This window comes from Diadema setosum, chromosome 13 (genome assembly GCF_964275005.1).
Source record: "Diadema setosum chromosome 13, eeDiaSeto1, whole genome shotgun sequence".
Lineage (NCBI taxonomy): Eukaryota > Metazoa > Echinodermata > Echinoidea > Diadematoida > Diadematidae > Diadema > Diadema setosum.
Genome location: NC_092697.1, coordinates 3,334,270 through 3,406,358, shown reverse-complemented (window position 1 = coordinate 3,406,358; position 72,089 = coordinate 3,334,270). Strand labels below are relative to the sequence as shown.

The window sequence follows — 72,089 nt, the reverse complement described above, 5'->3', positions numbered from 1 at the left end:
AATAAACATTAGTCTGAGATTTTAACAAGTAAGTCCAGTTGAACAGATTGAATTCCATGTTGTTATTCACGGGGCTCTAGGAGTAAAAAAAGAAGTTAGGGTATAAAATCTACAAGGAGTTTTAGGTGTGAAGCCTGATCACAAATAATTGTGTCACATGGGCGAGGGAAATTGATGCAAGATATTCATTCAACAAAGTAGGATTAAAATCAAAGGGATGGAGTAGTAGAAGCTCCATCAGAGTCAGAAATGAAGTAAACAAGTTTGGGAGTTTTCAGAGTTCCACATGTTCTTACCTCATTTTCATATTTGCACTATAACCTGGTCCCCATGTCATAAAACTTGTTATCAGTGACAACTGCCACATTTCTATGACAAATTTGCTCTCATCCAATCAGATGCAAGGATTTCAGTAGCTTATAACAACTTGTCACTGATAACAAGCGTTATGAAACAAGACCCAGATCTGTAAGTAGCTTTGAGGGTGATATCATCGTAAATTCACAAGTCTCCCCTGAATTTGTGCAGGAAAGCATGGTGAAATCTGTTTTGGTGAGATAATTCCCAACTACTTCATTTCATTTCGTTAATACACCCTATATCTTTCCTCCCACAACTAGTCAGTGCTTGGTTATAGTGGCACAAGAAATGTTACTGATTTCATGTCAAAGCGTGATATTTAGGCCAAAAAAAAAAAAATTGTTGCATTAATTGGCGTAACATGAGATTTTCAAATAGGGTCGGTCGGGCGGATTTTTTTTTGCTACCTGCATTTTACGTGTAAAACTCGTGCTCAGCTCAGTAAACAGTTACAACTGCTGCACCGAATGCGCTGTGTTCATCTATTCTACAAATCATTTATGAGGCCAATATTACTGGAATTATACCCCTTCACAGAATTTAAAGATGTTGAAATCCCTATCCTGAATGTTTTCACTTCATATTTTACTATTTTGACTTAGATAAGATAGATGCAAATTGACCCATATGTACGATCTTTTCATCGCACACGGCGATCTCTATTACAGTCCCACATATACACATTCGTGTAAGTTCTCCACACAAGAAACCTACGGCAAAACTGTGCACAATACATCGCAGTCTGAATGCTACGTATACACTGAATAAATCTTGTTAGAGTACGTGTCCGTGTTGGAAACAGATGACGTACTGATCAAGGAAGGCTTATGCGAGGCGCTAGATCTCCCCCTCGTACATCCGATATCCCCAGAGCCGTTTCCACTTCCGGGTTTGTGCGATCGCGATCGCAATCAACAAGATATTTGATATCGATAGCAAAAAAAAATAATAAAAAAACATGGGGTCGGCGGAATTTTTAGGGTCGGGCGGGTTACGCCAATGCAACAATTTTTTTTTTTTTTTGGCCTTAGTGAAGATTTATGTGTAGGTCAGTGGGAGTGTTATGAGGATTTTGACATCATCAACTCCCTATGTTTGCCTAATATGTGATTGCAACTTTAATAACTGTTGTGTGAAAACATGTGAGACTATGAAATGCTATGACTTTAGCCAGGGCTCGACACTAATGGTGGCCCAGGGCCACCAAAAACGCACGTCGGGAAACCAAAATTTCAGAAATGACGAATGTGGTGGCCTGATCGGGCCACCAAAAAAGGTCGGATGTTTGCCTTTGGGCCACCAAAAATAAAAGTTAGTGTGGAGCCCTGCTTTATCACACTAGACCATTTCTCATGATGAAACTTGATCCATTCAGTTCCATTGTTTTTAACTTTAAAGGCAACTGGAGGATAATGTGGTATTGCACAACTAAGCCAAAGGTCTAAATGCTGTTTATCCTATTTTTAGCTTTCCATTGTTCCTTGATATTTTTCTACATTGTCATCTTTCTGGTGCGCAGATCCACGAAAGCTGGAAGTACCACAAACCACGGATAGCCTCCTACTGGCTGGTCAAACTGGATTCCATCAAGCGCCGCAAGGTCATCGACATCGTGCGCTCCAACGTCAAGGCGCTGATCCAGCGCGTCTGGCGCTGCGCAGATGCGGAGAATGTCCGACTCTACCGCATCGTGACCAAAGTCTTTAACCGGCTCCTGTGGAGCCATGGGCAGGGCCTTTGGAACTGTTTTTCTACCTCCGGGTGAGTCGTGGGCGTATGATGTTTACCAAGTAGAATAAAGTCTTTCCTACCAAATTCACATGAAGTTTGAGGTTTGGCCCACAAACTTTTCCACAACCACAACCAAGGCTGATACTCTTTTGAAAACAGGACCTGTTCCACTTTACTTTAGAAATTTGAAAACACATTATAAATATTAGCGTGGTTGAACTAGCTAGAACTAGCTGAATTTCGCAAGACATCTCTTTTGTTCAGGATAACTCACACTGGTCTCTATAAAATGTGAGATTCCATTTTATAGACCTAGTTTCTCTTCCTCTCTGTTCTTCATTGTTTGTCCTGTGTCAACTAGCATGAGTTCATTACACTTTATTACTTGGCCAGAGAAAGGGAATTCACTTTCACTTTTGGCACGCAACTGTCCCCCCCCCCCCCCTCCGAAAATTGTTCACTATCCCATCTCTAACTTTCATGGAACCTTGTTGGGAAAGCAATCGTGACAGATACCTGGTAATCATAATGATCACACAACCGTGGGATTTTTGTAACATAACATATCTGCTTTAAACTGCGTGCTGTAATTTTATATGCACGGTCAAAGTTTACAATGCCTTCTCTGGGTGCTCATGTGTGCCCCAATGTTAGACCAGTTCTGATTGAACTTTGTGATTTGATTTGTGCAACACCCAGCTAGTGAACCGTCTGAATCGAGTGTCTGAAGAGGCAAGAATCTAATGCATTTGAGGTACCCACATAGTACAAGCATAGTCTTTTGGGTGGGTACCTTCCATTTTTTCCCCCCGCAAAATATGTAGGTGTGTCTTAGTACTGATCATAGACATGAACACGCTGTTATTCTTATGCATGTCCAGTTTCACTCATCAGCATTGTATATTCTGTTGATAAAAATGAAGATAAAATCTGAATTGAAATGAAGAGAATTTGCAACATTCCTGCAGCCAAGGAATAAAAAACCAATGAGTTCACTGCAGTGGATTTAATATGATTTCATTAATTCTATGGCTGTATTTTTAAATCTCTTTATGTACCCAGACACTGCTTCATTACCAATTGTTTACATCAGCATTCAGTAAAGCCTTTCAAGTTTTTGACCTACAGACCTGTTGTAATTGTAGATTAGCAAACCCATTGAGTCCAATAGGAGGGCTGTGGTGACACAATAGAGAATAGGGGGATTATGTAATCTCTGTTCATTGACAATTAGTTTCCAGACATATGTGCCATGTGGCAAATGGAGCGCTCTAGCAAACGTGCCAATCAGCGAACAAAATGATAATGATAGTAATTATAGGGGTATTTATAATGCCCTTTACCACTCAGGCAGTAAGGATTAAAGCAATGTACAATAACAAATGGTTAATGGAGGATGCAAGCACAATACATGATGTGGATTATACAGAAAGATTTCTCTTCATAACATTGACTTGATTCATTCTTTTCAAAGAAAAAAAAAAGTATATTTTGAATGATTTTTATACTCTGTGATGTATAGATTAGCGAACATGTTTCACTTTTCAGTTCCAGTTTGATTGTACTTCTGCATTTTCTGTGAAAATCATGCATTAATTAAAGATACGTGTGTGTGACAGTATATGTTCACAGTATGATAATCAAGGAAATATTTAAAGTATTCGAACACATACAATGATATCATTGAAGTCAACAATGCACTTATTTCCAGTTTTGGAGAGAATAGAAATGAATACAAATGTAGGAGTCTTTAGAATTTTGTCTTAATGTTCATGGAGACAAAAGTAGAATTATGCAAGAAGACTTTGTGACTTTTGCATAGACATGTACATGCAGAACAAACAGATCAATGTGGAGTCATGCCAACTTCCTCAATTCCTCAATACCTTCCTCAATTCCTACCCTCACCACACACTAAAAAACAAACCCCCCCCCCAAAAAAAAAAAAAAAAAATGATGTCTCGATAAGAAGAACTCAAGAGGAAGTAGAGATTTGTCATGACAGAAACTAACAGGAGTTATAAGGAAATGTGCTGAAGCTAACACCCCCTTTTATTGCTACACAAGGAAACCATATGTAATAACCTGCAACATTTGTGTGGCTTTTTTTTAAACAGAAACATAACATGTATCCAGCATGAAGTTAATGTTATGAAAGCTCATGTCATGATCCCTGATTTACATACAATGTTCTTTTTTTCTCTCTCTCTCTCTCTATGTTCAGTTAAAAAAAAAAAGAAAAAGAGAAAACACTTTCTGTAGTTGGTGAAAGAACAAAGTTAGCAAGTTCAGAAATGACAAGTATTGCCATTACCGGTAAATGGCATTTGATATGTTGTTTTTAAAAAATAATAAACAGTGACTTTGCGGCATGGAAAGACTAAGGAAAAACATGTGATGTAGAATAAAGCAGCTGTTTAACAAATATAGAAATGGTAAAGAAATGGAAGAGAGAGATTGGAAGAAAGTAAAAGAAAGTACAAGCAGTAGATAGATAGATAGATAGATAGATAGATAGAGAGAGAGATAGATACAGTATGTAGACAGATAAACAAAGAGAAAGAAAGAGAGATGAATGTTCATGATATTCTCCCAAGTTTGAAAATGTTACATCTTTGATATGCCAAATTCACCTACACCAAAAATGGGAAAACAAAAATCACTATCTTGCAGGCACACATTTGATGTATATGTTTAGTTCAGTTGTACTACAAAACACTCTACCATACAAAAATTTTGCAATAAAGCCGCCAATACAAACATATAATTAGATGTCACTAATTTTCTCAATAAATCGTCACGGTGGCGGTTTATTCTAGAAACAGTTTCTAATGAAATTGTTGTTCACAGTTTGTATACTTAACAACACATAACATGGATTATACTGATTAACATTTTCATGTTGGTTCTTTTTATCCCTAACTCACATTTTAGAACTATTTTGAAGCACGAAAGCTGTTTTTTTTTTTCTTTTTCATCTGCGAATGTTAGCAAGAGGCTTCAAGATTGAATTTCGAAAAATTATTGTGTCTCGCTGTGACTCAAGCCTGTCGCAAGCTTTGTCGGCTGCTAAATTAAAGTCATACTGTCATTCTTTTTTTGCCACCCAGCACCATTGCTAAATAGGTCACATGAAATCTTTAGATGCTTTTCATTCATTTATCATTGATTTGTTGCTATCTCTTAAACCTGCAGGTCGTCGTGGGAAACCATCTTCAGCAAGAGCACGGATGCAGTGACGGAAATGGAGCTGGAATGTTGTCGGAGAGTCGTCAAGCTCTGTCAGGACTGCCTGCTCATCGTTTACCAGTTTGCTGCCGAGACCAAGAGCAGCCAGCAGGGAGGGGCACCGTCGTCGGCTGCGGGAGAGGGCCGGACCCCCCACCAAAGGTAGGCAGTCCCATTCAATCAGACTGGTTTTTGTCTTTTCAGGAGGAAAAAAACATAACAAATGAACTCCTTCTCTTCAATTTAAATGTAAAGTATTCTCAATTCTAATGCCATTTCTGGGTTGCATTAGTTGAATTTCATTTATGGTTATCACTGGTCATTTAATATGGCATGGTTGATGTATCAATGCTTGTATAAAATGTATTCCTCACATTTTGAGTATTTGAGACACTTTGGAATACCCAGTATAATGGACTGCTGGAGTCATATCAAGAAATGTTTTCGTAATATTGAACTTATCGGATACACTTGTAATCTCAACCTCAGAGACTTAAGGAGAACAATGGGAGAGAGTGAAAGAGAAGGAGAGAGCGAGAGGGAGAGCTTTGCAAATTTGTAGCAGCAAAACATTTCATATGTGCCATAAAATGTGCAAGAGGGTAATAATAAAAAATTCTGTTCAAATTGTTCATGACCATTTGCCTCTAAGGTCTGGTTCATCCTGGGGCCCACCGACGAAGATTGGAACGTGGAACACATCCAGCCCTACTGCCATGGTCCCCATCAGTCAACGAATGTCCAGACTCTACCCAAGCAACTCACTGGAGAAACTGTAGAGTTGAAGAGAGGGGGCCACATGGCCGTTTTCTGCATCGCTTCTGGTTCATGCACGATTAGCGGAAGGGGTGAGATGACTTCTGCCACAGGCAGATTGTGTCTTCATCTTATTTGACTTGGAAGTCCTGACCAACTTTGCCTCCCCCCCCCCCCCCCCCCCCGCCATCCTCTCAAACTCCAGACATCTATGCATGATGGGGCACATGTATAAGTGTGTGTCTGTATGTATGCACTGCTTGAGTTAATGCTAGATAGAGCTACCGAGGGCAGGCTACGTCACATTACAGCGCCATTCTAGGATGCAAGATGCCATTACCCAGACATGGCAAGCGAACCACCCCCATCAAAAGGGCTTGGTACACAAACCTATTCGCAATGAGAATGACCTTTTGCATCTCACGGAGAAAGCATAAAGCTGTAAAAATTCCAGCTTTGATGTAATTGTCTTTTTCTTTTGATGCTGTGGACAAAAACAAAAAAATGCCTTCATTCTAGAAATGCTAGATAAGAACTGATAAAACAGTGTGAAAAATGAGGCTTTGCATCGCATACTGGCACAGTGTCATCAAATGGAACATCTTCGTGATCACCGCAGTTTGCACATTTGATAGCCTGTGTGTTGGAGTATGGTCGTAAGTCAATACTATAGATGTTCTGTTATAAATCTCTATGGCTGGGAGTCATTCAGCAACTCATCATGGCATAATGCCATGGTATCTTCAAAGGTACAAAAACAGAAGGGAAAGTAGAAGAGGTGCAGATATTTATATCTATTTCCCTTCAAAGTCATAATTTGTAGATTTGAGGTGAATGCTGGGTTCTCGTTTGCTCTAGAGTCTTCTTTGCTTCGCCTAAATCAAATGGCGTGTTGAATTTTTCATGTGTCTAAAAATTTAGTAGTGGAAGCATTTGTGTAGTTCCTATAAAGTGTGTGTGTGTGAGCTCGATCATTTTCAGTCTTTCAGCTGCTCATCAGAACTGTGCTTCCAAAATCAGTAAAAGAAAGGAGAGTTGGGAAAGGAAAAAGAGAGGAGAAATGTATTGTAGGATGTATGGTAGGAGTGTGAATACTGCTGTTTAGTGCCCAAGCTGTATAAGGATATAGAATGACAAAATGTGATGTCATAATTACCATTCATCGCCATGGAAACTGGTTCTAAACAACCTCACCTGGCCCGAGTGTTTATGCGTGTCGATGGTTCCAACCCCAAGCTATAACAAAAGATTGCAACATCATCACTTCGCTACTCTGTTGCAAGAGACATTATCTGTTGAGTCTTGCCCTCATTGTTGTCAAAAAAAAAAAAAAAGAGAGCCCAGGTGTTATACTGTGTATGTCGTGTTTTCCACAGAAGTCAGTGTTTTTCTTGGTTTTTTTTTTTTTTTCCTCAAGTCGACCATCATTCGTGAAATTAAGCACTCATGAGAACGCTGCCTCCCATAACACAAATCCCTTGCGTATTGTCTCCTAGGCAGGAAACTGCTAAGTGATCTTGTGAAAAGAGGTGATGCTTCTTTCTCAACATGTCAGTATTTAAAAGTCCCAATTAGCAAAATATTATACTTGCGCATAAATGGAATATGCAGTAGTACCCTAGAGTTAGCTGCTTCTGTTTCATGATAACTCCATCACTTGTGTTAGTTATACTGCATTGCAAAAGTGTAATTATTGTTTGTTTGTTTGTTTATTTGTTTGTTTATTTGTTTGTTTGTTTGTTTGTTTCTTGTTGTGTGTTGTGTCCTAGATTTGATTTAATTTTGTTTTGCTGGAATGGCTTTTTAGGCTGTAATTTGCATATGAGAATTTTATGTCCTCAAAGCTTAAAAAAAAATGTTGGAGGGCTTTGCTTTACTCTCATTTATACTGAAAATTTCTTTGTGATAAACCATATTATATGTACCAAGTCCTTCCAACTTTACCATGCTTAGTCTCATGCTGTCGGGCATATTTCACCTTTCTACTGAAAATCTTTTACCCCTTTGATTTCTACTGACATAATAATTTGAATATCCCCATGGTACTGCATTGAAAGAGACTGGTAGGATCATCAAATTTTTAGTGCTGATTGATGCAATGCATAAAAAGTGCTCCAGTGATGGATGTGTGATCACTGAAGCTTCTTGTGTCACAAGGTCCACTGTGAAACCAATTACCAATAGACCAGTGAGTGAAGAAAATGTGTTGTTAACAGATCAAGGTGTACCAAGAAAACTAGTGTGTGAGTCAATGGAGTAGGTTGGAACTACATTAGAGTACAGAGATTCTGGTCATGTTCTCATGTGTCTAAATACTAGCAGCTCTGCTGATTAGAGTTTAAAGGGATCTTATAGTTTTGGTTGAGACCTAATTTCTGGTTTCTAACATTTTTGTGTGAGATAATGAGAAACTTCTTTTGAAATATGAAAGAGCATGTAATTCTATGAGGAATTCAACGTTTATTTGATGAAAATTGGTTTTGAAATGGCTGAGATATCCAAACAGGAGCAATTCTAATAAAGTGTGGGACCCATACTTTATCGCGATCGCTTTGTTTTTGGATGTTTCAGTTATTCCAAACCCGATTTTCACCAAATGAACATTGAATTTCTCTTAAAATGGTATGCGCTGTACTATATCATAAGTGTTTTCTTGGTATCTTGCAAAAAGTTAAAAGCCCAATTCTCATCTCCACCAATACTGTACCATCCCTTTAATGCACTGTGTGGGGGGTTTTGAGACTTTACCAGAATGTCTGAAGGAGTTGAGCAGAAGTGAGGGGCCAATGTGATGCCCCGAGTACAGGTACTACGCATGTGTATATTATGAGTGAATGTTACCTCAAGGGAGAAAAGTGAAATCTGACGCATGATGTGGATTCCAGAATCTTTCATACATGATGTAGGTGTGTAAAATCGCCAAGCTCTAGCTGTATGGGTTCGATATGCAGTAATGGTGATAAAGTGTACCTCAATTTCTGATGTTATGCATGAAGATGAGATTCTACAAATTTGTACGTAAATGCATTTTAACCTGTGTGTTAGATCCATCTTTATAACATACGCTGTTGTGTCACTCTTATGGAGCAAGAGGTCCCTTCTGTGACTATGCAATATCTGTCGTTAGTAATTTTGTGGGCTGAGTTGTCGATCTCTTCCAGTTTTTTTAGTTTTGTGTGAGTCGTAGTATGTTAAAATCTGGTCGTTGCATTCACTTCCGTGTGCATTCTCACACCATGTTTAAATTGGCTTTGAGAGATAGAACAGCATAAAAAAACTTTGACTTGCAGAGGTTTCATGAACTTGAACCTGAAATAAAAAAAATTGACGTACTTTTACTTTTAAAGGTTCATGTGTTTTCACACAATGATTTTAGTAGCTCCCACATATCAGGGCCAGCGCAATGGGAGGGGGCCATCCTGCCCCCCCCCCCCCACACACACACACACTATTATTACACCAGAAGTCTCACCAGAAAATTGAGGTTAAACTTATTTTATTTTATTTTTTGCTTGTCAGCTGTAAAAGCCCAGAAGTGCATGGCACTAGGAATATGTCTTTCCCCCTTCATCCTCAAAATGAATTGACATCCCTATTCCCATAAACTGGCCCCCCCCCCCCCACTTTCAAAAGTGTAGCGCTAGCCCTGACATCCCTATTCCCATAAACACTTTTAGAAACATAGCACCAGCCCTGCATATGCAAATGAGACGAGGTGATAATGTCATCGCCTCACAAGTTTCCCTTTGACCTTCTCACAAATCTTCACCAAAATCCTCTTTCTGACATGAAGTGGAGAAGGAAAACTTGCATTCATTCCATCGTTTTTTTTTTTTTTTTTTTGTGGTTTTGCAAATGACTCTGTGATCATTGCTCCGAGGTGGAAAGAGTTGAAGTTGCTAGACTTTTGACCAATAAAATGATTTTCGTATTAATTTTGTAGACAAATTAGCGGGAGAATTGATGACTGACCAGCGTGGTAGGAATTATATCACACAATTGTCACATATTGTCTTAAATTCCAGAAGGAAAAGGCAGCACTATGGGGCACGAGGAGACATGCCATGTGGGACTAGGATTTGTTAGAGCTTCCTGATATTTTGTGAATATATGAATCAAGTGTGAACAGGGTCTGATTACCTTTGCAATGGATTGGCATAGTGTTGTTTGGGTCTCTATTGCATACGGATCAGTATTGCAGAAAGTAGCGACCAAGATGATACAGTTGGAGTAGACAGTCTTGAGGAAAGACTTGATAGTGTTACAGTAATAGCAAGGCTTTCACTTTCTATATTACAGAAAGCCAGATGTGCAGGACATATTTGTTATTTCTGAAGATTTATGGCTAGTTTGGAAAATCCCTACTGCTGGATTTCCATCATATTAGTGGACCACAGAGTTGTTGTTTTTTCCTTGACAGCAGTCAGCCAAAGCAAACGTGCCATCATCCATGTCTTATGGCGGCTCCTATTGCGCAAGCCAGATGCAAGAACAGTGATAATGATGCAATGCAAGACCACTTGTCTACTGTGTGGTTATTTCAGTGTTTAAATGTAAAAACATCCGAGTGTGCTTTTCCAGGTAGGAAGGATTTTGTGGCATATGGGTCATCTTTTTGACTGCATTTTGAAGAGTGTAATTGAGGATGTTTCTTATGATTTGGTTTTTGTTACCTTTTCTGCCATTATTTGTAGAGGGTCTAGTTGGTAGTTAATCAACAATGCAGGGCAATTTTAGTTGTACAAAGATAATTTTAATAAAGGATGGTTACCAAACAATTTTTTTTTAAGGTGGCAAACTGCATAAATGAGGGTGAATAAACCGGACAATGAGCAGCAATTATCATAAACAAAATAACAGTTGCTACATGGCTGCTCATAAAACATACAACTGGTTTGTAGTTTCCTTTTAACCAGTATTTAATTGCATGTACGTCAGTGAAAGGAACCTAGAAGGCGTCGATGGTCATAGAAAGTGTGTCAGTTAAAACCACATTGGGCGATCAGACCTCATGTCAATCTTGAGCAGACTTTGGACATAGATGCATTGCACGGAGGTGAACAATCAGTCAATGAAGACACTTCACCTGATGTGAAAATCACGGTGGTGTAGTTGTTGTTTAACCCTATTTTAACTGGGCTATTCGAGACCAAGTTTTTACTGGAGGAGGGGGTCAATTTGAGCCCCCCTTCAGATCTCGGCCGCCGATCGCGTGATCGCCGCAAAATTTTGCCTGAACATAGAGCCGGATGTCAACTACAAGATTACGTGGTCATACAATGGAAAAATGTTGATTTTATGTTTTTTAATAAATTAATTATGCAAATTTACGCATGAAATCATATTTTCACCTATAACTCCATCAAAAAGAATGAAGGATTGCTAAATTTTTGTGTCAGAGTTCCTCAAGACACATCAAACAATTTTCTTGCAAAAAAATAGCACAGTGAAAATCAGTTTCTTTTGTTTTTTATTGTTTTGTTAATTTCTTATGTATTTTTTGTTTTTTCGACCTTTTGTTTTCTATTGTTTTTTCGACCTTTTGTTTTCTATTGTTTTTTTTTTGCCAAAATTTGGTGCAGGCACTTTTTCAAGCTTATCTACATTAGAATTGATTAATTTCACTGTTCAAAAGTTATAATCTAATTTATATCAATTAAACAAAAAAAAAAACACAATTTGCATTGGATTTGCACACAAAATCATGAATTTGAGCTGTTTTTGGGTTGACATGCATATGCAAAACAGTGCGTAATTTCAAAACGGTGTACCCGGACGTCGCAAATTTGGTCTCAAAATATGCAGGAGACTTCAATGAAAAAAGTCATGAAACAACGCGGCAAAATCTTTGCGCGTTGCGGAATCGTGGCGCAAAATGTCGAGGGTCAATTTGACCCCCCGTTAAAATTGGGTTAATTGCTTTCCTTTGTCGGTGCAATAGGGGAAAAAAAAAGGAGGAAGGTCGAACATGAAATTGCAAAAGAATCAGTAAGTGACATTGAAGAAGTAGCTAAACCTGCATTTTTTTGTGGAAGACAAAATCTAACCAAAAAATGTCTAGCATGATTCTTGCAGTGCGTAAGTGTTTTGTTAGAATTGCGATGTTTAGTTGAATGATAAAGGATATGAAGTGGTAAATTGTGTATGTGTTGCACAAAGCTGGTTTTAGTATTGTTCAGGCCTCCATTTATTATTTGCACACATATACAATATACTTGCTTTGAACGTTAAAAGATGACCTTGTAACCTCTGTACTGCTACAGCTCTGTAAAACAATCTGCAGTACATACACATTTGCATCGTCACTTTGTTTGTGACAACGCGGCGGAAAGTTACCGCAAGTGACATCTAAGCTTGACATACTGGCACAATCCAGGGGTGTACAGGAAAATATTTTCGTACCACTGCTTCCCGGCACAGGAAATGACATTTTTTGCCTCTACAAACCCACAAATGTCAGCAGTGCACACAGGCAAAGTGGTGTAGTGGTGTAGTGTACCATGTAGTTGCCATAACCCTCAATCGCTAAATACTCCCTATTCTTCTTTATTCAACATGTAATATTGTCACAAAGCTTTTGTACAGTTGTTAAGGCAGAAATATTATCTATGATAGCAAATGTATACATTTTAGCATTTTAATGTGGATGAAAAATTGTTCAACATAACTTGCCTTTCAGTTTTGATATTCCATATGATGACACGTTATTACTTAAAATCAAATCGGTAAGGATCTTGTATCAGATTGTGTTTAAATAATATGTGATATTTCTTTTCTTTTTTTTATTTGTGCAGTTTGTGTATTCCTTCCACTAACTTAGACAGAGGTGGAAAGAATTCTGCCATTTAATCCAATTTTTGAATTATTGCATTTGTCATGATGTTTTGGTAAAATACATGTAAGGTACAAGTATATGAAGCTGAACCTATGTGATTCTGTTAGAATTAAGTTTTAAGAAAGTGCTGTGTTTTAATGTAAAGGTACTTCTTATCAAACTGTTTCATATTTGTGTACTTTGTAAAATAAGATGTGGATAGATTTTTATAAATACCATTGATAGGCTGACCTTAGATTTTTCTGAAATGTGATGTTGAAATTATATTAGATTTTATGGCCTGTATGATAGCCTACATGAATAATGTGGTAAAATTCCACACTAATAAGATGTTAGACAAGTATTTGGTGAGATTTATTTACTCTATATAAAGATGTTTTCATATTTTCAATACTGTGTAGCACTGTGGAATTTATGAAACTATGCACTGATACGGCTACACAGCGTCAAACAGACTTATGTTGTGATAAATAGAGATGCATTGTTATATTGAGAATACCTCTTTGTGCACTGTGCACAGGTCACTGTTAAATCTGCACCATACATGTAAGTCGTCCCCCCCCCCCCCTCTCTCTCTGGGTGCGTTCGAGCGCTCTCCTGAAGCGAACTGTACTGTACCATACCCGCGCCAGAGGAGCGCTCGAACGCTCATAAAGTGTATCGTACTGTACTGTACTGAGCCAAAAGTGGACCACTTCCCGATGTGCTCCAAAAGCGTACCAAAGCGTACCAAAAGTTTGTTGTAAAGCATGCGCGTATCATGCGCATACGTCACAATGCAAAGACATCATTCTCTTTGTTCGGGACAGCTGTAAGTAGTTCAAGCGCCAGGTGGATGACATTCTTGCTACAAACAAGCGTGACCTTTTCTAAAAATAACTTGTGAGGTACGCTTTCTCGACAGAGCGCTCGAACGCTCCAAAACTGGCACAGTTCGGTACGGTACGCATTGGTTCAGTTCGCTTTAGAGCAATCACCCTCTCTCTGTATCCACTTGATGATTTTCTTTCTTTTTTTTTTTCATTTATATGGTAGTCTCTTGCCTTTAGAATTACTTTGTAATTTTACTCTGAAAATAATGTGTATCGTTCTACTGTAGTTTGGTTCTTGGTACATATCAGTAATAGAGATATATTCTCATGTTACTCACTGTTAACCTGCTTGGAGAAAAAACAAAACAACAAACAATATTGCTCACTTTTCTAGAAAAACAAAACAATTAATATTGCTCACTTTTTGTAGAGAAAAAAAAAATAGATATGCTGCAATATCATACTTTGTCCTCTCTGGTTCCATTCAACATTTTAACCAGTTGTCTTTCTTTCCAATAAAAGCAAGCAAGCTGTTTTGTAGAATTTGCCATGAATGCCTACCTGCTGTTGTTTGTTATTGCCTGTGTCTTTCAGCCATGATTTCTGGTTCTAGGTTTCCCATAAATTGTTTCTGCAAGATGTGATATACTGTACAATGTATGTATATAATCTATATCTATATCTATATCTATATCTATATATATATCTATACCTATACTTATATTGTATTTTTATATTTATCTATTTATCTATTTGTTTGCATTTGATACATTTGTTAACATATACATGCATACACATATTTACATGGTAATATGTTCCTTCAGGATTATATTATATGTACATACATTACGTATACAAAGAGTGCAAGGAAGGGCATGTGTATGTACCTTTTGCAAATGCAGTGCTGCTTCGTCATAACAACCATGTACTATAGAATAGGAAGTAGTAATAGGCAGTACAGCTAGGTTTTAAGAGGTGTTCGCACGCCCAGGAATACCCCAGCTCAGCGGCAACTCAACTCAAGCTATGATCAAGCTGGGCCCCCGTTTTATCAAAAGATAAAATCAATTTTAAAGGGGATGGCTAGTAACTGATCAGTCGGAATCAGTGGGAATGCTGGGGTATGATTGTTCCAATCCTTGTGGGATTCATTTAAGAGTACATTATATATCTGTTGTTGTGTGAAAATTCTTTGCTTCAGAATGGTCTCATATTCAAGTAATGTGCAGTTTAATGTTTCCAGGTTGGCATGCCTGTACAGTGACAGGGCAATTAAACTGAAGCAAATAATTTTCACACAACAATAGATCTATAATGTACTCTTAAATGAATCCCACAAGGATTGGAACAATCATACCCTAGCATTCCCACTGATTCCCACTGATCAGTTACTAGCCATCCCCTTTAAATTTCCTTACCACACAGGCTGCCATAGACGTAAAGTTGAAATTAACTATATAATCAATTTTAACTCTTCATAAAACAGGGCTCTGCGTCCATTAATTTGAATTTAATAAGCCTGAAAGCTTGATTAATAAGATGTTTGTTGAAATCTACTGCTCTTACTGCTCTTTCCTTTTTCTCAATATTATAATATGTACATCATACAGAAACTTACAGACGTGACATTATTTCAAAATTTGCTACAAGAAAAAAAAAAGTTACCCCACCCTTTGGAGAACCATTTCCTCTCACCTCCCTGGGAGAACTTAGTCACGCACAAAATGCCACCTAGACAAGAGCAAGTGTGTTCAACAGATGGCACTGTTGAGTTCGTAGGTGACATCACAGCTACTCTTATGGGGTCCAAATGCTTAGTAGTCCATCATATCAAATAACTTACATAACTATCATTCAAACTATCATACAACTTTTTTTTTTCTTAGCTCACCTGAGCCAACTTGGAGGCTCCTTTGTGAGCTGTTGAGATCATTCATCATCCAGCATCTGGCATGCGTTGTGCGTAAACTGTCTTTGTTTGTTTGTTTGGGTGTTGTTTTTTCTTCAGTTTCATGCAGCTTTATACTTGAAAACCTCATCACCAATTTTCATCAAACTTGGCAGGGAGCATACATAGGGTGATAGAATCTCAATTTGTTCAGATTGGCACCATGCCCCCACCCCACCCCCCCCCCCCCCCCATACCGAGAGTACCAAGGGGGTCCAAATCCCCCACATTAAGGAATCTTTTTAAAAATCTTCTCTAGAAGCAGAGGTGATAAAGCTAAGGTACACACATGTAGTGTATTTTCAAGATTCTTCTTGACGGGTTTGAGGAACCCCACTCCCCCCCCCCCCCCCCCCCCCACACACACACACACTCACACACACACATACACAGTCTGGTCGTCGTTCTGTTGCAAATACTTGGCAGGTTTCCAGCAATTCACAAGAAAATTTGCACACATTAAAAACTTAATTGATGTTACATTGCGCAAAACACATTTTTAAAGAGTATTGGACTGTGTGTTGCCATGGTAACTGTGCATGATTGTCCCAAATCAGGAAAAATCATTCAGTTGCTAATTGAATTTTTGTTCTCCAGTCTTGGCTGACTGTCATTAAAAGTTCTAAAGTGTTGTAAAACGAGGAATGTTCGCGTGCATTTTCATTTCGCGAATTTTGCGAGAGCCAAGATTCGCGAAATGAAAATACACGTGAAAGTTCTTGTCTACCCTATACGCATTGAATGTTAGAGGCAACTCGGGAAAAAAAAATCATGCCGCGAAAAAGACTGTCAGCTCCAATTCGCGAAAATTTCATGCCGCGAAAATATTGTGTTATACAGTAGTTCCTTGCTATGGAAACAGTGCATTATGACCCTCAATCAGGAAAGAGCCTTGTTGATGAACTTTTTTCCCATTTTGTGAGCAGTTCAAATCATCTTTGGTGCCCTGTTGAGCTTGATGCAAATTCGAGCAGGACAAATTTGTAAAAGTATAGGAAAGTGCGTTTCCACGGTAACAGCACAGTAAGGCCTCCAAATCGGGAAAATGTCTGTGTCTATGTATGTAAACTATAGGTTATTGGATACGGAAAGTGGATGCCGGAATCAGGAAAAAGTTAGCTTATTGGATACAAAATAACCGTCACAAAAAAAAAAAAAAAAAAAAAAAAATGCAACCATGTATTGGCATACACTAACACTGGCAAATGAACAGAGGAAAGAAAACTGTAAGCATGGTACGGCGCTTGAAAAATTATGGCATTCGTAGTACATGTGTATTCCCAAATCTCGCACATGCAGACACACAAACACACACACAAACACACGGACAGATGCAAATGAGTGCGATGCACAAAAAAAACCCAAACAACAACAGAAAAAAAAACAGTACATAAATCCACGCAATCACTAGTAAATCGCTGGACCTGGTTGTGTGTAATGATTGTTGCTTTCTCTCACAGAGTTATGAATTTATATTTGATATCAAGAAATAGAGGGATGTGATCAAGAGTATAACATACAAGTAGCAACTGCAGGGCCCCGTTGCTAGAAACTTTGCGTTTAAACGCAACTTGCAACTGATTGTCACTGGCCAATCAAAATCATTGTTGCATGCATGTCTTCTTAATAGGGCAGACCCTGAGCCAATCAGAATGGTCAGTGACAATCAGTTGCAAGTTGCGTTTAAACGCAACTTGAGTTTCTTGCAACGGGGCCCTGGACTGATATGTTCATGAACTCTACAACCCAGCACATTCGTGACACAGTGAGGTCGTTTCAGTGCCATCTATAGACCTATTCAGTTTTGAAACACTGTAATTCATGTTCACCAGAACCGGGGGCTTCCAAAATAAGAAGGAAGATGATTCAATTTGATATGCAATGGATGACTCATGCGCTTATGATTATGTCAGTGCATAAATCAGTCACTGAATTGTTTAAGTAGGCATTACTACTGTAAGTTGTTATTCTTGAACAGCGCCAACACGTGCTTAGTTTGCCTAATTTATGTACGCGACGCGATTCATGTCTCACACTTTCAAATAATAGTCGTATTCTACCTCCATCCACGTGCTAAGAATTTAAAGAAAAAACAATAAAATCATATGAAACACACGAAATATTGTGTGTTTTATATGTGTTTCTTCTTTGTAGACCAACTAATTTCACTCCGGTCCTCTCCTTCTCTCTCTCTCTCTCTCTCTCTCTCTCTCTCTCTCGGAGGTCTTAAGGCGGTGTCACACCTGTCCGGGCAAGCTACGCGGGCTTGTGGCGAGGAGGTAGTTTAAAGCACGTAGAAGATTTTCCGCGGGCGGACAAGAATGTTTGCCATTTTCGCACTTGTTTCTTACTTACTAGACGCGTGCTACTTAGCTTCTACTTGCGTGCGTTCCGTGTGACTCGCGTGAGAGCTTTGAAACCGATCCATTTTCTGTTACGAGCGACTTATGGGGATTGCGAAGTACCTGCTTTGGAGTTGCCTGTGAGGTGCTACCGGTAAGGGTTTCCTACTTGTGTTCTGCGCGTACCTCTACGGGCAACTCCCGTGACTCTTCCGGAACAAGTTTTGAGCATGCTCAAGGCCTTGTCATACCGTATCTGGGGAAGTTTTGCGGCTTGACTTGCGGGGAAACAAATTTGCTACCCGGAGCTCTCCGCAGTTGGCCCGAACTTGACAGTACCTAGCACTTATCTCGTCCTTAGTTGCCCGAAGGTGCGCACGCTAGTCCAATTTTCCCGCAGCAAAGTTTTGAGCATGACCAAAACTATTTCCGGATGAGTCGCGAGGATTGCCCGAAGAGTTCCACGCAGAACACCCGTAGGAGGGCCGTAGCCGCCGCAGTTCACAGGCATTTGACCCACTTGAAGTACGTAGGTAAGTTGCCCGCTGATCTATGCCTATGTGAAGGGAGTGCGTGCCATTTGTGGGCTCATTCTCTTCTTTGTCCTCTGCCCTCTGTGGCGTCGAGGACTACCTGGTCCCTTTCGGACAGGACTTCATCCGCCGAATGGACTTCAGCAGCAATTTGATGCATTTGCTGTGAACCTTCCGGGCTTTGTGGCTGTCCATCTACTGGACGTTCTCTGCCCTTGTGCACTTTCCGTCTACGGGGTATCTTCACTTCTTGAAAGCTAGTTGACAAATGATTGTTTGCCTATCCACTCGAACCATCCTATTGTTCAGGCTAGCACTCACCTCGCAGGCGACTAGTACGCAGTTAACACGCAGTTGTGGCGCAGGTACTTCGCAGAGCCCGTATGTCGCCCGTAACTGACATAAAAGAAGCTATCACGACGCTATCACGTGACACCCACGCGCCTAACATGCAGTTCAACGGAATACACGCAAGAAGGACTTAGGTATCACGCGTTTATCATGTAATACCCACGCCAAACTCGCCCTAAACCTTGTCCGGCCGCAGAAATTATTCTGCGTGCTGAAAAATCCCCATACGCAATAAGCCCGCTTAGCTGGTGTGACAGGGCCTTTTTTGGCAGCGGGTAAATAGAGCCAGCGTGCGCACCTCCGGGTAACTACTTTTGAGATACATGCTAGGTACTGTCATGTGCGAGTCATCTGCGGGGACCTCCGGATAGCAAAAATGTTCTTCGGAAGTCGCACGCAAGGCTGGTGTGACACGGCCTTTAAAGACAGACTGTTGTTTTACCACTAAAAATTTAAGGTGTTTTCTGAATCTACGCTGAAGCAAATGTATTAGATCAAGCTTAATTGTATTAGATTATATTCATTTTGTGAATGAACCAAATCAAACCATAGCTAATTAGTTTTTAAAGCTCGTATGTCCATTTTTATGCATTTTTACCCCTTCAATCCCGATTCTTTTATCTGTAAGTGAAAGGTTATTTCAAAGAGATCTGTGGTTGTGACTGGATGCTTGAGGCCAACTGGCCTTTTGCTACTTCCGCTACGTCCATTAATTACACGCTTGTCTCTCACGTATTATCCAAATGCCCAATACCATGTACAGTCCACACATGTACGTCACGTGTGTGTGTGTGTGCGTGTGTGTGTGTGTGTGTGTGTTTATAATCGAGTTGTTATGTTGAAGAGGGATGATTGGCAGTACAAGTTGATAAATGGATTTGTGTTTTGAATGGCATTTGTACCGTTTTATGTTCATGGTACACCCAGAATGGGTTGATTTATGAATGATTTGAATGAAATCAATAAAATATCATTAAAAACAGTGTGTGTGTGTGTGTGTGTATGTGTGTGTAAAGTGAAATGTGACTGCAGTATCGATTATGAAATCGATTCTCACACATTAAGTAAAATAATACATTTACCATGGATGACTGGGGATTGTAAATACAATATTTATTCAGTTAATAATAATCATACAAAAGGTCCATAAACACGAATGAAAAGATATTAGATAATATAAACCATTTAGGTGTGTCATGGCAAAGCGCTCATGCATTGCATTTTGATCAACTGGTAAACGTTAGTTAATAATAATAATAATAATAATAATAATAATAATAATGAAATTATTATTATTATTATTATTATTATTATTATTATTATTATTATTATCATCATTATTATTATTACTATTATTATTATTATTATTATTATTATTATTATTATTATTATTATTATTATTATTATTATTATTATTATTATTATCATCATCATCATCATCATCATCATTATTATTATTACAGCATGATGATGATGAACAACACGTACTGCACTTACGCCGACCAGCTTCGAAAGGATTAACGTTAACCCCACATCAAGAAATTCGATGTTCTGTCCGTCATTTGGGGCTTAGACCGTTGTACCAGTCGATGCTAAGAAAGAATTATGCTTTCGTATAGGCCTATTACAGGTTTAAGGAAATTTAAGTTAAAGTAAAACGAAAGCAAGACGAGGGCTCTGTGTTTTTCTGTGTAGATAAAAAGGCGAGACGAGGTTTGTGTGGTATGAAATATGTTTGGCAGTTCTCTCGCATTGGATGAAATCACTTTGTTTTCAACACCTTTAACTGCATCGTTACCTTAAAAAAAAAAGCACGTGCTTGATTGTAGAATGATGATAGTGTACAACGTGTTTTAGGGGGCATAAACAATATTCAGCCCAAAATTCTCATACAATTTAATGTATAGCTCTTATATACAAATAAAAAGCCTAATAGTTATTAAATCTATGTACAATATAGAATTACTGTTCAATTACACTCATAAAGGCACCCTGCTCCATTGAGGGGTGACCAAAAAAAGGCAGTTTCAGTAGTCAGGTTGACACACATAATTATCTCCCGGTCATATATGCACATTATTCGTATGCATTATACGTATGTGTGTTTACTATACGTCATTCTTACGGATATACAGGATATATTTAATAAATCCTTTATTTACAAAGCACACTATACTACACTATATTACATGTTGCATAGAACATAGCGATACTGATGACGATCACACCGACTCTGTATCACAGTGTACAAGCGGCGATCACCGTCTTCGATCATTTATGGCAGTTATGATCGTTAGCTGGTTGTCCATTCATTCATTCGTTAGACCAACAACCTTGAGGTCGAACAGATAGAATGAATCCACTTACTCTAAAGTAGTTATTAGGCATATTCTAAATATATCACAAACATTTGATATACACACATTCACAGACATATACATCAACCATAAATTCCAATTTGAAATCAACGACAAACAGAATATTCACACATTCACATGTGAAAAACGAACTCAATAACTTCATTGATTCGGATTGCACAATGCCATATGTACCTTCAAAATTGGATGTATAGGTAACATCTTACGACAAGTCTTACAAGACAATCACAGAGTTAATAATGGTCAATAACGCAACGCAGTGAGTTTTCAGAGGAGGTAAGATAGCTTACGTAGACCTGCGGACCAAGAGATTCCTGTATGCATTTGTATTGCACTCACAAATTTAAGACCAAACATGTCAAAGCTGATGCTTAAAAAATCTACATCGTCATGTGATCGCCACCCTTAAAACATTTATTGTCATTGATTGATAGTCGTCGTGGTCGTTGCTTGTTTTCATGTCAAACTCATCTTGCTGTAATGATATAAACTCCATAGTGGCGGAGCCAAAGTGATTTTTCTCTTTGAACCGAGCTTATGACACCAACGCACTCCCACGCGCATGCGCACACAATATTCATTTGTTTTGTATCGTAGGAACTGTTTGTCCAAAATGTGCCCAAATTCCATGTGAACTTGACCTGGGGACCGTTTCATGAAAGTTGTCAGCCGTGACAAGTTGTCGGTCTCTGACAATCACCATAGTAACAGTAAGTGATCAGAGCTTCTCAGCCAATCAAATCCACAGAATTTGCTGAAATTGTCAGAGACTCACAACTCGTCAGCGCTGACTAAATTGATGAAACACCCAAGACAGACGTATCTCAAGATGGATTTAAGTCCATGTGATGTCGCCCCCTTAGTAAAGTAAACTTAGCAATTTATATTTCACTATCGTTCAGACTATGGTACTCTTTTTTTTTTCGGCACTACCCTATTTTGCCCAATTTCAGCTTAAATATTTAGAGAGCCTAATTTTGATGTAAAGTGGGATCCTCTTGTCATATTGTTAAATTGTTTTTTCCCCCGAAGCTGCAGTGCATTTATCCTAGATGTAATTCCCACGAAGGTATTGTGTTTTGACAGGCTTGTCTGACAACGACCAGGTTAAGAAAACACAGTTTGATACTGACAGGAAGACCCCAAAATGCTTTCACACGGGGTTGGAAAAAAAAAAAAACTTCGACAGTGAAAAGATGTGAAAGTATTCGAGGCAGACTTGCATCACATCTCCCTCCCCCCACCCCCCCCCCCCGGCTCTCAAATAGAATTGAAATGCACTTATTGTTTTATATATATGAAGAGTTTGTTTGCAAAAATCGATAAGTCCATTTTTGAAGATTTTGAAGTACGGTCTCTGTCATAAAGTACAAAATTATACCTTTTAAATGATATATTGGTCACTGCATATAAAGGTACATTTTTGAAGTTATGGTCAAAAGAAGCAACAATTTTCTTATTATTCTCTTTATTTTTCTTGACCTTTAATCGCAAATATCTCCATTTGGCAAATAATGGACTTATCGGTTTTTGCGAACAAACTCTTCATATATATATATATATATATATATATATATATATATATATATGTATATATACGATGTGTATTCTTTCATAAATGTGACATTCAACTGTGAAATTACACCACAATGATCAACATTCTCAGATACTGTGAGCAGATACCCAAAGGAGATGCTTTGCACGTATTATGATAAAATGGGATTTGAAAATAATTGCATAGATGATACGAAAAGGTTGAAATCATTTAAATGGCCACAACAATCCTCAATAAACAACACATTCATAAGCCACACAAGCACACACGCCCCCTCCCCCGCACATCCCCTCCCCCACACACACATACACATACATATAGACACACGAACACACGAACACACTAACCCACGAACATACGCACACACTTAACTATTTCCTGCTCAAAGGCTAAATATCACCAGGGAGGGCCACCTCCCTGTTATCACAATATGGAAGGCACTGACATTAAATCAATTTTTGAAGTATACAATGTATACTGTACAATATATCTCAAATTAATATGACAAAATATAACTCTGTAAAAAAACGAAAATAGAAGCTAAACGATACTTTAATTGATACCAGTTCTAAAATGAAAGACGAATACTTTGTAACTTACTATACATGTTATTAGCACGCGCACCCAATTCTTATCAGGAAGCACATAATGTGATTGCCGATAGAGCCTCGGCATGTGGTAGCCGTCGATCATACCACACCGCTGCTACCGCTCTTGTTGCCACCTCCGCAGCAGCATTTCCTGAAGCAGCAGTAGCAGCAGCAACAGCAGATAAGGTTGACGAGGAGGATGCCACCGACGACACCGACGATGATGACGAGCCAGACCTGGCCGGTGCTGAGGGCGCCGAAGGTCGACTTGCAGCACGACGGCTCGTTGCAGCACGTCTCGGGGCACGTGTTGTTGGCGACCATGCAGCGGTCGTTCTCGTGCGGGCAACAGTCCGTCGGACAGGTCTGCCGAGACTCCGTCCCGTCGCAACGCCCATCGCCGCAGAAGGCCGCATCCGCCGCCGACCTGGCCGTGACAAACAGTCAAAATCGGAACTGAAGAACTTATCGAAGGAACATTTTATGTCATGAATAAAGATATTGATGTTTGGATTCTGATAATCATGATGACTTAAAGTTTGTGAGCTTTACAAATGACTTAATGGATTCATATTATAGTAATCGTCAGTGCTTTCCCTGTATTATTCTTTAATCCACTCATTTAGTGTTGTCAGAGCTCAGTCCAGCACCCCTTTAAAGGTATTATTTACCATTTGCAGAGGAAGCAAAATCCCAGCGTGCTTCAAATAATTCTAAAATGTGAGTTAGGGATAGGAACCACCAATGTAAAAATGTAAATCATTATAATCAATGGTAAGTATTGTGAAATATACAAAATGTGAACAATAGTTATAATAAAATTGTTTCTACACTAAACCGTCTACAGTTATGGTTTATTGAGAAGAATAGTGATAATCTCCTTATATTTCAGGTTTACCGCGAAATTTTTATATGGCTGGATGTTTTGTGATACAACTGACCTAAACATATGCATCTAAATAATGTGATAATATGAAAATTTTTAAATCACTGCTCCCAATGGTAAACAATACCTTTAACATTAAAAGAAAAACAAGTCCACCAAATTTATTAGTGATTTTGTTTTTATTTCTAATGATGTTTTTGGCATGAAAGTCACACTAACATAAGAGTAATGCCAAAACGAAGAGAATAGCGAGTTATTTTACCATCGTCTTGACGTTGATGATGTGATATCACCCAATAACGAAATTTTCTCCCCCCCCCAAAAAAAAAAGTCTGCTTTAAGACATCTAGATGATAAAACTCGGTCTGGGGAATGTTTACACTTGTTAGGTGAGTGCAGATTTTATAACCTTAATCGGAAACTAATGACAAGATAACTAGCATATTTAGCATCTGCGACAATATCATCAATATCTTGGTCCGTTACCATGTTCGTCAGCACTGCTAGTAGAGACACATTACCGTATAGAGAATGTAAAACCACTCTGAGCATCATCATCATCATCATCATTATCATTACGTTCATCATAATCATCATCATCATCATCATCGTTGCCATCATCATCATCATCATCATCATCATCATCAGTACTATCATCATTATCCTTATCATCGTTAGTACCACCATCATCATCATTATTATCGTCAGTACCATCCTCATCATCATCATTATTATTAGCAGCAGCAGCAGCAGCAGCATCATTACCATCATCGTCAGCAGCAGAAACAGCAACAATACCATCATCATCATCGTCATCATGCATTATTATCATCATAATGATAATCACCACCAATCTTTCATAATCAAAGCCTAACCATCAATACTAAGATTATCATCCTTATGGTAATTGATACTACCATCGTTGCTTCGGTTTTACGTTATCCACAAAACGGTGATCTTATGAATTTCTGATTTGGTTTTCACTTGGAAAAAAATATTTGATGGTCCAAAAACAGAGGAATTTTTGTGGCTTTTCTTACCCTCTCTTCTCGGCTTCAAAAGGACAGACTCCCTTGAAACATTCCGTCCACTTGAAGCAGGACTCAGAAGTCAACCAGCGCCATCTATCGTCACATCTGTGCAAAAGAAAAAGCGAGAACGTCACAGACTCAAACTTTATTATCCAACATAGATCATTCTTTCATAATTCATAATCAGGCCACTGTAGGCCAGCCATCTTCACTTATGAAAATTTAGCGTCAGATCATGGGAGAAATAGTAGAAATCATTGATTATAACGTTTAATCAGAATAAGTTAATCATGTCGTCTGTGAACACTAGGCCTGCCATACAACCAACTGCTCGAAAAGTCTCAGAAAAAGTTAACTGAGAAGAAGTTCGCGAACATGATAACGCAGGATGCCTGTGCCAAGGTGCATAATACATACGCTCGATCACCTAAGAGCCACAAAGGTATCGTGAGCGAAATTTAGCTGCCACTTTGCTCTAGAGATTTGCGAAGTCCATTCCTATCTTCTACCGTGTCCAATGCCTTGCTTTTCAAAGATATTACAAAGAAAAGTAAAGCTTCTCGAGAGAACCTCACCCTGTGTAGGTGTGAACACGGTCACTCTCCCACTGACTCTGACACTCGAGGCATTGCGGTCTAGCGTTTTTTCGTCCAAAGAAAAAGACAGACTTAATTCATGCAAGAGTTCAATTCCCGGGCGCTATCACTACCAAAATCGATTTCCTTATTCGGTATCGGAAGTCTGTCGAACGCTGACAATGCTCATTTGTCCGACCTGACCTGGATTCTTCCGATCTGAGCCTAGCTGTCAAAACAAATAGAATCCCAAGGATAGTATAAAAAACAATGGAAGAAGATAAAAGGTCGAAAAACAAAAAGAAAAGAAAAGCAAGGAGCAGAAGGTGATCGCTTTGTTTCGATAGCACCAGAAAAAAAATATGATAAGGAAGGCTAATCTGATATAGTTCGAAAAGAAGTGAATGTCTTAAGGCAACATTATTTGACTTTCACAGCAAAATGGAACTGGATCTTCCAAGTTCCAAGTTGAGAGAATAAACATGGATTCTCTTGGTTTGCTTGTTTGTTTGTGTGTGTGTGTGTGTGTGTGTGTCAGTGTATCTATTTTTCATTAGGGCTTTTACATGGCCACATACATTTTTGTGTATGTGCCATTATGGCCATGGATCAACATGTCTAAACAATCATGACAATGCTTCGAATATAATTATAACCTCAAAGTGTATTGATTATGAATTCGAACATCACCTACACACGAATCGGTCTCTTAGTATTTTAAGCTATATTCTTGCCACAGTATATATATGATATTGACTTTTTCTCGATTAGCGAGAGTGGCCAAAATACTGGTTGACGGAGCTCACCTTTCCATCGATGTTTCATGTTTGATCTAAGTTGTTATTCTTTCTGATAATAACCTATACATATATGACCTGTCACTTTGATTGAACCTATAAATCGGTGTTTGGATTTATGGCTTTCGTATTTCATTCAAAATGATTTGTACCTTTATTAATTTATGATTTCGTTGATGTATAATTACATTCATTCATTCTTTTACATGATATTTAATTATCCATCTATACATTATACATCTATTTATTCATTGATACATGGAGCTGATTAGCAATGTTTTCACCCAAATATTTCTTTTTAAATGGTAGGTCCTATATCTACTCATCAATTAATTCAATTTTGCATTTATATATATATATATATATATATATATATATATATATATATATATATATATATATATATATATATATGTTTGATCTTCTAGATGGAGTTGGGGCAAGAAACGCGGCCTGTTAGGTGTGAGAGGTATGCATTCTTAGTGAGAATAGGATAATAAGATATCAACTTGTCTCATCCAACTCCAAGGCATTGTGGCTGTAGCAAATATTATTCTGATCAAACTGACTGAAAAAAAAAACCCAAAAAACACACCCACCCACCCACACACACACACAACGACAAGCCCTTTCTGTGCTAGGAACTTTCGAGAGTGTGTACAATGCTATGGGATTTCCTGTGTCTATCGGCTCCGAAAGCACAGAAAGGATTAAAAATAAAAGACATTCTTGGAGGAGGTACACGCCGACTCATCTGGCCGGTCTTCCGTGGTCGTACTGTCATCAATCCGCGATGAATTACTCGTTTATATGGTATCATTACACAAACATGGTAATTTCATTCCTTCCTAAGCTCAAAGGTGGCCAAAAAAGTCGCTCTTACTGATAAACCAAACGTCACTACACTACATTGCCTTTAGGAAAATGATGACGCAAACATTTAGATAAGCCAAAAGTGTTGCTTCCGTTCGGAAGGTATCGCTCTAGGATTACCACATTTGAACAGACAGGTAACCAGGATAAAGGCAAGCATACGCCCACAAAGCAAAAAGTTTAAAAGGATTTGTTTCATGAAAATGGATAATTGAACAGACTCAAAATCAGGGAAAGTACACAAAGGAAACATCATATTCAAAAACAAACCAAGAAATGTCAGGTAATATCCTCTTCACTTCAAACATGACGAAGTAATGCTGGCATCACCAGAAACTACAAACTAAGCAAGGCTAGTCTGATTTATATTCTTTAGTTTGCATTTCACTGAAACTTTGAAGCAAGTTCCGTATTACAAAAACTGCTGTCTGTCGAAAAATAGAGGGCCGAGAAATAATTTACTTTTAGTAGTTTTTGGAACCATGCACGCTGCGAATGTTCAAAGAACATTAAAACAGCCTGTGCAATCAGTGACAAGTTGTCATAGATGTGACAAGCTACCGAAATCCTTGAATCTTATTGGCTGAGAGGGAATTTGTCATAGAAATGTGCAATTGTCACTGATAACAAGTTTTATGAAACGGGCCCCCAGTTGTATGATCTCGTTTACTAGTGGGAATACCGCTTCAAGTACGTTGGCCAACTATATCGCATGTCAGCTTGTTTTTATTCAAAACATTCCATTGACAAGCGGAAACTTCAAATGGCAACCCTTATGCTAACTTTATGGGTTGGCCTTTTCAGTTCGGCAGCTCGGAAAATCGCCAAGACAGATTAATCGAATACCTGGGAAGAAAACAGCTGGATTTTTGTTGTTGTTGGTTAGATTTACGTTCAGTTGGTCTATTTCTTAACAGCTGGTAGTTACGGGGAGGCATTTGAAATTAGGACAGATCGGACAATGGCCATCGTCTGAGATTTTTTGGCTGGAATGGCACAGGCGATCTGGGATATGTCAGGGAGGTGCTAGAAGAAGGAGAGGCAACTGAAGCTCTCCTTTGAAGTCATGCGCGGCACCGCCGAGAAGTTATGCGTTCAACTACAGGTGTTACCCATGTGCTTTGACAAAAGAGAGCATCAATAATCGGGACTAGCGCTCTCATATCTAGAAATATTTGCTCCTACTGCAATTCGCTCTCTCTTTCAATGTGATGGCAACAATGAATTTTGTACCTTGAATTGGAGCAGCGAATCAAAATGCAGTGTAAAACTCACAATTTTAACAGCAAATAGTTTAAAAACACGCTGGAACACGCTTTAACGGAGTACTTTATTTGAAAGATCAAAATATCCCCTTATTAACAGATAGAAAATTAACATGCGGAAATGTGCGCATTATAGAAAAATTTAGGTTTTTAAGAGGGCCTAATTTTTATTTCCTTTCGATTTGCGAATTACGAAGAAACTAGAAATATATGTTAATAATATTGAATTCTTTCCTAAACTATTCTAAATCAATTCGAGTATTTCATTTAAAATTTTGCGGTGAAATAAAGCTTGTAATTCAACGAAAGGTGAAATGCGTTCTTCGTCTCCGAACTTCGTCTTGCAACTAGAGCGGTGCCGAGCATGATTTCAAAGCGTAATGGAATGCTAGACATCCCATTGTAACGCCTTGAACCCAAACATGTGTTTGCATGAATTACGAAGAGTTGCCACTCCATCTCTTTAACACCTCCCTGGATATGTGTCCAAGTTGAAGTAATACAAAGACTGCTAACTAAGCAGACAGACGAGAGAGGGCGGTATTTCTTCAATGTATACGAGTAGGTCGAACGCGCGCCATCTTGTCACTTACTTTCTACTTTAATTGAGATTGAGATATCAAATACATCACGACAGAGAATCGAAGCACACCCTTTTCCTGCCAGCTCACGCCGCGGGAGCGGTTGACATTTAACGTTGCCATGGCTACAGACAAGCTAAACAGCGACCAACGAAAGATACACGTCAGGCGTGACGGGAACACGTAAAAGTCAAAACAAATCAAAACAAAAACGACAAAATCAAAGTTCTTCTACAGTCTCAGAACAGCGCCCAAAGTCATTCCATTCGCAGGATGAATATGAAACATGTATGTTGTTAGAGCATGTATTGAATGTAATGAATTCACTCATCAGCGATCGCTTTTGCAAAACTGTGACAAAAATTCCATGTCCTCCAACGATTAGTCACGTCACGGGCCTAGAAATGTTAATAAGTTCATGAAAGCTCCTATATTCTCTCGAGCAACCCTATTGATAATTCTACTCGCTCATCACGTTTTCTCTGTAAGTTTGGATAGCTCTCAAATAAAATCAGAAAATGATTCATATGACAACAGAACGGGCAAGATAACCGAATCAAATACGTCACTACGTTAAAAGATCCAGCGACGGAACTAGTATTGATAGTCTCTAAAATGTTCAAAGCCATGGCATAAATATCACCAAACAAAGACATGGAATTTAACCGTCTGACTTTTGTCAAATTAAAGGACAAGTTCACCTTCATCAAACATAAGGATTGAGAGAATGTAACAATATTAGTAGAACACATCATTGAAAGTTTGAGGAAAATCGGATAATCCGTTCAAAAGTTATGAATTTTTGAAGTTTTTGTGCAGTAACCGCTGGATGAGAAGACTACTGCAGTGTGTGAATAACTTAAATGTCACATGCGTACAACAATATAAGGAAAATATAAAGAGAATTTCACAAAATCTCATCTTTTGAAAAAAGTACACATTCCCCGGACTCGTTACCGACAAATGTTATGGGTAATATTATTCCCCCTGCCTTTAGAAAGAGGCAAGTCAAGTGCTCTTTTATTATGCGAAAAAAGTGAAAATATGTTGAATTTTCTTTACATTTTCTTTATACTGTTGTACGCATTATGACTCACAAGCTGTAGTAGTCTCCTCATCCAGCGGTTCCAACACAAAAATTTTAAAAATTCATTACTTTTGCATCGATTGTCCAATTTTCCTCAAACTTTCACTGATGTGTTCTACTAATATTGTTGCATTCTCTCAATCCTTATGTTTATGAAGGTGAACTTGTCCTTTAAGGAATCTGGAATAAATAAGGAAACCGCATTTCAGTCAGACAGACATGACAGGTGCATGTTGTACGGAAGGGATATCGACATGCTCACAATATACAAGCAGTCTGCCAAAACATGTTAAATGCAATTGCCCACTTAAATTCACTTCGTTCGCATAGGCAATACATTCATTAAATAACGTGCATTGGTTGTAAGTTCGAAGCACAGAACTATAATTATTAATCCCATTGACCATTAATACCATTACCTTCAGATTCCCAGACACTCAACAGCTCCGTTTGTGAGAATGGAGGCCCATATCAAGTCGTTATTAAGATACCTGAACAGTGCCTTGCTTGAGAACCCACTGGAATTAAAAAGGCTGCAGCTCAGCAAATACCAAGTTTGCCTGCACCAAGCCTATTATAGCCGACAAATCCCTGTATACTATAGCCTGACTGGAGACCAATGGCCTATACCAAGCCTATAGCTAAAGCCTAGCTAAAGACGACCGATACCAAACCCGGGTTAAAGACGACTTAGGCCTGCACCAAACCCTGAATAAAGACAATTTACACCAAGCCTCGCTATTAAAGCAAAGCCCTATATCAAGCCAACAGCTGAAGACTACGCGGGATCCGCTAAGCTATACATGATAGGCCCTATAAGACAGTTCATACCAAATCTAGCTAAACAGAGCCTTATACCAACTAACCAAAGATTGCCTATGCCAAGCCTGAGTAAACATGGCGTATATCAAGCCTAGTTGCAGACAACTTGAATCAAACTTTACTTACTCTCCGCTAAAGACATCTTAGAGTTAGACCCCGTTTACAGTGCAAGGCTCGGCCGCGGCCGAGCCGCGGCCGAGCCCACCTTCATTTCAGTGTAAACGCGCAAAAGGCCAAATGCGAGGCCAAAATTGGCCGCGCATTTGGCCACGCTCTGGAGGTGGTCTCGGCCGCGGCCGAGCCGCGGCCGAGCCCGGCCTTTTCTCGGTGTAAACGCAAACTGGGCCAAACGCGCGGCCAATTTTAGTCTGGCTTCCAAACCCTCTGCCTGTACTATTTCGCTATTCAGGATATTAACCCCCTCAACGTCGAAAACTAGTATAATTTAAGGTGGTTTTGTCCTGCAAAGGATTTTTCCTTTCGCAAAGGCCTTGGCCCGAACGGCGACTTCGTCGCCACGGAATTCAGTTGGCAAAGGGTCTGAAAACCAGACAATACTAAATTGCGTTTGTTTACAAGCAGAGTGCCACTGCGACAAAATATTGAAAGGTTTGAATCAAAAGCGCGGCCGAGCCCGGCAGTGTAAACGGACAAAATTGCGGGGCTCAGCCTCGCAATTGAGGTTGGGCTCGGCCGCGGCTCGGCCCAGCCCCGCACTGTAAACGGGGTCTTAGTCACTATGAACGCTAAGTCTCATGCATGGCGATAAATAAATTTGCGTACCACCTACAGACATCATTAAATTTTGATCGCCAAATGTTGCATCAATGTCAAACCTTCGTTGCTCCACCAGACCTACCCGACGGAAATCAAGAACAAGCTAAAAGTTTACACGGGGATCCTTCACAATTTTGAAGCCTAGATACTTTGAAGGAATGCAATGTCATCACGTTCTCTACTCTGTTTGATAACGCAAATAATGATAGCAATAAGAATACAATAGCAATATCTACAACTATACCACCATGAATTGCTTATAATTTATGTATGTCAACAATTATGACGCTAATGACATTAAGGTAATGATAATGATTTATGAATATAACATTGATAATAATAACATAGCATGTAATTTCCCCAGGGTAGCATTTTCCTCGAGCAGGCACTGCTCCAGAGAGCCGTGCAATGTTGTAATCACCCATGAAATGCCAGGTTGGTCTAATTGTAAATGGAACCCATTTTGAACACTTGCGTGAAGAGAGGGACCCTGTCATTTCCGTTAAACAACATAGCTCGACCCCCCCCCCCCCCCCTCCCTCCCTACATTCTCTGGCCTGTCTGGCCTGTCTGTCTGTCTGTCTGTCTGTCTCTCCCCCTCTCTCCGAGTTTTTAATTTTTTATTTTTTTTATTTATTTTTTATTTGCAAAAAGAGGGGCGATTCATGTTTGACACCGGGGTTGACTGGCACAATAAACAACGTCCCTAAACAGCATCCATGGGACACCGAGAAGAAAAATAAGATATCAAGATAATACATACGATTTCTAAGATGGATATATACACGGAGTGTTCGAGACTATTATGATGAATATTTTCTTTGTTAGTTACTCAGAGATTTATTGGAATATAATCAAAAGTGATAGTGAGGTTCTAAAACATGCAAAACTTCCGTTCATATACTCATCCGAAATGAAGGGCTTTTGAAAATCATTTTTTTTTTTGCAATTTTGCGAGTTTTTAAAATCCCGCGAAGCAACGTGCCTACACAGTTCAGTGACACACTAGATCGTTTAGAGTGCCCGGGGTCATTGTCAGGGCATGAGCAGTTCGGAGATTTAACGCTTTTAGCTTGCGGCCGAATTGTCGTTGTTGTTGTTGTTGTTGTTGTTGTTGTTGTTGTTGTTGTTGTTATTGTTGTTGTTGTTGTATATCTTATACTTCATTCTGGACTGCAAGAATGGTTACTGTATGCTACTACGAGCAAGGAGCTACTACAGACATGGAGTCCCATCAAGCCAACCTTCTTTGATCTAGCTTCGATGCCGCTCCGACGAACGCGCGTATACGCAGCGGGGAGCCGAGCGTGATTTACGACATCTGTGTCCACGTCCGTGGCATAATCGCCCGGGTTTGGCGTTTCTATCGCACGCTTTGGTGGTTTCCGCAGTGCGTTGTGATAAACATTACGGAGCGATCGCGTTTTCATCGGGGAAAACCCACTTGTAATCCGTAATTCGGAAATGTGTGTTTGAAGGGGGAAGTGCGGAATTGGTTGATATTTGTGCGGTTTCTGGTAGACACTGCATAATGCATGCGATCGATCGCGTTCGAACTGCTTGATTTTGCTTGTTCAATTCGTTGTGTACCGTCCAAACATTTGTTCGATATGGCGGGTTTTGACGATATTGCAGACAGTGAATTGTGTAACCTGTTAGAAATTGAACAGTTGGAATTGGTTCCCGATGATTCTGAGATTGATTCAAACAGTATGTCGATTTTCATTGTATTTTTGGCCTCCCCAAATCGGTCTTTATACACCAATTCTACACTACAGTACAGCACTACAGCTACACCTGCATGTTTTCGTGTCCGTAGTTGTGAAAATATGAGGGAAAGCAAGGAGCTACTACAGTACTATTACTAAAAAGACTAGCTCCTAGGGGAAAGGAACAGACCATGGCATGGGATGGAAAGGCAAAGGAGAAAGCCGAAACGGCTTAAATTTACTGATTTAAGTTTTAACTCTAAGACTAAGATCTAGATCTAGTTAAGAGTTTCATTGGTGACTTGACTTGGGAAAACATGACAAAATGAGATTCTAATGTATTACCTGAAATGTTCGCGATTTTATTTTCGCGAATTTCGTGAGTTAAGACATGACTGAGTATCACATATTTATTTTATCAAGCTTCTTACTCTAAATTTTGATCTATCGCCATTGGTTATGTCGCCCCCTTGTGTCGGATGGGGCTATGTTCTTTCCACTGGAGATTTGGTTTTCACGTCCTAATAAAGTTATCGAAGAATTGCAGTAGAATCGTGTGGCTGTGTCCTTCCTACTGGCGTGGTGGCAGCTGGAAACTTGAATCCCGTGCATCGATCACCTATTTACCTATAAAGGAGGATACTACTGGCAACCCTCGCCGTCACACGGACAAAAAGTAAGTTCTTGTACGAAGTTTTACTGCAGTCTCTACCCTAGCAGTCCCACACATACGTTATGGCGTCTGCTCCCAAAGCACCGAAACAGTGGTGCCTCACGAAAGTTGAAACGATCACCTCTTTTGAGAGCTGGCGTCAAAACTTGCTCTATACCCTCAACCTCGACCCCAATTTCTCTCCTTTCCTTGGCGATAGTGCCAAATGGGAAAAGAAAACAAAGAATAAACCTCTCCGTGGGTTACATGATGATGGTTCAGACATCCCTGCCACACAAAGACAGACTGCCCGGCAGAAAGTCATAATGCTGGAGCTCATGCTAGGGCAGATAGCCAATTATTGCCCCGTGATAGCCCGCAATACCATTGTCAAGAACTCCTGTTCACTCAGTGACATATGGGCAGCAATCAGATTGCACTTTGGATTCCAATCCACAGGCGCACATTTTGTGGATTTTTGCGACATAAGTCTGGGCCCCGATGAACGCCCTGAAGACTTATACCAGCGGATGCTAGCCTTTGTTGAAGATAACCTGTTAACAGTCAATGGGGGCATCACACATCATGGTGACCCAATCACTGAAGACGAGGAGCTATCTCCTACTATAGAGAATTTTATCGTACTTGAGTGGTTGCGGCTGGTACATCCTGACCTGCCTCGCTTGGTCAAGCAGCGTTATGGCACCGACTTGCGTACGCGGACTCTCGCGTCACTCAAGCCCGAGATATCACAGGCACTTGATAGCCTGTTGGCTGAACTGAATTGCGCCGCATCTCCCAGAGTCCTGCGCTCTGCACCCTCCAGACCTCGTAGAAGTTTCCCTCGTTCCACTGGAGGTCGTCAATCTCAATCTCCAGTGAAGCCTCAATCGCGTCGAAGCCCTGTCAGGTCCTGTCCTCTTTGTCTCCAGGCTGGGCGAAATAGCAATCACTTTCTAAGTGACTGCACATACCTGCCAGAACAGGACAGGCGGTACATGGCCAAAGTCAGACAGGTTGCAAGTATCTTGGGTCATGTCGACGACCTCACCGATGACCTCACAGACGACGAAGGGCACACTACGGCCGAATCCCCACCTGCCTACTGTCAGGATGATCCTCCCCCATCCTTTTCCTCCGATTCCCCATCTACTCGCCGTATCCAGATTCGACAGTCCCCGTATTTTGATGCTTTCTACACGCACCATGCTGTGCGCATTACTGTAGACAGCGGTGCAACCGGAAATATGATCCGTGCATCAACTGCGAAAGTACTCGGATGTCAGATTACTGACAGCAGCCAGTCTGCTCACCAGGCTGATGGGTCTTCCCCTCTCGAAGTCATTGGCGAGACCCGTCTCACATTCACTCGCAATGACAAACGCTTCTTGTTCGATGGCCTTGTTGTCGAGAATCTTGACGTTGAAGTATTGGCTGGTACACCCTTCATGGAATGCAATGATATTGCAATCCGGCCTGCCAAACGTCAAATCACCCTAAGTGATGGCACAGTGTACTCATATGGGTCCTCTCAGCGAACCAACCTGTCCCCTGCTGTTCGTCGCGCATATGTTCTCCGTGCACCTCCTGAAACTACCACCGTGTTTCCTGGACAGTTTGTTGAGGTACCACTTCCTCCTGAACTTCACGCTGATGAGTGTGTTGCTCTGGAACCCCGACATGGTTTGGTCCGGTCTGCTGATTTGGAGTCACCTAGATATTGGCCCACCCCTTGCATTGTTTCAAGTGTCGATGGTAAAATCCGGATTCCGAATCTTTCCATCGAGCCACGAGTTCTGCGTCGTAATGAACATTTTTGTCAGGTGCGTCCAGTAGTTTCCCAGGATGTTGAATACACTCCAAGTGATGAGATCTCCCCTCCGGCAGCCTTTTCCCGTCGTACCTCTAGCAGTAACCATTCTGCTCTGGTGAAGACAGATCCTAATGACATTCTTCCCCCGAACATCAGACAGCAGTTCAAGGACCTACACACTGAGTACGATGACGTCTTTGACCCCCATTTCAAGGGCTACAATGGTGCCGTCGGTCCCTTCAAGGCAGTCGTAAATATGGGTCCTGTTCAACCCCCACAGAGGAAAGGTCGCCTCCCCTTATACCCCAGAGACAAGTTGGTCGACTTGCAAGCCAAGTTCGATGAACTCGAAGCACTGGGTGTGTTTGCTCGCCCAGAAGATGTTGGAGTAACTGTGGAATACCTAAATCCTTCTTTCCTGGTAAAGAAACCCAGTGGTGGTTACCGTCTTGTGACTGCCTTCGCTGATGTTGGCCGGTATTCGAAACCCCAACCATCACTTATGCCAGATGTTGATTCCACTCTTCGCAAGATCAGCCAGTGGAAATACATTGTTGCCTCAGATCTGACCAATGCATTTTATCAGATCCCCTTGTCTCATGAGTCACTGAAGTACTGTGGTGTTGCCACACCCTTCCGTGGAGTGCGTGTATACACTCGCTCGGCTATGGGAATGCCTGGCTCAGAAACCTCTCTGGAAGAGCTCATGTGTCGCGTACTGGGTGACCTCCTGGTGGAAGGTGTTGTCGTCAAACTTGCTGATGACTTGTACTGTGGCGGTAACACACCAGAAGACCTCTTGCATAACTGGGGTCGTGTCCTTCATGCACTGAGCAGGTCAGGGCTCAACCTCTCTGCTTCGAAGACCACCATCTCCCCCAAGACCACCACCATTCTTGGATGGATATGGTCTCAGGGCACCCTCAAGGCTAGCCCCCATCGTATTGCTGCCCTAGCAGCATGCCCCCCACCATCTACCGTCAAAGGCATGCGTTCCTTCATTGGAGCTTTTAAGATGCTTGCCCGCGTTATCCCCCACTGCGCTTCCTTTCTCTCTCCCTTAGACGGCGTTGTTGCGGGTCGACAGTCTCAGGATACTATTCCCTGGACTGATGACCTCCGCTCTACATTCCAGGAAGCCCAGCATGCCCTCACCTCCCCCCGCACGATCACTCTCCCCACGCTACTGACCAACTGTGGCTCGTCACAGACGGATCAGTCAAGAAGCATGGTATCGGCTCTACTCTCTATGTCACGAGGAATCACAAGCCTCTTGTGGCTGGTTTTTTCAGTGCCAAGCTGAGGGGACGACAAGTTTCCTGGCTCCCATGCGAGGTAGAAGCATTATCCATTGCTGCGTCTATCAAGCACTTCAGCCCATACATTGTTCAGTCCAAGCACCGCACATGTGTCCTTACGGACAGCAAACCATGTGTCCAGGCATTTGAGAAGTTGTGTCGGGGTGAATTTTCTGCCAGCCCCCGCGTGTCCACATTCCTGTCAACGGTGAGCAGATACCAATTGTCCCTGCGCCACCTCTCTGGATCTGCAAATGTCCCATCCGATTTTGCAAGTCGCAATGCTCCAGACTGCACTGATTCATTGTGTCAAGTGTGCACATTTGTGAGACAGATGGAGGACTCTGTCGTGCATCGCATTTCTGCAGATGACATCCTCCTTGGGAAGACTCGCCCCCCTTACACATCACGGCCAGCTTGGATTAAGATTCAGTCTGAATGCCCATCTCTACGACGCACCCATGCCCATCTTGTCCAGGGTACGCGACCCTCCAAGAAACTCACGAATGTCCGGGACGTCAAACGCTACCTCCAGGTTGCCACGATTGCCCCAGATGGTCTCCTGGTTGTCCGCCAAGAGCAAGCTTTTGTGTCCCCTCGTGAAGCCATTGTCGTCCCTCGGTCTGTCCTCCATGGTCTCCTCACGGCAATCCATGTCCAACTAGACCACCCTACTGCTCACCAATTAAAGACTGTTGCATCCCGGTATTTCTATGCCCTGGACATGGAATCTGCCGTCCAACAGGTCACCTCATCCTGCCACCACTGTGTCTCTTTCCAAACTCTCCCTCGGCTGGTCCATCCGCAGTCCACAAATGACCCTCCTGATGTAGTTGGTATCTCCTTTAAAGCTGATGTGCTGAAACGCTCTCGCCAACTCATCCTCATCCTGCGCGAAACGGTCACCTCATATACCGTCACCCGCCTTATCACTGATGAAAAGAAGGAGACCCTGCGTGCTGCCATTCTCCAACTCTGCCTTGAATTGAGACCTCTTGATGGCCCACCAGCAGTTATTCGCACAGACCCAGCTCCTGGATTTTCTGCTTTATGCCATGATGACCTCCTTTCGTCCCACAACATCCGCATTGAGCTTGGGCATGCAAAGAACAAGGACAAGAACCCTGTTGCTGAAAAAGCAGTCCGCGAGTTGGAGGACGAGCTCCTCCGCCATGACCCATCTGGTGCCCCCATCACGTCTTTGACCTTGTCAGTTGCCACTGCCCGCCTCAATAGTCGTCTTCGATCCCGTGGCTTGTCGGCAAGGGAAATGTTAATGCAACGTGATCAGTTCACATGCGAGCAGATCCCCTTTTCGGACAAGGATATCATCTCTGCCCAACATGTTCAGCGACTGAAAAATCACCCATACAGCGAGACGTCCAAGACTACATCTGGCCCCATGCTTTCTCTACCACGTATCTTCGTTGGTGACCTCGTATACCTCCGTGCTGATCGGTCAAAACATCATGCCAGACCACGCTACCTGGTCTGCTCAATCGACGGCGAGTGGTGCAACATCCGGAAGTTCGTTGGCAACCAGCTACGCAGTTCGTCTTACCGTGTCCGACTGGCCGACTGCTTGAAGGTCCCTTCTACCCTTTCTCCTCATTCCACACCACACCATGTGGAATCTGATGATGACCCAGATGACAACGCTGACGTCCCACCATACCCGTCCACCCCTCCTGGTTCCTTGCCTCGCGCTCCTCCTGCCACCGATCCTCCGCCTGCACCTCCCGATGGACCCCATTACCCGGCTGGTGACCCTGCTCCCCCATCCCCTCCCTTGGATGCCCTTCCTCGAGTTCCCACCGAACTCGCCACTCCAGCAGACACTTCTGTCTCTGACTCTCTGCCCGCTCCTATCCAGGTACCTGTTGATCCTGGTAGATACCCCAGACGTGAACGACGGCTTCCTGTGAGGCTGCATGATTATGTCCTTGAACTCGAGTAAACACTGTGTTTGAGATTAGTTCTTATGTATGTATTCTACACAGGTCCTACTGAAGGCACATGTGATTACTATTGTCATCTCAAACAATTGTGTGATAAAAGTGTCATTACAGTTGTATTTATACTTCGTGGTTATATCCCTGGTTGTTTGTAGGCCATACATACTATGCCATTTAACGTTACATACCTTTTGTGACTTAGATGTATCCAGTGTATTTTTAGATGTAGTGAGATAATGCATTACCCCATCACAGTGGTTGTTTTTTGGGAACAGTATGTTTGAACGTATACGTACTAGAGTTGGTTTAGTTGCAAAAAGCTAATACATTTTATTGCATTTGTGTTATAGTGTACTCCTTCGCTCTGGTAGTAAGCTGCCCTTTTTGTTATATGTTATGTATGCTAGTTTTTGAAGGTTAATACCGCTTACGTTAGTAGTTATATTGGCAGTAATATACTGCCTGTTTGCAGGATGTGTTGTATTATTAGGACAGGTTATAGAGTTCACAGTTTATAGAGGTGTCATTATGTAATATCATGAACTCACATTCACTGTATCCACGGAATACATTTGTATACATATCTTGTGTTACACATTCGGCACAGTTCTCAAAATATCTGTTACAATAAGACCTTTCTTATCCTTGTAAGGTCGTTTATTTGTTTAGATAATTGTTGTGAGAAGCCTTACACCAAGACATTTCAGTTATTGTGTATGTGGTTTATAATTCAGTGTGGGAGAAACACAAAGGGGAGAAAAGAAGAGAAATTACGCCATTGGTTATGTCGCCCCCTTGTGTCGGATGGGGCTATGTTCTTTCCACTGGAGATTTGGTTTTCACGTCCTAATAAAGTTATCGAAGAATTGCAGTAGAATCGTGTGGCTGTGTCCTTCCTACTGGCGTATAGTAAACTAAGTTTTATTCATATTCTTAGACTTAAGTTAAATCTTAAGACTAAAGTTAATTAATCGTGATGAACGGATAATCGTATTCGTAATCAAGTCTGAGTCTGGGCAGAGATCAAAACTTTGTCATGAATTGACGACTAACACAAATATGAACAAATGGGACTGTATGAAGACGTGAGCAGACGACAGTGTCGCCCACCGTCAGCTCACTTCCAGTGCATTTTAATATGTGTTGGCACCTGTTGGCACTCTCATGCTTGGTTGCATTCGAAAGGTTGAAGTATCCTCTTTCGAACGAAATTACTTTAAAAGTTCCCACAAAAGTCATGTTTCATGTAGAGGAATTTAAAAAGTGAAGGTAATATGGCATGTTTTTATACATATTTCATCATAACTCACCCATCTAAGGTCCAAATTTCGCGAAATAACGACTACCAGATTCGAAATTTCGTTGTGGATTCGATGATATCGATTGCGCATACTAAAATGGCTGACTTATGGACTGCGCATGCACAAAAGAGACGTGTGTTTGTTTCGACAATTTTTACTCTCCTCCACTAACGGACAGAGCTGCGGCATCGAACTTGATCTTGAAAGCGCGCTGCAGCTGTCACCGGGGGCAAGATTTTGGTGATAACGTCGCTGCGGCACTTTGAAGTTAAGCGCGTTGCGTAAAGAGTTCGGTCGTAAATTACTCTGTTGGGACTCCATGTCTGTAGTAGCTCCTTGCTACGAGTAGCTAATTGATCACATTGTGCGGTTATAACAACTGTCACGTAAACGTACTTTCAAGGTAACCGTTGTAGGCAAGTTTTGTTTTCTATAAGCTGTCACGCATGCGCGTATAGAAATGAGAACGTTTCGTATCAATCTTTGAAGGCAGTTTTTTTTTTTTTTTTTCATAACCCCATACAGATTCAAGGTCCCAAGATGCCATAATCATCATATGCAAACGGATCGTTCATGGTATTGACAGGGATAATGCTGATTCTATCACTTTGATGAGTTTTCGACGCCGCGGTTTCCGGCCTTGCCTGTATACCGCTGACCCCATGAGAGATTATGTTATCGTCCTCAAAAGAGGTCTAACGAAACCAAGATAGTCCGTTTCCTGTGTAGGTATAATACCGAAAGTGCATGAACACGGACTCCCAGGGCAATAGAACCCTTAATCTGGAATCGCACGAATTCTCAAGGTATTGTACATTTATTTTGCAGCTAATCAGCTGAATGTGTGTGTTTTATGTGTGTGTTTTTATGTGTGTATTTTTATGTGTGTGTGTGTGTGTGTGTGTGTGTGCGTGTCTGTGTGTGCGTGGTTGTGAGGGTGTGTGTGTCTGTGTGTGTGACACGATTACAGCTATTACTCATTTCAGTAAGAGCGTTGACATACTGATGCTCAGATGTTGCTTGGCCTTTTTGTTCGCCACATTCGGTAACAGTTTTCAGGTCTGAGTACAATTTTTGGTCAAAGCTATTTTCATACAGATCATACTATATGCCTACTTCATTTTATCAATGCTATATAAGAATTCAGGGCAATAAATGGAGAGCTCTGTTTAAGGGTGGTAAACTTTGCCACAGAGACTGAAATGCGACTTAATTATAGCTGCACGACAGTAGATGTCGTTTGTCGACGGAGATAATGCGAAACAATCTTATGGGAATAATTAATTATTTTTTAGTTTTTGGATTTGACGTAACTTTGATGATTTCGTTAAAAAAAATAGATTACTAGTTGCAAATACCTGTTTACTTGGTTCAGATATACTTGACTATATTTGCCAAAACACAAAACACACCAACATACAAATAAAGGTTCCACTGAAGGAGCTGTAACACTTCTTCTTACAATATTCTACCCCCCCCCCCAAACAAAAACAAAAAAAGCCTTAAAGCCGCATTGATGCATTGTTCAAAAGCTTATTAACGCGGTGTTGGATTTTTTAAAGATTAATAGCTGTAAAAGTTGAAGAACTAAGGAATCGAAAAGACTACAAAGCAGAATATAATTATTATTATTCTTAATGTGTAAAAAAACCCCCAGAAATTACCGGTCCCTCCAGACACCTATGGAAGTCAGCCATCTTAGCCGTGCGCGGTGCGTGCGTGCATGGCATGCGTGTGTATGTGTCGGTTTGTGTGTCTTTTAATGGAGCGCTACTGCGAACATAGCCACGTGAGGGCGCTTGTCATACCGAATGAAATAGGCACTGCGGATAGCTGAAAACAGATTTTTTTTTCTTTTTATCACATCGGTGATGAAGTGAGAATTACCTGGATAGACTCACGAGACGAGCGTGTAAACATTCATCAACTATCTTTCTGGGAACAGCTGAAGTTTCCTATGTTTCTTTACAGCTTCCGAGATAGATAACTCAGTATCACTTTATGATATCATGCTCTTATTCATTCTCTTTAAATACCAGTTTTCTGTGATAACTTTATGCGTCAGGTAAGAACGATCAAATTGCCATAAATTACCAAATGTTCAGTCTGCAGTTTTGGCTCAAAATTTGGTTGTTTCTCATGTGGGTCCACAAAAGAAGTCTTTGATTCAAGAACAGCTTCAACGCAATGCTTGCTCAAACATCGAATTCATGATGAACCATTTGCAGAAGAGAACAATGGGGAAAGACTGAAGAGAAATGCAAAGCGCAAAGCAATGGGTGCAAAAAAAAAAATAATAAAGGTACCAATACAATGAAGGGAGAAATCTCCAATTAAAACTCATTTAGAACAACCGAAATTTAAGCTGCATTGCCTTGCCATCTGCAGTCATATTATCATCTTGCAAGTTATCATGGATTTCTACGTGGAACAAGGATTTGCACGAGGACTACCAAGAAAAACTCGATTGTACCAGGGAGGTGCTAGAGAAGGAGAGACAACTACTGCTCTCCTTTGAAGTCATGCGCGGCGCCGCCGAGAAGTTATGCGTTCAACTACAGGTGTTACCCATGTGCTTTGACAAAAGAGAGCATCAATAATCGGGACTAGCGCTCTCACATCTAGAAATACTTGCCCCTACTGCAATTCGCTCTCTCTTTCAATGTGATGGCAACAATGAATTTGTGTAACTTGAATTGGAGCAGCGAACCAAAATGCAGTGTAAAACTAACAATTTTAACAGCAAATAGTTTAAAAGCACGCTGGAATACGCTTTAGAGGAGTACTGTATTTGAAAGATCAAAATATCCCAGATTAAAAGATTAAAAAACTAACATGCACAAATATGCGCATTATAGAAAAATATTAGGTTTTTAAGAGGGCCTAATTTTCATTTCATTTTGATTTGCGCATTACGAAGAAACTAGAAATACATGTTTATAATATTGAATTCTTTCCTAAACTATTCTAAATCAATTCGAGTAGACATTTCTATTTCATTTAAAATTTTACGGTGAAATAGAACTTGTAATTCAACGAAAGGTGAAATGCGTTCTTCGTCTCCCAACTTCGTCTTGCAAACCAGAGCGGCGCCGAGCATGACTTCAAAGCGTAATGGAATGCTAGACATCCCATTGTAACGCCTTGAACCCAAACATGTGTTTGCATGAATTACGAAGAGTTGCCACTCCATCTCTGTAACACCTCCCTGATTGTATAATATTTGTGCAAAATCATACATGGCATGCACTACAAAGATAACGCCGTTTTTGCAATTCACTTGTAGTGACAATACAATATTTCTCTTTTTTTTTTGTCAGACATTCTTCAGAGGCAGATCACGACGGACCGGTCAACTGGCCAACGTCCTTTGTTCCTTATGCAAGCGAAAGTGTAATAGTTCCGGTTGGCGGATTAACCTTCAAACTTTTGAAGCACACCGGAAGTCGCGGAAGAGAAGTTCCCACTGGTCACGTTTTTTGTTTTGGTTCGTTTTGTTTTTTGACCGTTCACTGTCATTGTAGTAGTTTTAAAAATCTTTTTGGTATTATTTTTGTATACAAACATAATTTGAATTGATTTGATGTTGAAATATGCCACTGTTAAAATCTACGATTCCACTGATTATCTTTCCGCTTAGCCATCGTATCGGCTGTTAACATGGCTGTCTTGCCCACGACATCGAGTCCCTTTGCCATGTTATTATGTCTCCGTCAAATCTTTATTCGACTGTAGAAGACCCACACTCGCAGACTCGTAGTTGCATAATAATAATTAAGACCATAATTATCATCGTCAGTAATATACTTCATGTAACCATCTACTGACAAAATACATTTCCCTGGTCAGTTATCAACCCTTCACAGTAAAAACCTGCCATCTCAACTGGCGTTCTTGGACTGCAATTGACCCAAAGAAATTCTATTTTCACCAAAAGAGGGCGAGATACAGTTTGAAATCGCTTCAAATCGACGGAGTGACTAATTTGCATTTCACATTATTGGCATCTTCAACAGCGCGTTGTCGAATGAGACTTCGGTCCGCGTATTTGCCGGTGTTTAAATGCCTATTATAAGTACAGTGTATCTCTTGACAATGGTGAGATGGGTTCCCTGCCCAGACGGAGCCTTTTATGGGAGCGAATTGTCACTCTCGTCATTGTGGTATATTATATAAATCTCTATGTTTTGACACTCTGCGACTGTCATCAGCTGGTTTATAACAACACAAGCGGCAGGCCGCACGTCAACATCCGTCCATTGTGTTCAGTCAATGCGTAATCGCACCAAGGAGGTGTCACACACTCCTTGATCGCACTGACCCTGCTCGTCGAGTACTCATGAAGTAACTCCTTTCCAGCCCACTTGAATCTACAAGATGCGGATCGGACGTGCGGCTTGGGTACAGGATGAGTTGCAAATTAGCCTGCTGATTAACACAGCTTGAGTGTGAGGTCTGCAACGGCGAGAGGATGGTTAAAGGACAAGTTCACCTTCATTAACATAAGGATTGAAAGAATGTAGCAATATTAGTAGAACACATCATTGAAAGTTTGAGGAAAATCTGACAATCCGTTCAAAAGTTATGAATTTTTAAAGTTTTTATGCAGTCACCGCTGGATGAGAAGACTACTTCAGTGTATGATGTCACATGCGTACAACAATATAAGGAAAATATAAAGAGAATTTCACAAAATTTCGTCTTTTGAAAAAAGTACACATTCCCTTGACTCGTTGCTGACATATGTTATGGGTAATATCATTCCCATTGCCTTTGGAAAGAGATAAGTCAAGTGCTCTTTTATTATTCGAAAAAAGTAAAAATATGTTGAATTTTCCTTACATTTTCTTTATACTGTTGTACTCATATGACATCACGAGCCTTAGCAGTCTCCTCATCCAGCCGTTCCAACACAAAATTTTTAAGAATTCATAACTTTTGCATCGATTGTCCAATTTTCCTCAAACTTTCACTGATGTGTTCTACTAACATTGCTGCATTCTCTCAATCCTTATGTTTATGAAGGTGAACTTGTCCTTTAAAAGCTGTTTGTGAACACTCACTCTCAGTTATCCCTTTGATAAAGAAGGTATAAGAGAAATTTTTTCAACCCATCTTACGAAAGTTGGTCACGGTTTAACCATCTCAAAGAAAACAGATTAGAGCTAGGGGACAGTGTTCGGTTACAGGAGCATTTTGTTTTGTTTTGTTTTGTTTTTATCAGTTGAAACAGCAATGACTTTTTCTTAACTTTATTCATTGCGGTTTCCTCAATGATATGACAATCATGCAAACAAAACGATGCTCACACTCAATCACAGGTAGTTTGAAGGTCATTATAATTAACATAAGAGATATCATGTATTTTATTGGGGGAGGTTGGTGTATCGGATTAGGTTCATGATATTGGAATCAAACCAGGAAAAAGAGAAAATGCACGCCACTGTTATAGGAAGCGCTTTTCCAAAACATTTACTCGACGTCATAGAAGCGCATTTCGCCCCATGCCTATCGATTTCTGGATACGCCACCATATTAAGGATGTTCGTCAGGATTTCCAGCATTTTGTCGCGATCTTGACCCTCGATAACAAAGTGTCAACCTCGCGGAAGCACTTGCAAGAATTAAGGGTGACAGAGTGTTTGGGGAAAGATGCGAACGTTTTAGACAGGAAACCTGAACGTGTTGCGCAACGGACTTCGTATCATAGCAGCTCACATTTAACGACAAAGGCAAACAACAACAACAACGACAACAACAACAACAAAACGAAGTAAAACAAAAACAAACAAAAAACAAACAAAAAACAAAACGAAACCAAGCAAAAATAAAAACAAGTACTAAAAAAAGTTCACAACAACAACAAACAAAAATACTGGCAACAAAGCTTAACAAACAAATAAAAAGTAAAACAAAAACGATTAATACTCAAGTAAAAAAAATAACTACTAAGCAAAAGAAATTAAAGGAAGTAAACCTATAAAACAGGATAAAACAGTAACGAACATCCCCGAAACAAACAAACAAACAATCAAAACAACAGAAAACCATACCGGCAGCTGGTGTGTCGTATATGTAACGATGATTTATGTTCATGTTCTTCTGGATAATAGTCGTCTAGCTACTGTATCAATTAGCAGATTGACAAAATAATAATGGATGCTGAACGGACGATCAGTACATCATTATCATTGGGTTTAATAAAAGCAACAAAACAAACTAAGGGTGCGTGACAAGTAGATTGGGAATGTAAGCAGCAGATGTCATACTGTTATTTATTTCACCAATATCTGCTTTTTGTAGTAGAACCGTATGCTATGAATTGTGATACTTTATAATATGACAGACGTGTTTTGTTTTGTTTTGCCTTTATTTAGGTTAAATTAAAAAGAACAAACAAGATGCGAACTTGATCGAGATTACATATCATGAATATGATGTGGAATGATTCATGGAAATGTTATTTCCCGTGTCATTGCATGAGAGTGATTATGCAAAGCGAGAGTGGATGAAAATAGAACTGTAAACCGGAAATGACTCTTCGCAGCATATCAAGACAAATCGTCATTCGTTGAATTAGTCTCTCGAACATACAAGTAAACAAATAACAAAACAAACAAAACCTAAACACAAAAAATAATTTCAGCTAATGGACAACTGAAAAAAAAAAAAAAATCTGCGTATATCACACATTGACTTAATACTTCAATGTGATCACTGCTAGGCCTATACGCAACTTTGTGATTTATTTATTTTTTTCACGAACCCCTAAGCTGAAGTTTACGGACCCACAAAATTGGATTTTAAAACAAGTCAATGAAAATATCAATTTTGATAAAGTAAAGTAAAGGCATCCAATCACGGACTGCTTTTAAAAAAAAAGGTGAAAAATTCAGGTAAATATGACAACAAAGTATAATTTCAATGTGTACTGCACAGATCCAATCTATATTGGCCAGTGCGAAATACATTCTTCCGTCTTTTGACAACTGCATTATCTTCCCTTGGATAACAATGCACACATCAGAAGAAGCGCCATTTTTTTACTTTCTTTGGTTTGTTTGTTTGTTTGTTTGTTTGTATTTCTTTCCGAATCATACAAAAACACATAATCATGACATCAAAATAATATAAGGAGGATAGCCCAATTTCAGTGAGAATACCACTGTACTTCCTTGGGGTCCTTCGATTAGTTCAACTTAACAATAACAACAACAAAAAAAAGTATATCTGACTTGGCAGAAAACAAAAACAAAACAAAAGCAACAAATTTAAAAAAAAAATAAGCTAGACAATATTCCAAGAGTACTTTCATGGCTTGAAAGCAATCATATTCATAGTGAATGGCCAAGAGAAAAAAATAACAATTTATGGGTAAGTTGGTTCAAAATGATCATTTAGTAATATCTTAGAGGATCTTAAAGTTGTAGCATTTCGTGTTTCAACAGGTAATATATTATAACAACTGCCCTGAAAAAGAATGCTCTCTTTCAGCCATTTGTTTTAGGTTAACTCTGACTCTCATTATTATAGATTAAGAATGTCATCTGTCATTTCAGGTTAGATGATAAATTTGCTATTAAAGAAAACCACGGAAGTAATTTCGGCTGTATGGTTTTCTTTTTGCTTTTTCAGCTTCCCTTTTTTCCCTTTGATTAGCCCAACAGGAAACTTGCAAGAATCACTTCCTAAAGGCAACAGGATTTTGCTGTTTAATTGTTGGTTTATTTGTTTTATTTTGTTATTTGGCGCTGCTAACACACACAAAATGTTTTTCTTTTTTCTTTATACAATACATTCGCCTTATTGTTAGACACCTGTTGACTCATATAGAGGGGAAGTATTCAACATGGTATTAGAACACTTTATTCTGTCAAAGACCATTTTGTCTATTATTAGCCATATACTGCACTTCATTATTTACATTTAGGTCTTGTCCTCGGCTATGATTGGGTTATAGAGCTGGTGTACCAGCGTTCATACTTCGGGCACAGTGTGGTTGGAACGTAGGATCTGACTAACAATGGTATTATTTAAGTGGTGATTTTATTCATTACAGGCAGCTGACCAAACCGGCGTCTTTCCTGTGAGTAAGAAGATGTAGGCTCTACTCATTGGTAACTTTTACCCAAATTGGTCACATATAATGCAATTAGAATATAGGAAATTGGCAAAAAAGGAGGGGGAGCTGCATTTCTTTCATAATGAGGTATAAATGTCAAGAAATACCCAAAAGCCTTTTGCGTGGGAAAACGCAATTAAACATGTTAGACAAAGTAAAAGAGCAGAAAAACAATCTTTTTGTTCCTAACATTGCTTTCAAATGCATTCCATATACTTACTCATTAAAAATTAATCTGTAAATCCTCTCAAATTTGCTAATACAATAATTAACTCCCCCCCCATGATGTCCTATTATTTCATATATTTTGCGCATTTGTAAATGTGCATGGATATATGCTTATCCCAATGTGTCTGGCAGAACAGTATTAAAACGCTATCTTTCAGACGAAATTATTATGTAAGGCAACTGAAGTAACAATCATCTTAAAGGTCCAGTTTACCTTTGGGAGCAGTGATTTCAAAAATTTTCAAGATATCATATTTGATGCATATGTGTAGGTCTGTTGTATCATAAAACATCCTACCATATGAAATATTTGCAATAAAACCTAAAATATAAGGAGATATCAGGGTTTTTCTCAATAAACCGTAACTGTATACGGTTTAGTCTGGAAAATTTTTTATTATAACTATTGTTCACATTTTGTGTATTTAACAACACTTAACATCGATTATACGGATTCAAATTTTGACAGTGGTTGTTTCTATCCCTAACTCACATTTTAGAACTATTTTATAGCACTAATGCTTTCATCTGCAAATGGTAAATTATGCCTTTAATATCAAACATATAAATTACTCTTTTGCACGACTTTCCTCCTTATTTTAATTTTTATTTTTTTTTATTTTTTTATTTTTTTTTTTTGTTATTCGGGTCTATGTATGAAATGTATATCGGCAAAGTGACTCCCAACACATATGCGGCCATATATTATATTGGGCTGATGTAGAATGACAACCACGCATGTTCCCCATTGACAGTCATACGCTAGCGTGTTCAAGTACGTTAAGCAGACCGATCAGTGTGAGGGAATGATAAACTATACTTCAGCGTGTGATGTGCCTTGTGCATAGTAGTCCCTCATGCTGTGGGCGACATGAGCTGCTGTAAGTCGTGATAATTTTGTTTTGTCACTAGCAAACGGGAAATATCTATTAAGCGCTGATTCGGTGACTTAGTACGATGCTCCTACATCGAGTGCCCTGCTCTTCCGCACTTAAAGTCTAGGTAGTCAGCCCCGTAGTCAGCAAGTTTCGCATGGAGGCAATTTAATACGTAGACTGTTCTACGCAGAATTTACAGTATATGACAAGTGCCTGACCTTGCGAGTGAAGAGATCTCACACGTTTTTACATTAATACACGGCAGATTGCTGCGAGATACTTAAATGGTTTGGTACAATGAAAGTTCACAATTTGGTTCTTTTTTTTTCGTAGCTATTAAGTAAGATCCACAAAAGAATAGATGACTGTACAGTCTATGCGAATAATCAGAGCATTCATTAACATGATTAATGACATTAGTTTACAATATCAACATGCAAAATTTTGTCATTGGAACAAGGGAAATATTGAGGACGGAATACATTCCAAACGTTATTGTTGTAACGACGTTGCTACCATAGAGCTGAACATATTTGTGCACTTTTGCTTTAATTTCCAAGTTAGATCAAATTTCATTCATGAACAGAACATAATATATTCCTAACTTCAGTGATGATGATCTTATTTGGCTGGGTACGTAGGATAACCTGTGACGTCAATACCGGTACTGTTTCTTTAAAGCCAGCTCTTCCATTATCATCGTCAACTTAGCATAGATGCCCATTCTCACATCTCTTTATGAGGACAGACCGAGCAAGATTCGAACTCAGAACCCTTCACTTTAAGAGCACAAGGGCTGAACCTCTGTACCACGATGTTTCCCCAAACAATGATGAATTATTATAATCCATAATGTATAAAACTGTCACTTTCTAATATGATATGAGAAAGTTTGTAATTTCTACATAATACGATAATTCTACGCACACACACAAACATGAACATTATGTTCATGTTTTTGTGAGTGTGTGTGTGTGTTTTGTTGTTGTCTTTTTGAAGTTTTTAGAAGTGTAGGGCAAGATTGGACAAGCATTATTCAAGGATTTTTTTTTTCTCAGTTTGCGCAAAATTTGAATACAATATGAAACTATCTGATGAGAAACAAATGTAGCTACACCTGTACTTACACCCATTCCTACTGTGCGAGACTGCATGTTTTGCTGTTGTTGTTCTTTTTCGCGGGGGGGGGGGGGGTGTCCAAGGTACCCTTCGACGGAAGCTTGAGTGGTAGCCGATTGTGTCACTGCAGTGTAACCCTTAACGGACCGCCATTCTAAAAGTTCATAAACACTGTATTTGCACAATCAAGTAGCCAGAAGTATATGAGAGAGTGTAACCTTTGTGTTTGTATTGTAAGTCACGGTGTCATACATGTATATATTTGCGATGCATGATTATGATGGTGACACGATATTTGCTCCTGCAATGAGGGTAATTGCCCCCGTCTTATTTTCTGCAACGACCTATAGCTAGGCTTATTAGGGTTAGGATTATGCTTGTGGGCAGAATTTGTTTGGCTTAGCGTACAGATATTTCATGGCAGCAATCTACTTGTGGCAGGAGCCAATGTCATGTAACCGTATATAGATATCTACGAATTCACATACACACAGTCATAGTCGTACATACACTTGCATACGCACACAAGAAAAAGACTCTTTGTATTTAGTTCTTTTTTAGTTTGTAGTTTATTTTGTTTTGTTTTGTTTTTGTTTTATTTTTTTATTTTTTTATTTTTTATTTTTTGGTTAGTTTTGTGGAGGTCACAGGAAGCACCCGTGGGTTTCACTGAGTGGCTACCGGACACGAAATGACGATATCGGGTGAGAAAGGAAGACGTTTGTTTGGGATGTTTTTGTTTTTTTTTTCAGGAACGCTGCTGGCGTTTCATGTCTGGTCTTGAAACCAATTATTCAGAACGAGCATAATGAAATAACAAACATAAATGACGATACTGAGGAAAAACAGGAACAAATATTTCCTCGTAATTTGAACTCAGTGATAAAAAATGCTGTCATAGATATTTCTCCTTTTATTGTTACTTGTTTCGCTGGCGGTTTTCTATCTGCATGCCCGATTGAAGTGGAACTACAACTCTAATCGCATTGTTAAATCTCAATTCGAAGATTATGTGTTAAAGCGTATATAGGAGATGTCAGTGTTTCCTTTCATGAAAAACAAGATGTCGTTATCACTTCACCGTGACTCTGTGAACAAATCATCGATCACACTCTAAGAAAAATAGGTCCAACTTTGCACCTTATATGTCACACTATAGGTGCACCTTGACGGGTGCAACATTACACCTTTCTGAGCAGAAAGATGCAAAGTTTAACCTATAAGTGTGACACTGGCACAGGTGCAAAGTTGAATCTAACAATTTTTCTTGGAGTGTACCCTGCAATTGAATGTCAACGAAGTTTTCATCTTGACGCATAATGACGCATAAATCGGACCTTCATGAACCTCAGAGAGACACCAGAAGGTGAAATTGCAAACATTGTGTTGATTCGAGAGATGGGAAAGCAGAATATTTATCACCTCTGAATCCCAAAGGTAGCGGAGACATGATGCACGTTTCAATCGTCAGCCCGTGTAGTTGCTTGTAAAACGCGATAGCAGCAGAATGAGGAATGCGAGTTGGGGAAAATTGGCGAACTTATAAGAAAGATTAATACAACATAACATTACACGATAGTAGGAGAAAGTACCCCCCCCCCCACCATATGCAAAGCCTGTGACATTTTATATCGCCTGTTAATTATTTTATCAAGAGGAACATTTATAAATTCAACAAATCGCAGGCTTCAATGTCGACCTTCGGCTGGCATGCTAATAACGTATGCTACACGTGGGAGGATGATTAGAGATTGGTCACATGAAAGCTGGCATGTTGCACCCGATGTCGACAGATACCGCTCGCGGTTACCATGGCGACTCAGCTGTTGATACGGAAAGGGGGAGGAGGAGGAAGATAAGGCGAGGGGAGGAAGAGGGTGCGAATTATTATTATTTGTTTGTTTTTTTTTTATAAATTTCGACAACACCTTAGCAGCGAAGTTCAATATCATAACCAGGAAACAGTTTTGCTTGCCTGTTGTTGCTGGATGGTAGTTTTTTGAGCGACATGAAAAGTTGAGGAAATGATAAGAACGTTTAGAACCAGTTTTATTTCACTCTGGTTATTTATTCGAAGACTTATTCGAAGAGAAAAAAAAAGCAAATGGTAGCGTGCCTTAGTCTATCATTGAACCTTTTATGTTTTGCAAGCGTAAACTACAATCCCTGAAACATAACCGAAAAGTCTATCGCGTTGCTGTTTGATCGTAAGATAAACATTTCTCTTCGACGTATACTCTAAAATTCTATACCAAGGATTCAAGCAAAAAGAGGAAGACATTGGAAGAAGAGCCGATTAATACCGAGAGCAACACTAACCGTTGCCATGGCGACTGGAACAGGTGACTCACACTTGGCAGGGTATGGTCAAATTATAAAAGGAGATTCATTTGTTTCTTTCTTTTTTTCATTACTTTTGGACAAATCCTTTTCTTTTTCCTTTTTCCCGCAGCCAAAGAGAGAGAGAGAGAGAGAGAGAGAGAGAGAGAGAGGAAGAGACGATCTAACGCCCGCTGCGCAGTCTTAAGTCCTTCACCTTTTACGGGATCACAGGATCGAATCTTCGCTCGGGTATCTTGTTTTGCGGTGTCTTTCTTCACTCTGGTGAATAAAATGGGTTCTAGCAACGCCGGGGGTATTTTAGGTCGTGCAGGTGGGAGAACAACGCTTAAATATTGGAAGTCTACCCTGGGCTTTTAGCAGAAGAGTAAACGTATGGTAGAGCTTGAAGTGTCCACCCCCAAGTAGAACACCACCACCACCAACAACAACAACAACAGCAACAAAAACAACAAAAGAATGCGGCCATTTTGCATTTTGCAATGACAATCGATTTCTAAACTTCGCTAGAGTATAGGAGGGCAAGCGCGTAAGTCAAATGAGTGCGATTTTGGTCACGTGACTCGAGCAATACCATGCATGTTGTTCTCCGCGTACACTGACGCGCAAAAAATCGGTCGTCGCGCTTGCGCACTAGTGACCATGGAATTTGTTTGAGGTATTTGTAGCAGAAACTATAGAGGTTAAAATAAAAATCGCGATTTTTAGAGTTCCATGTTGAAGTAAAGTGTCAGTAGGTCTCACACAAATGAAAGAGCGACAAATGAAAAGTTGAGGCACGCGCCATGCGCGGTTTGGCATCAAATGTGTGGCAAAATGACGATACAGTTCGAAGGCGATGCCGCACCCAACCACACCAGGTCCTTGTACAGGTGTGCATGCGTGTGTGCTGCATTTCTGCGCCAAACTGTCAATACACATGCACAAAAATACATGCAAACTAAAGGCAACCTGCAGTGAGCCTTTGAAAGCACGTATGAGTACTAGTATGTGCTATGTTACCCTGCTCGTGCCCCACTCCAGAAAAATGATAACAACAGAAACAAACCAACCGGAAATCCAGACAAGTCATGTCCCAAGAACCCTCTACCCACACTCCAAGTCCGGCTACTGCCGGAAACACTGTCATTTAAGTGAGTTATAGTTTCCTTCCCGTGTATGTCACTTTTTGGCAGGAGGGATAATTTGGCTGAGTGCGCATGTGCACTGTTTGATACTCCATTACTTTTGGAATTTATAGTATATAAGATTACAAAGATGAAGAAAAATGACGAGAAATTAAGACCTCTTTTTTTTTTTTTAATCTGATGATGTTCTAAAAAACAAGAAAAGAAAAAAAAGCAACATAGTTGACACATGCAACACCTGGACTTGACTGAACTCGTCGAATGATTTTTTTTTTTTTTAAACTTGTTTCATGTTGCATGTTCCATAATACGGGGCCGGATCCGGGGGGGGGGGGGCAACCAGCGCACGCCCCCCCCCCCCATTATTTTTCGTTAAAAACAAAAGAAATAAAAGGAAAAAATGAAACGAAACCCGGAAGTAGCACCAGAAATATTAGTTGCGCCCCCCCATTAACAGAATTCCTGGCTCCACCCCTGGTAATGCCTCAGCTCACAAAGAGACTTTCTTCGCATCTTCACCATAGGAATAATTGCAAATCGTATCTTACAAAGCTTTGATTAATCAAGACGGTTTCATCGCTAAATCCGTCAGTGCTTAGCTTTTACCTTTTCCTTGCGTTCTCCTCCCCCGACAGGCCTCCGCAGTAAAATGGCCGCGTCTCGTTGATGCGTGCGTAGGTTTTCCTAGCTGGATCACAATCCCAGTTTATGACGTTCTGCCATGAAGAAAGATGAAAACGAAGAATATCCACAATCTTTCGCGTTACTCAAAAAGTTCTCACTAATGGATTGTGGGCATTGTAACATTTTTTTTTTTTTTTGTGGAAAGCGACATACAACCATTGTAGATTCAAGTTTCCCTGTGGCTCGTTACGCCTATCACAATGATTTAGTGATACCGAATATGAATAAATTGATTAATTTCAACATAAGGTTTGATAAAGACATGACCCCGTATTTCATAACCGCTAATCATTATCTTATGGAGAATTTGCATTGGAACACGATTATTTGTAGGATCCTACTATATGTGCTATCGGCTCACTGTTTGGATTTTGAAAGAATGAGCAAAATCAATTCCAGTTTTCCATTAGTTCCGTATTTGACCCGAAAAAAAGAAGTGTCATGAAGTTCTTGCTTCACGACAAAGGATTATGGCATTATGGTGAAAATGAAAACAACGCTAACAAATAATAAACAAAGAAATACGCAAAACAAACAAGAAGACTTAGCCAATCACATGGCGTTATGACTCAAACCCACAGGTAAACAAATTATTGGGTTAAAACAAGGGGACAAGGAATTTGGGAAAACTGTACCAGTTCACTTGTTACTGTCGTTCCTTCGCAGCAAGCATAGTAATATACGTCCGTGTCAGAAAGGGACAATTCCGATATCTTGCAGGTTGGGTTAGCCGGCGTTGTTGACCCGGTTCCCGTTCCCTGAATGGCTAGCGCTGTCCCCATACGGGCTGTTCCCGCACCCCTCTTCTCCACTTCCGCGTCATATTCCGTCGCGTCAAGAAGGCGGAATTCAGATGTCAAAAACACCACAAGATTGATGATGAAAGTCGATGTCCGGATATGCATTTTCATTTTGTTGTTCCCCCCTCTCTCACACACACACCGTCTTTCACTATCAGCGGGTGAGGTTCGATTTGTCAATCAAATCAGATGCGTGTGTTTCGATGCCCAGTGCGACTTTGACACTCCGATGCTCAGAAAGAAAAAACAAAAACGATTAAATATCAGTCAATGACATAGAACGCGGTTTCGTGCATTAATTCCACATCCACTTTTAGTAGCTGCTGGTCAGCATGTACAACAATGTACCACAGTTCTGCACCTCACTCAACTTATACCGTTTAAGTAGGCTTTCCGCAGACGGGTGGCTGTGAACGAAACAGACCGAGGAGTGAGTCAACTTTTTCCACCAATCAGCAGTCGAGAGATAGAGTACTGCTGTATAGCCCAGCGCCTGACTCGGAAGTCAAAGGGTGCGTAAAACTGAGACGGGACAACTTAAGGTTAGAGAGAACGCTGTTTTCATGAATATAAAGTGTAATCGGCATTTTGCTCATGTATTTCGATGACAACTGCATGGCAAAGACTGCTAGGATTACAGTGAAAACATTGTGGCCTTGATAATACCGACGGATGATAAGTCACCATATGACAATAGGAAACTTGCGGAAAGATTTCTCCGTTTTTGTGATACGTAATCAAACATCGCACAATCGTAGAAATCTTTTCTGATAATCTGTCGATTAACTTGCAAAGTACAGTACGTATAGGGAGTTAATCGGCAATATTATCATGAATAGATAGACGTCAAACTAAGAAATTCTGGCGCATGGTTTAGAGTCATGGTCTCGAGAAGTGTTTACAATAAAGCAATAAAGGTGTCACCACATAGGCACTTATGCAAATTAAACGAAGCCAATATGTAATAACCTAGAAATGAAATGATATTGCCGATTAACTTTTGAAGGGTTAAGGGTTGTAGTTACTGAATTTCCAGCCACGGCAAAACATTTAGGATATTTTAGTGCACAAACAGATAAGAGTATTGTCAAATGATGATATATTCCGATTTTTTAAATCTTCCTGTCAACTTTGAAGTTACTCTAATGAAACTTCTGTGGCTCTGCCTGTTTGATTTTAATCTGCTCATACAGTCATATTGGAGCGGCATTTCACCTGAAGTACACGGCTGTTATATCATCTTGTTATCGCTGTATATTCTACGCAATAGGTGACAAAATGTTTTAGTCCTGCTTTCACTTACAACCGGCCATCAAGTTTAGAAAAATCAACACGTGCCAAAACAACTGAAATGAAATGAGACATAAAGGAAAGAAAACACAAAGGAACATTTGACTACTTCGAAATTTGGGTTATAAGGTACTTAGCAGATCGTAGATTTTATTTTGATTACTCTGCATGACTTATACTTTACGTTTTAGGTAATGAATTATGAAGATCACCAATAAGCAAGGACACAACAGCTACATCAGCCTAATAAGGTGCTAGAAACCAGAATCAAACGACACGCAATAAATATACAGTGTATAACACGAGATAATGCTAATACAACGTGTAATTACAGTACTGCATACACGTTTCACCCTTTAGCCTTCGATTACTATTATACAAGAGCACGCACGAGAAAAAAATTGCAATGTAATTATGACAAATTCCCGTTGCGAAATGTATAGATTTAACATTATCTGCAAGAACGATAAAGTAACCTCGTATTCGAAAGTGGGATTGTTAGATTAAAGCTTGCCTATTTCAAGGATACAAATTGAGGCAGAGAAGCTACTACATAGATTAAGTCTGCAACTGAAGTTTTGTTGTTTTTCCATAATCTTTTCTTGATTCCATATTCAATACAATTTCATAATAAATCGAATCACATGTATTACAGAATTCACGATTCAACAAAACACAATTATAATGAAATCAAGCCAAGCTGTACTTTCAGCAGGAAACAGTGCATTCGTAAAGAATATACAATGCACCGAAAAAAAAAAACATGCACTGCTTTCTTACTTTTATTAAAATCAAATGGAGCTGTCCTTCTAGAATGACAGTGAAGTACTGAAGTGAAGCATGACAGTGAAGTACTGAAGTACTGAAGTGAAGCATGACAGTGAAGTACTGAAGTGAATTACTGAAGTACTGCTATCTGATCGATTACAATTCAATCAAGGCATTTATTCTTTAATCTATATAGTATATTCGAGTTCAATTATTCCTTCATATATCTCGTATTCAACCGTATATACTATAATCTATATATTCTTAAATGCATTCTCTATCTCCAATGAACGTGAAATGCAACTTAACTGTTGATTAAACAACAATATAACTGTTGGTAAATAACAATGTAGTTCAGAAAACTGAAATTTACCTTAATGAAATTCTTCCTAGACATTGAAAATAGGTGAGAAGGCAGTTGAGTCATTTTTCCCCTGAAGAAATACATTGTTATTCAATTTTCTTTCCTTCTTTCTTTTTTGTCGAGATCAACTTATTCGGCTTTTCCAGGCTTCAACTGTGATAAAGGTTTCTCCTGAACATTGCTGAACAAAGTTATTGTGAAGTACACAGTTTTTCCAAATGATATAGACACATTTCCGGATTTATTGGAAGGCCTTGTCTCATTTCAAATTTTTAAAATCACCAACTTGTGAAGATTCTCAGCATTTCGTGACCACATGATCAAAATTCAATTCCTGCTATAAGTTAACGTTAGATAACACTCAATGGCATCTCGGAGCTGAAAAGGGATTTTGGAAATTTCAGTGATAGTACAAATTTGTATAGTGACAATATCCCTGTCTTCGTAAACAATAAATATAATTATTTCTACGTTTCACCGCCTTTTCATAACAACTGATTGAAAATGTTCCCTTCATCGACGAAAATGCACGCCTACTCCAAATTATTCTGTGCTCTAATAGTTGCCATGGCTTAAAGAATGATGGGCATACATGCTCGAGTTGGGTCTAAATTAACTGAATTTGAATAAACACCGCTGTTATAAGAGATCAGAACCATCACTTTCTATTCGGTCTATTGGGCCGAAACTCGGCCAGGCTGTCGATAGTCCAGCGGAAATGACCCGTCTTTCAACCAGAACGCTAGTAGTGATTCGAGTCCAACCCTAGTATTTATTATATGCCTATGATTTTTAGCTTGGCTACCATCAAAATACTGAATAATTTGGGTACATTTACCTCGATGAAGGGCAATTTGTCAATCACTTGCAATAAAAACAACTCAACGCACGAATCAAAAATTTGAACAGGGTTTCACTATCTCTGGATGTCAACCCGAGTACGGCATTGACAACGGAATACAAACAAACCACCGACGATAAATACAGGCTTAATCCTTGCTCTACCACTTACGTTGGAAAGTGTGTACAACGCTGATGGGTTTTGTGCGCCAATAGGCACTCAAAGCACACAAAGGGTTAACCAATACCGACGTGTCGTGCGTAGATCCCACTCATCCTCAGCTAGTTTATCATTCACTTTCGTCTGACATCGCTGGCGTCTCAAACTGTCAAAGGTTAGCAAACAGAAACTTGGCACTCTGTCTTGGCAAATCCATACTACGGTCCATGACTAAGTATGGCCGGTAGCACATCTTGGCAGCGCATGAGAGCACGTTGCTTCCATACTTCGAGGATCGTAAACTATTTTGCAGATATAAAAGATATATAAAGATCTGAATAGAGCAAGAATGAAGGGGATTTCCCCGATCAGGAAAATCCCCGACATTATTAATTGCTCTTTTCACATCTTTATGTATCTTTTATATCTGCAAAGTATTAATGTTTCCATTAGAAAAATGAAGACGCAAATCTATACTGTCATACTACTACGACTACTACTGCTACTATTACTACTACTACTACTACTACTACTACTACTACTACTACTTACTACTACTACTACTACTACTACTGCTACTACTTACTACTACTAGGTCGAAAAACCAGTAGAAACCAGTGGAAACCAACAAGCATTTTAACTGGTCTTTACTGGTTTTAACTGATCTTAACTGGTTTCAACTGGTACCAGTTGAAACCAGAAGGTAACTCCAACTTTCCAGTAACAAAATAAGCAATTCTAATTGAAACCAGTTGATATCAGTTGAAGACCTGCTGGTACCAGTTGATACCAGTTTAATCATACTGGTACCAGTTTATACCAATTGAAGTTGCACTCCTTACCAGTTAAAACCAGTTGATAGTCTACTGGTGGCCAGTTGTGATACCAGTTCAAGTATCACTGTACCAGTTGGTAACAGTTTCTGCCAGTTGAAGTCTTACCGGTACCAATTGATACCAGTTCAAGTCTCATTGTGTACCAGTTGATACCAATTGAAGTCTATTGGTCTATAAGTTGATACCAGTTGAAGTTCCCAGTTGATACCAGTTCAAGTCTCAATGTGTACCACGGTATCACTTGATACCAATTGCAATCTACTGGTACAAGTTGATGCCAGTTGAAGTCTTACTGACCACAAGTTTATACCAGTTGAAGTTGCACTGCTTACCAGTTGAAACCAGTACAAGTCTACTGGTTGCCAGTTGATACCCGTTAGCATCACTCTGTACCAGTTGAAATAGTTCCTGCCAGTTGAAATCTTACTGGTACCATCTGATACCAGTTCATAAGTTTCACTGTGTACCAGTTGACACCAATTGAAGTCTACTGTACTGGTCTATAAATTGATACCAGTTCAAGTCTGAATGTGTGCTGGTACAAGTTGATACCAGTTGAAGTCTTACTGGTACCAGTTGATACCAGTTGAGGTCGTAATGGTACCTGCGGCTGATGCCAGTTTGAGTCTTATCTGGTACCAGTTGACACAGCTGAAGTCTATTTTTTGAATTCGATCAGTTCATCAGACCAATTAAAAAGTAAACAAAACTTAATAAAACAAAACATTTGGCATGATTGAACTTGGACTCTTAATGATTTCAACTAAATTCAACTGGAACCAATTTAGATCAGTTGACACGTACTTTAACTAACAGACTGTATTTTGACCAGTGTGTGTTTGTGTGCAAATAGTTGACACAATTTGAAACCCATGTACCTGACTGGACTTGCTTACCACTTCATTCCAGATTAAAACCCAGTAACTAAAACGTTGAAATTTTAATACCAGTTGATACCAGTTGGTTCTATTGGTTTCTACTGGTTCTATTGCTCATGAATAAGCTATGCAAATTCTCTTCGTGAAAAAGATAAAATATTGTTAAATTTAATGTTTTTTATGATTTCAATAAACTCTGAAATATCTGAAATGTATTAGAATTTTATCTAACATTATTGCTACCATGTCTTAAACCATTACAACTAAATGGCCCTATATAAATGAATGATTTATCCCTGCTACTAACTAGGTCTAGGATGTAGGCTAAGCCTATGTACTTGTAGGTATAGGATTTAAGACAACGGCGTAGCTAGGATTTGATCTGGGGGGGGGGGGCGGTAAGTCTGCGAGGGAGCGAAGCGACCGAGCCCGAGCGAGCGGAGCGAGCGAGGGGGGGGGGGGGGGGAGGGTGTGGGAGGGGGTGTGCCCCCTCCCACGGTAAGATCTTTTTGCAGTTGTAAATGGTGCAACTTGATGCATGTTTTTTGCGCGTTTTATCGAATTGAAACAGTCCCACTTGTTTAAGGTAGCAATATATTTTCATGTCGATTATCATTGAACAATTTTGCTATAAAATATGGTATCATTAATTTTCAATAAATGTCTTGTATCAATTCTTTGCACTGAATATCTGAACGCGACTGAACTCCAGCGAGCGGAGCGTGTGGGGGTAGGGGGGAGGGTGTGGGAGGGGTGTCCCCCCTCCCATGGTGAGAACTTTTTGAGAGCATTTTGATGTTGTAAAAGTTGCAATTTGATGCATGTTTTTGCGCGTTTTATCGACAGGAAACAGTCCCATGCACTTGTTTATTAAAGGTAGCAGTATATTTTGATGTAGATTATTATTGAACAATTTGCCTATAAAATGGTATAATTTGAATACATTTCTTTTATTAATTCTTTTCACAGAATATCATGAACGCGACTGAACCCGAGCGAGCGGAACGAGCGAGGGGGAGGGCGAGGGGAGGGGAGGGTGTGGGAGGGGGTGTCCCCCCTCCCACAGTGAGAACTTTTTGCATTTTGATGTTGCAAATGGTGCAATTTGATGTATGTTTTTGCGTGTTTTAACGAGTTGAAACAGTCCCACTTGTTTAAGGTTGCAGTATATTTTAGTGTAGATTATTTTTGAACAATTTGCCTATAAAATGGTATCATTTAGATAAACTTCTTGTATTAATTCTTACTCTGAATATCATGAACGCGACTGAGCCCGAGCAAGCGGAGCGAGCGAGGGGGAAGGGGAGGGTGTGGTGGGGGTCCACGGTGAGAGCTTTTTGCATTTTGATGTTGTAAATGGTGGAATTTGATGCATGTTTTTGAGTGTTTTATCGACTTGAAACAGTCCCACTTGTTTAAGGTAGCAATATATTTTCATGTCGATTATTATTGAACAATGTGGCTATAAAATGGTATTATCTAAATAAACGTCTTGTATTAATTCATACACTGAATATCATGAACGCTGTCTGTTCAGCAATCAAACAGAAAAATCATGCACTCGAGGGGGTAGATAGGGGCATTTCCCCTCCCACACGAAGGTGATTTTGAATTTTCAGACCTGAAATTCAGCGATCTGGTGCAAATTTTTGGTGCAATACTTTTTCATCGAAGTGTTAAAATCACGGAATTAGCTCTTATTCCGAATGTGCATCATCTGTGTGTATGTACAAAGTCTAGTGAGGTAGAGCTTAGGGGAAGGGGGAATCCCCTTCCCGCTCGGCGGAGCTTTTGCGTTTTTAGAATTGAAATAAAGCGATCTGGAGCACACATTTTGTGGAAAATTCGGAAATTGTCATTCCCAAAAATGTACTAAGTCTATAATGGGTAACAAGCAATGGAAGGGTGGCAAGATACTTCTCCCATATTCAAGGGAACTTTTTTTTTCAGTTTTAATCTTTTAGAACTGAAATTCAACAATCTAGCGCACACTTTTGTTGGAATATCTGGAATTTGTCAATCAGAAGAGAAGTGTAGCAAGTCTGTTAAAGGAGATTCTGTGTAATTTTCTGATTGCAGTTAAACGTTTTGGTGCACACATTTTGTGTCATATTTGGAAAACTGTTTATGTTCAAAGTGTAGCCACAGTCTACTTCTGTGCATGGGGGGGGGGGGGGGGGGAGGGGAGGAGGAAGGGCGGGCGAGCAGAGAGAAGGCGTGGGCGAGTGTTATCTCCACCCTTCCAGTACGATGGAGCTTTTATTTCCCTTGTATACATGAGGGAACTTTGAGTTTTCGGAATATAAGTGATAAGTCTTGTGCACTCAAAATTATTCATAATTTTTTGTAAATCTAAAAAGTGTACTAAGGCTAGGGAAAGAGGCACAGAGTGGGAGGGTTTGGGAGGAGAGATTTTGCGTATTTTGAATTGAAATTCAACGATCTGGTGCACACTTTGAGTGAAATATTAAAAAAAAAATGATCTTATTTGATGAAAGGTTGAAAAGGGGACCCGCTTCATGTGCATGCATACAGTATACACGCATTTTTTTTCCGCCTCCCAAATCCCCGGTCCAAATCTTAGGGGGGGGGGGGGGGGGGGCGACCGCCCCCATCGCCCCCCCCCCCCCCTTGGCTACGCCACTGATTTAAGACTAACTGTTGGAATTTTGAAGTCCTAGGATAGCCTGGCTTAGCACTAACAATGTATGTGCCATATATTACTTTCCTCGCAAAACAGAAACTTGGCACTCTGTCTTGGGAAATCCATACTACTGTCCATGACTAAGTATGGCCGGTAGCACATCTTGGCAGCGCAAGAGAGCACGTTGCTTCCATACTTCGAGGATCGTAAACTACTTTGCAGATATAAAAGATATATAAGGATTTGAATAGAGCAATTAAGAATGAAGGGGATTTCCCCGATCATGAAAATCCCCGTCATTATTAATTGCTCTATTCAGATCTTTATGTATCTTTTATATCAGGAAAATCCCCGTCATTATTAATTGCTCTATTCAGATCTTTATCTTTTATATCTGCAAAGCATTGTTTTTCTATTAGAAAAATGAAAACGCAAATCTACGTCATACTACTACTACTACTACTACTACTACTACTACTACTACTACTACTACTACTACTACTACTATAGTAACTAGTGCTACTACTTAGTATTATACTCACTATGACAATTTAATCAGCAAGGCATCTTGGTTAAAAACACTACAAGGCGGAGGTTTGTAGATAGATTAAAGTCTCAGGTTGCAAGCCATTTTTACGGTTGGTGATGACCTTATGTCTGTCACGTCATTATTGACTAATATACGGTGATCATTAAACATCGTCTGCACGTCTGTTCACAGAAACCCTAGTATCATTCTTACCTGAGCAATCCTGAAATGACTCGTAAGTGGAGGGATTGCATAGTTAAGATATTACGCATAGGAATTTTGAAGTCCTAGGATATCTTTGTGAATACGCCTGGCTTAGCACTAACAATGTATGTGCCATATATTACTTTCATCGCCTTAATTAGGAGAATTTACAACTGGCTAAATAAGAAACAATGCATAGGAACAGGATCAGAAGAATTCACATCACATTGAAGAAAGTATTAGATGTTTTCTTTTGCCGTTGCAGTTACACTGCGACATTAAAGAATTGGAACAAGAAACACGTAAATTGTACGCTGAGAGTACACAATGTCATGGTTCCATATTGACCGATCATTGTTGACCACTTCAGCGCGCTGAGACGCGCTGAAATCGTGACTGACGCGAAGCGACGTGATGTTGACGAGAATGGGGTGCCCTGCCTCAAGACTGGCTTAAACATGAATACGGAGGGCGCTCTGACTGTTGATCATCAGGCCGGTCCGTTCGATTTGTCCTTGCCGCGGCCGCGGCGGCAGCAACACTTCTTGCAGCAACAACAACAGCACAAGCAACAGATGAGATTGATGAGGAAAATTCCGCCTGCGACAACAGAGAGAACGATCAGCCAGAACTGGCCTGAGCTGATGTCACCTACAGACGAACTGCAGCACGATTGGTCGTTGCAGCAACGCTCGGGGCACGTGTTGTTGGTGACCACGCAGACGTCGCTTACAAGCGGGCAGCAGTCCGTCGGGCAGGATTCGCTGGACTCCTTTTCGTCGCAACGCCCATCGCCGCAGAAAGCCGCATCAGCTGCAGATCTGAACAAGTGAAATCAAGTTATAATATATCAATCAAAAATATTCCTTGCAAAATTAGATGTTCTTACACATTCATTAGTTAATTGAATTAATCAACATAACAGTGGGCCACCTCTGCTCTCGCATTTATTAATACAGAAACAGATAAGCACAAATCTTAGAACAAAATTTTTGTATAAACACACACACGGACACACACATACATACTTACGATAGCCCTTCACGCTTCCTATTTGTGTGTGTGCCTGTATGTATTAATTTTTGAAGCAGATGATATATCAGTTTACGGATACAATTTATACCAGCCTGCATTGTCTCTGACATATATATATATATATATATATATATATATATATATATATATATATATATATATATATTTATTTATTTATTTATATGTATATATATATATATATATATATATATATATATATATATATATATATATATATATATATAGTATATAGCTCACCCCAGATACTTATCTTTAAACAAAAGCAGGAACATTTAGCACCTACTCAATGTACCCCCTCTATGCTTTGTTTATGTTTTCTGCCTAAGAATAATATATATATAGTATATAGCTCACCCCAGATACTTATCTTTAAACAAAAGCAGGAACATTTAGCACCTACTCAATGTACCCCCTCTATGCTTTGTTTATGTTTTCTGCCTAAGAATAATCTGCTGGCTTGAAAAAAAAAAAAAATGATACAAAATCCAAAATTTCTCACCCTTCCTCGAAAGCTTCAAACTCGCAAACACCCTTGAAGCATTCCGTCCACTTGAAGCAAGAGTCTGAAGTCAACCAGCGCCATCTCTCGTCGCATCTGTGCCAGTATTGAGAAAACAAAGAGATAACTGATGAGCTAGTGACCATGGGTTTGTGCCATTGCGTCATTGGAAAAATAAGTACAGTCATTAAAAAAATAAAGTGGAGTCACATCCGAATGTTCACAATAGTCATTCCGTATTTGTTATTTACAGTTCCAAAACGCTGTGTCACAATTTTAATTAGAAAACACTTACGGGAAATTATTCGACATTTCATGAAGCTAGATAATTTGACAATTTTAATTGCGCTTTTCGTTGTGTCACCTTTCCTCTCTTTGGGGTTTTCAAGGAAAATTATTGAAAATGATAAAGTCTTACGTATGCAGAATTATATACCAAACCGTCAGCACAACGACTTATCATATCCTTAAGATAATACAGTTTAGCCTAAATCTAATTTGTATAGCGCCAAGTTCACTCTATAATCGTATCCTAGGCCTATAGTAATGCAGGGCATAGCAAAAGCCGTAGCGTCAGATAATTCAAACAATGTAGTTCAATACCAAAAATGCTCCTCTGTAAGTGCGCTACTGTATTCCAAATCTTCTGCTTCATGATAATGATTTTTTTTTAATTTCTTATGCTCATGTGGACTTTGATTCATAATAGAGTAGAATCAGACGAATAGAACCGTAGAAATTTTTATCAAAATCGGTCGGGATACAATAAGAGAGTTGTGGAAGTTTCCATGTTTTATCCATTAAAAGAAAATTAAAAAAACCCCGCATGCTTGAAGATAAGATGAAATCGTCATCTCTTCATACTCTCCGATCGCTTTGCCAAGGTATTGCTATCATCATGTTTTTGGTATAGAGTCCAGCACGTGAAAGCTCGTTTTCACCTTAAAGTCGTACCTGATATGTTATTGTAAGCGACAAGAATGCAAAAGTTTGGCGAGAAGAATATATTTGTTCTAATTGTCATGTCCAAAATGCGAGGATAATATTCAAGATTTGTGTATGTTTAAACAGATTGATGATAAGATCATTTCTGCGCATTTGAGTATATAATTACAATCAAAATCTTTGGGATCCAATAGTTTTCTTATTTTATTTTGATATGAAACCTTTCTCCATAAACATAACAAAGCAACAGCCAGCAGACTTCAAAATATCGACATACTTTGTATTTTGTACGTTTCTTTGTTTGCTTTGTTTTTTACACATGCTGGCGTCTATGCGATGAATCAAATGGAACGTTGAAAAGTTTGCAAATGATTACTAGTTTGTACTACAAGTCAAATCCAAAGGGGAGGGAGGGGATGATAGATTAATCATACCTTTTCCGTGCGTTCCTTTCTCCAGAGATTCCACCACAAGAGAACGCCTGGCTGTCAGAAATTTCTGAAAAGGATTTCCTCTCTGGGTCACAGTTCCAGTTAACTACTTCCTGCAGTTTGTAGAAAAGAAGCAAGTAATGATGATGACAAAGATGATGATGATGATGACAAAGATGATGATGATGATGAGATAGTAATGATTCTCAAAATAATCATAAAAGTAATGATGTCATGACTACTAATGATTACGTCATCCCTTCTGGGATACTGCTTCAGTTCTATAGCATTATCGTTTCCTGTATCAGAAAGCTTTGTTACTTTGCTAACACTACGGCATGAATATAGTTATCCATTTTCACAGCTTGAGCCAAGAGGGACATTGCGGATTAGGTATCTTGTTGTTTAACTGTAAGAATTCAACGGTCTGGATTCGAACCAAGAACCCGACATTTCAGCGCCGAAGTGCTCCCACTGTGGGAAGCCTGTTTTCGCTATCTATCCCTTCCCTTCGCTATCTATCTAGTACGTACCGGTTAACCCTTTCTATGCCAGGGACTTTAGACAGTGTGTACAATGCTATGGGGTTTTCTGAGCCAATCGACACACAAAGGACACACAGGGTTAAACCGAATCTTTTGCCGACTGATGAAGGTTCACCATCTTGTCCCGCAGTGCCGATAGGTACTCGCGGATCCTCCCCACTCTGAATAGTTGTATAAGTGGGCGGTGTTTTACGTGCCAAATGGGCCAAAGTCATTGGGTTATATCATTACTAAGTATCATTTTAACCAGTTAATTAGTTTAAGGGGATGATATAGCAATGGTGGAGACGAAGATTGGGATTTTAACTTTCTGTGAGATATCAAAAATAAAAACACTTATGAAAATTCGTACAGAGCTGAGCATGTTTCATTTTAAGAGGAATTCAAAGTTTATTTGATGAAAATCGTTTTTGGAATAGCTGAGACATCCAAAAAACAAAGTAAAACAAAGTGATCATAATAAAAGGTGGGTCCCATCTTTTATTAGGATCGCTCTTTTTGGATATCTCAGCCATTTCAAAACCGATTCTCATCAAATAAACGTTGAAATCCTTTTGAAATTACATACTCTTTCATAATTTATAAGAGGTTTCTCATCATCTCACAGAAAAATGACAGAAACCTGAGCTTAGGTCTCAACCAAAAACTATACAATCCTTTTTAAATAGATGAAGCGTTATAACTTTTGGAAAATAAAGCTTTCATGAAATCTAACGATGCAAACACAACATCCAGAAAAAACGATCAAGAATTCAACAAAATGGACTAAAACAAAGCCAATACCAGTGGGGCATTTCATCAAGCATTTTGTCAGATACTTTTTTTCGACAAACTGTAATAAGTTATAGAAATCCTTGCATCTGATTGGTTAAGGGCAAATTTGTCAGAAAGAAAAATATCTGACGAAACGTTTTATGGTGAAACGCCCCCAGCATCGTCAACATAAACAACAGCTTCGACCAACAATCCAAGCTGTAATGACAAACACTCCACCCCACCTTACCCAACCTTACCCCACCCCACCCCACCCCATTTCATAGGCCTACCTCTGGACTTGCCCTTGTGGTTCCTTCGCAGCAAGCGTAGTAGTAGTGTTGGTTCGAGAATGATAACTCCGAGACTTGGCAAGTGCCACGGGCTGGCGGAGCGGCCAATAGCTGCGTCGCTCCTTCCGCTGCGAGGCGCCGCGGGACGAGCAGGAGCACGTGTACGAAAGGAACAACGGCCACTCGCAGCATGACGAGATAACTTGGTCTGTTTTCTTTGCCTAAAATCAGTCCATGTACAAATGTTGAAGTGCAAACAATCAAACAAGCAAGATGCAAAGATAGTGAGAGATCCAAGATGAACGATTAGTAAGTGAAGTCGGAATTCACTATGTCTCACACATTACAAAAATGCGCGGTATGAATAGTCAAGATCTGGAAGATTAAGGACAATTTGTGAGGGGAAACTTTTATAGGGAAACTTTTAAATACTTCCATGTTGACCAAATAGAAATGAAAATGCATCATCAGGACAACAGGAAAAAGACAGTGACGAACAGTTCATCCAGCATGCCAACTTTCACTTTGGACGAACCAATAAGCACATTTAGTTTGTTCGAGTTGGGTCGATGTTATTTTTTTTTTTATTTTTTTTTTTGGAGCAAAACTCCCGATGATTGGCTTTTAGCGGGTTTGTATTATGCAAAATCATATTTATTTATTCATTAATTCATCTATTCATTTATTTATCTATATATCTATATTTGTATGTAGACCTACCTGTATGTGTTATGTGTGTGTGTGTGGGCAGTGGGGGGGGGGGGGGTGCGTGCGTGTGTATGTGTGAGGAAGATGGCGTTAGCCCCCAGCAAACAAACCCCCCCCCCCCTGTTTAGGTCTACTAAGTACATTCGCATACCCACACATAAACTCAATATTCATGCGTTGTATCAGTCAGTAGTCGGCTAGTTTCCACGAGAGTTTACCAATATTTTACCAATACATAGTAGAACATTATGCAAACATAATATGATAAATAACAAGACGTCTTTCTCATTATGGTATACATAGTCCTACATGTGTGTATATCCATAAAGCAACGTATGGGGGTCTGTTTAAACGAGATTTCGTTATAACGTTGAGAATTCTCACTTTTCTCCGAGTATCTCGTTATGACGAGGTTCGCCTGAAAACTCTACGTCCTTCGTATGTACAGAATATCTGCAACAGCTTACTAATACACTCTACAGATGCGACATAAATTATGTTCAACAATTTTATAATTTATCGAGTTAATAAAATCAAGAGAAAACAATGTTGTCTGCACACATCACTGTAATCTTTACTCATGAATATGCCTCTCACACGCTCCTAGCCCATAGATCACAAAACGATGCTAGCAAACGGAGATCTACGCATGATGCCTGACGACAACAAGCACGATTTAATTTTTCACTCACATGATTTTTTTTTTGTATGGATAGAAAGACACGCACGACTGAATATCAAATTCACAGTCTAGAAAACAGCAATAAATACATCATATCCATGATAGCAAACTCGTATAAAATACAATGATATGAATTTTCTTGATTGATACAGAGAAATCAGGTGAAGACTAGAAGACTATAAACAATGTACTAATGAGAGACTCACAATCCGATCGCCACTAAAGATAAATTCAAGCTGATAAATTCCCCCACAAATTCAAGGTGACGCTTGTAATAAAAACACACGCTGTCCTGCAACGATATAAAATACTACAATCCCTTCATCAGCGCCACCTTAAGAACCGAGCGATATAAAGGAATTAATTCTTTTGATTTAAAAGAAAAAAAAAGTTTACTCATACTGTCATGAATACCCACTGGTATAATGAAAATTTCATAGTCAAATTCCTGTTACACAAAGCACTGCAAAATAAAACTTTTATCAACCAAGACCATTAACAAGAAAGCAGTTTAGATCACCATCTTCAAAGACATCACGTCATAGTACTGAGTTTAAAAAGTGTGACCACACAATGCCCCCATACCAGGAGTACCGACCTTTATGAATATGATACAGGTTCTAGGATTGACTCTCTATTCATATCAACGGTGCAGTTATCTTAATTAATTATCCACTCATCGATTCACACATTTGCTTAATTATATATTCATTAAATCAATTAATCATTTATTTCTCAATCATGTTCATCAATATACTTTCTATCAATCAATCTATCTATTCATGATGTATGTACGTCAGTATAATCATGTTCATTTCTTTCTTTATCTGTTATCATAGAAATCCACAGAACAACAAAGTCGGCTTTACACTTTTGTTCCTGCAACAATAATAACACCAACAAAGCCCTGGTTAATGCGTCACTTCTGTTCTCTGTTTTTTCTCATTTTCTATCCAGAAGAAAGACACAAACAAACCAACAAATGGAAAAAAGGGCACCATAAAAGCAAGAAGATTTCATCACTCCAACGCACAATGCTAATGCAATATTAGGTCCAAAACGTTGTAAACGGCTAGTGTTTCAATTTGACATATTACGTGTACTTGTATAAAGCATCTTGGTTACAATGTAAAATCACGGTTCTACGTGCTAGAGAAGGAGAGGCAACTAAAGCTCTCCTGTGAAGTCATGCTCGGCACCGCCGAGAAGTTATGCGTTCAACTACAGGTGTTACCCATGTGCTTTGACAAAAGAGAGCATCAATAATCGGGACTAGCGCTCTCACATCTAGAAATATTTGCTCCTACTGCAATTCGCTCTCTCTTTCAACGTGATGGCAACAATGATTTGTGTACCTTGAATTGGAGCAGCGAATCAAAATGCAGTGTAAAACTCACAATTTCAACAGTAAATAGTTTAAAAACACGCTGGAACACGCTTTAACGGAGTACTTTATTTGAAAGATCAAAATATCCCCTTATTAACAGATAGAAAATTAACATGTGGAAATGTGCGCATTATAGAA

General features: G+C 39.7%; 3 protein-coding genes across 3 annotated transcripts in view; 1 reads left to right on the top strand and 2 right to left on the bottom strand.

The window, feature by feature from the left end:
• Window positions 1-6,098, top strand: part of LOC140237091 (tubulin polyglutamylase TTLL7-like) — a 17,842-nt gene extending 11,744 nt beyond the window's left edge. Inside the window, exons 14-16 of the mRNA XM_072317031.1 lie at window positions 1,880-2,121; window positions 5,287-5,481; window positions 5,972-6,098. Coding sequence (XP_072173132.1) covers window positions 1,880-2,121; window positions 5,287-5,481; window positions 5,972-6,098 — 564 coding nt within the window. The remainder of the gene's footprint in view (window positions 1-1,879; window positions 2,122-5,286; window positions 5,482-5,971) is intronic.
• Window positions 6,099-23,501: 17,403 nt separating this feature from the next.
• LOC140236672 (uncharacterized) lies at window positions 23,502-56,250 on the bottom strand. The gene is made up of 4 exons (XM_072316595.1): window positions 55,975-56,250; window positions 55,262-55,371; window positions 25,346-25,441; window positions 23,502-23,846 (listed from the first exon to the last, which is right to left on the bottom strand). The coding sequence occupies exons 1-4, from the start codon at window positions 56,248-56,250 to the stop codon at window positions 23,519-23,521; spliced, it is 810 nt and encodes a 269-aa protein (XP_072172696.1). The 3' UTR covers window positions 23,502-23,518.
• An 8,892-nt stretch (window positions 56,251-65,142) lies between these two features.
• On the bottom strand, window positions 65,143-69,366 carry LOC140237090 (uncharacterized). Its single transcript, XM_072317030.1, has 4 exons — window positions 69,175-69,366; window positions 67,587-67,696; window positions 66,208-66,303; window positions 65,143-65,473 (listed from the first exon to the last, which is right to left on the bottom strand). Exons 1-4 carry the CDS (start codon window positions 69,364-69,366, stop codon window positions 65,143-65,145), a joined length of 729 nt encoding a protein of 242 aa, XP_072173131.1.
• Between the last annotated feature and the right edge of the window lie 2,723 nt (window positions 69,367-72,089).

Excerpts from the sequence above, each read along its gene's own strand:
- LOC140236672 (XM_072316595.1), bottom strand. The coding sequence starts at position 56,250 with ATGAAAATGCATATCCGGACATCGACTTTCATCATCAATCTTGTGGTG. Across the intron at positions 55,372-55,974 it reads CGACAGTAACAAGTGAACTG|AACGTCATAAACTGGGATTG; the intron begins GTACAGTTTTCC and ends TCTTCATGGCAG. Across the intron at positions 23,847-25,345 it reads TTTGAAGCCGAGAAGAGAGG|GTCGGCGGCGGATGCGGCCT; the intron begins GTAAGAAAAGCC and ends TGTCACGGCCAG.
- LOC140237090 (XM_072317030.1), bottom strand. The coding sequence starts at position 69,366 with ATGCTGCGAGTGGCCGTTGTTCCTTTCGTACACGTGCTCCTGCTCGTC. Across the intron at positions 67,697-69,174 it reads CCACAAGGGCAAGTCCAGAG|GAAGTAGTTAACTGGAACTG; the intron begins GTAGGCCTATGA and ends TACAAACTGCAG. Across the intron at positions 66,304-67,586 it reads GAAAGGAACGCACGGAAAAG|ATGCGACGAGAGATGGCGCT; the intron begins GTATGATTAATC and ends ATACTGGCACAG.